We start from the raw sequence: 72,089 nt of genomic DNA, 5'->3' as shown, positions 1-72,089 counted from the left end.
AACACCTCTTTCCACCACTGATTAATTAATTATCTCCTGACTCATCATGCTCTGTCCTACTAACGGTGCTGATGAACTGCTTTTTGAATGACCTTTATCTTCTTTTCTGAGTGAATGTCCTTTGTGCCACTACTGTGGGTATTCAGATTGACAAGAAGGCACGTTGGTCTACTGGCTGGTACTGGCTTCATTATCTCCTGATCCATAATGCTCTGTCCTACTAACTGAGCGTGCAGATAACTATTAACTAACTACTGATGAGATTAGCTATCGAAGAACAGTGGACGAGTTTGCCGGTTGGTGCAGGAGCAACTTCCTCCAGCTGAATATCAAAAAAACTAAGGTCGTCATATTTGACCTTAGGACTGGTGCTCATGCACACCAGGAAATAGTCATTGTGGGTAGTGATTGTGGAGGAATACAGGTACTATAGTTGTACAACGATTGATTCCAAGCTGACATGGAATTCCAACACTCATTCCATCTATAAGAAAGGTCAGCAGAGGCTGCATTTTATGCGCAGACTGAGACAGTATAACGTCGAAAAAGGTATTATGGCACTTTTTCATCGATCCTTTGTGGAGAGTGCACTGACATTGTGTTTTGTTCCCTGGTATGGCTCATTATCATTGGTCAATAAGAACAAACTCCATAAAAACATCAGCGTGTCCAGCAAAATATAGCTGGGGTACGATTTGAGAGTATGACCTCAATGTATGAGACCCGGGTACTCAGGAAGGGGAAAGCTATTTACTAGGAACAACACACACCCGTTACACAGCCAATACCATCTGTTACCATCAGGGCGACGGTACATGGTACCTTCCCTGCAGGCTATAGGGCCTCAAGATCGTTTGTTCCCATAAGTATAGGACTTATGAACAAGCAGGCTTGTCTCAGTTCCGTGCATAAAGTGTGATGTGATGCCTCTTGGAACTATGCCTTCTGTTGGCACTGTTTCTTTATTGTCTATCTATCTATCTATCTATCTATCTATCTATCTATCTACTCTGCTCTGAAGACAGCCACTGTTGCCTTGTACAAGCAAGCTGATGAAGCTATGGTGGAAAAACCAAAACCATATGATGAAGGGCAGGGATATTTTTTGAATCCAGTGTGTCCTGTGGTGCAGTCCTATACCAACCTAACTGCTTGATCTCCTTGACCCTGGAAAGCATGGACAAGAAGCCGGCGAGATAGAGGAATTGATTTAATCGGCACCGATTTGCACACCAGCATGCCACGGGCACATATGGTCACTTTAAAAATAGTTTCACTGAGATCCTCCACCCTCAAAACATAGGTCTATACACCTTATTTGTTCATTTAAGTGCCGTATTGGCTGAGATATATAGTGAAAATCGATTATTTTGATAATGGAGGTACTCATTTGCATACAAATTGTAGATTGGACACTTTTCCAACTTTTTAACATTATTAGCTTATTCAAGTAAGAAATATTCCATAATGTGGAGTCAGTTCAAACTCAGTCATTCATTAATTTATTCCAAATGTATAGCTGATACTGACTGAATATACAATTTTCACCGATTTGAGGTATAGTTCAGAGTTTTGGCTACAGAAAGAGTAACTTTCAAGATAGAAAGGTTATCTTGGGCTCAAAATGAAGCTTAGGGATATGGGAGGTTTTCTATATACAAGTGAGGCAGTGATACTCATCTCAAAATAACCATCTTTGTTATTATTAGTCAAGCGGACAGCATCTTTTTTTGTTTTTCTGGGGATAATGTAGGTCATATTTAAAATATATAATGGTAGCAACCCCCCAAAATCCTATTCTTATACTTACCCCTATGTCACGATACTCCATGACAAATTTCAGACTTCCATGTCTTATTTATGTAATTTTAGTGAATTAATATTTGCCTTTACACAATTTCGCCAGAGCCATATACCAAAAAGGGGGGTTTGAGGTAGGTGGGACATTTTGACAACTTTTTTATCATAGCTCATCATTTTCAGCACATTTTTTACAATAAGAAAACACTGATTAGAAGTATATTTCCGTGTCTTCCCACTGTACTAAACAGCTTTCTGAATGACTTTATGGTTGTTTTTCAATCTTCTTTGCTGGGTGAAACTGTTTCATTGGCATGTCCTTTGGCCCGGTAGATATTCAGGTTTACGAGACACACGTTGGTCGCTCTGCCAGGTCAGCTGTCATATAGAAGTATCAAGGACTATGACTTTGTCACATTGATTGATTGATTGATTGATTCAGTGTTGACAGCGTATCCTGTATTACTTGAGTACTACTGCACTTTATGCACAAATTACTTTAGTTACAGATCTGTATTGGCATTAGTGTTGTCAAAAATAGATACCGTTAACCCGGTCGATGCCAAATTCTGCACACACACTGTGCCCCCCCCCCCCCCCCCCCGCCCCCTCGGACAGGAGGGGGAAATAATAATTAAGAAAATATTGTATTTATATGTTCAAAACAGATTTCTGTTACTATGCCTAATAAATATACTGCATGCATCCCAGTACTGGCGCCTAATCCTGGTTAATTGCCTGTCTGTTTGTTCCAGGGGTCATCAACATGTCCGTACATTGATGGACACACGTGTCCGCGGCAAGACTTGTCCATGTCTGACATTTTAGTGCAGGAACAAAAGCCCCAAAAGTTGACTATACCCCTCCCCGAGGTATAACAAAACGGGACATAGTTTTTTCATATCTTTAGGATGTCCCCTTCATGAAATGGATTGTCCCGAGTTTTACTTCTACTGCAAAAGGGTTGAAATTGATCCATGAAGTTACTCAGCACATAGGCAATAAAAAAACGTCTGTCTGAAAGAGATCGTTCCAAGAAAAGTATCTGTAATATTTTACCTGCTGTTTGTTTTTACATCATCCTTGCACAAATTGTCTACAGGTAGTGTGCCTACATCCCAGAACAATCAGAATGCCAATATTTGGTTCTATTGTGAAGCAGCAGCCTTTTATATAAGGCCTTAAATAGGCGGAAATAACTTTTCTGAGCAACATTCACTTGGTCCTACTATTTATCAACGAAATGTGACATTGTTTTTTCATATCTTTAAGATGTCCTCTTCATGAAATGGATGGTCAGACGTTTTACGTTTACTGCAAAAGTCATTAAATCCATCCATGAAGTGATCCCCACTGCAAAAAACACCTACCCTGAAAGTGGGTCAATTCCAATGACACAGGCCCAGTTATTGTGAAACATACTAGTTGGATATTTCTGAATTGAAATGGCACAAGGGACCCCCACAAAAAGACCACCCAAAAACGGTGCCCTTTTATGGGGTTTGGGCACCTTCCCCCTCAGTGCTCTCTGCCCCTAAAGCAACCAGGATGCCAATATTTGGTTCTATTGTGAATAAGCAACCTTTTATATACTGCCACCCTTAGATCTATATGGAGCTGACCTGTTCTGACATTCTATAATGTTGATCTGACCTCATCAGACCCAGTACACTCAAGACATGCTCCATATATGGTCAGTACATAATTCATTCCATAATTATGTTGATCTTACCCCCCATGCCAAAGTGCCAGCGCTCACCCAGCATTCACCCAGGTGGATGTGTGCACACCACCTCGCCCTTTATGACGCGGTCGCTTCTCACCCTCAGGCGTCTTACTGGTTATAGGTGGAAATGGCTATAGTCTCATGTAATACTGCTCCTACTCTTCTATCAGGGGTACCTCAAAAGCCATGAAATGTATCCATGAGATTTGCAAATACAAATGCAGAAAAGTCAAGTTAATCCTGCTCCATTGTCCACCTACTTTTTGGATTTACTTATTTGCACATATTGTCCACAGGTATACGGACCCCAAGATATGTAAAAATAGGCTCCAAGGCCCCTTTTACAGTTTTCTTTTCAAGACTTCTAAATGTTCTAATCCTGATCTATTACTGTAAAATGCCTATGCAAACTGCATATTTTGATGCCATGTTTTTAGTTTATGCATGTAGAATCTAAGGCTGTTTCTCAGGTAGACCTATGCCTCAAAACAGCTGTAATGACAAAAATATTGTTCTGTAACTCTTATATGGTAGTACTCATCAATCAGCAGCTTGTTCTCAATGTCATCTGGAGCATTGTATGGGGAACTGACTGATTGATGATTATTCATTAAGAATGGCACAAAGCTGTGAATTCCAAAGCATTAAACCATACTGCATTTAGGCTATATGGACCTATAGCTATAGAATACAATATCAATAATGTATCATTCTTGATGCTTTGAGGTGTAGAGATATTAGGCCTACCTGAGAATAATAGATTCTATCACTGAGGATACGTCCCAGGTGCATCCATGCCATGCATTTTAGTTATAGTTTTCTATTTATAGTGACTCATAGCCATAGGAAAAGACTATGTGACAACCAGGTATAGTCTGGTGACCACCGGAGAGGCGGGTGACAGCCGGAATGTAGACGGCACCCGGGTGAGCAGTGTGGGTTAGCACCCCCAGCCTGTGTCCTCCGTGAGGAGGTGAGCAGTGTGGGTTAGCGCCCCAGCCTGTGTCCTCCGTGAGGAGGAAGCCCAACAACCCTCGTGAGGCCTTTAGGAGGGCCATCAAAGCAGCAAGCAGAGCCGCAGCACCATGACCCTGCAGAACCATTGCCCACCACTCCTGAATGAACTGTCTGGTGCTGGGACTCTGGTGCAACGCACAGGTCCTGGGCCTGGTGAGAGCAGGAGTGGACCTGGTGAGACGTAGGAGGGGCCCGGACAGGAGACAACCCACAGAGCCTAGTCCTTCCATGCACCAGAAGTGTACTTCCCAGCCCTGGCAGAGTAGTTCTGGGGTAGTTCCAATGGATCGAGGGTAGCTACTGGGACGTAAGTCGGGACTTGATCACCCCGGCTGGGTCGCCGGAGTGAGGGGTATGATGTTGGAAGACCCGAAACCCTGTTGACCTCAGGACACATCACTGAGGATACGTCCCAGGTGCATTCCATCCTGACTGGCTAAGATTGACTTCCAGCCGACAATAACCTGCAATTGGTCTGGTGGAGACCTGTACTCTGAGTGTAACGCCTATGATTCTACCCCAGAGAGCCTATGAATCCCTGCTGATTCACAATACAAGCCTATATTGTAACTAGGGCCGAGACTTTATGCGATTAATTTAGATTAATTAACTACAGAAATAATAATCGCACCTTTTTTTTTTAAGGCGGAACGTTTCTCACTGGGCGCATTTCCAGTACTGAATAGGCTCATTAGGCTGCTGCACCGCCTTAAGTTGATATTTTTTCAGACCTCCAGTTCTAGGCAACACAGAATGGGGTGACTTTTTATTATTATTTCCACAACAGCTATATTAATGACAGTAAAATGTTGAAAATGAGTGGTATCCTGTAGTCACAATTCATTGATTCACTGGGATACCAAAAAACATTTGAAAAAATGCGATTAATCTAGATTAATTAACTACAAAGCCTCTGATTAATTAGATTAATTTTTTTAATCGAGTCCCAGCTCTAATTGTAACATCATTTTCTGGTTGCTTTAAAACAAACAGCAGGTAGAAAATGACAGAGGATTAACTTGTAACTCCCTCTTTTAGGATAGGTGTTTTTTGCCCATGTAGTGGTGAGTCACTTCATGGATCAATTTCATGACTTTTGCAGTAAAAGCAAATCTGGGGACAATCCATTTCATGAAGGGGACATCCTACAGATATGACAAAAACTATGTCCCGTTTTGTTATATACCTCGGGGAGGGGTACTGTACCTCGGAAACTAAGCGTCTTTTTGAGGGTTTATTCCTGCACTATTTGTTTATGTTGATAATGCCTACAATATATCAAGAATATTAAAATAATTAGTTTGAATTATCTTGGTGACTGGTGGTAAAGTGTCGGGATGACATATGCTCATTAATGTCAGGTGACGATGCAAGACGAGACAGACAGCTAGAAGAAGTAATGTTTGCTAATAGCTGCCTTTCATTGTTTCACTGGCATAACTTACATCACACCACCTATACGGTATGCATTGCATGTACTAAGACTTTCTCATCAACAATACTTGTTCACCTTAACGGAAGCCACTATACTCTTGAAACTAACAAATGAGTGGGATGGACATGGTTAAATGAGTTTATGACACCAAAAACATATAGTAGAATAAAGGGAACTTGGAAAGACCCTTTCTGGCAAAAACCACAAATCATTTGATTAACTTTCCATCAAACGGAGAACTGAGAACAAGAAATAAAGAAGTGAAATCTCAGCCATATGAATTTGTGTACCATACATGGAACTGGATATAAGCAAACGTTTCGGTCCCAAGACCTTTGTCAGTGCTATGGTAGCACTGATTGAAAAGCAAACATTTCGGTCCAAAGACCATTGTCAGTGCTATGATAGCACTGATTGAAAAGCAAACTTCAGGGCGGGGCTTAGAATAGTATATAAAAAAGGTCTGTCCAGTACTTTGTTGTATCAGTTCAAACCACCACCATGAAGGCCTGACGCTGAACCGGGGAGCTGACCACTGAATCCATCCACACCACCACCAGAGGCCTGACGCTGAATACTGAATCCATTCCAACCACCACCAGAGGCCTGACGCTGAATACTGAATCCATCCACACCACCACCAGAGGCCTGACGCTGAATACTGAATCCATCCACACCACCACCAGAGGCCTGACGCTGAATACTGAATCCATTCCAACCACCAACCGGGGAGGATCTGCTGAACACTGAATCCATTCGGGGAGGATCTACTGAACACTGAATCCATCCCCACTCATAGCTGAGTAGTTAAGGCAGTAGTGACAAGAGCAGAGGCAGTCCACATCGACACAGCATCATCAGGAGCATATTTAACAAGTAAGGAAAGTAAATTCATTACTAGAGCTGGGACTCGATTAAAACATTTAATCTAATTAATCAGAGGCTTTGTAATTAATTAATCTCGATTAATCGCATTTTAATCGCATATCAATATTCAACCCGAGAACAGTGAGAAACCTTTTTTTTAATGTTTTTTTTGGTATCCCAGTGAATAGTGACTACGGGATTCCACTCATTTTCAACATTTTACTGTCATATATACAGTAAAATATACTTTAGAGTTGTTGTGTAGATATAATAAGAAAGTCCCCCCCATTCTGTGTTGCCTAGAACTGGATGTCTGAAGTAACATTATGAAGTACATCTCAGTGACATAACAAAAATGTACTTCATAATGTTACTGTTTTTTTCCAGACCTCCAGTTCTATAGGCAACACAGAATGGGGGGGACTTTGTATTATTTCCAGTGCACACAACTCCATAGAAAAATGTAATGTTGAAAATGAGTGGTATTCCCCTTTAAGCAATGAAACTTGCCTATATAAAGTGTCTTCACTTCAGCGTGTATATGAATACTCAAATGTGCTTTACATGGCGGGGCATGAGAAAACAAATAAAAAAAATTATTAGGGGGAAACATTTCACATGAGGTTGGGGCAGACCATTGTAGTCAATGAGAAACTATTTTTGAATTATCAATTTGTAATCAACTGAGCAACGGAGCGATATGTCTCGCCAGTTCACTGTGCATAATGCTTTATGTACACTAATGTACTCTGGAGACTATTTTTTCCTCCTTAATGCCCTTCTACGAGCCAATGGCTTGCAGCCTCTTCTACTCTTGCTTTTAATTGAGTGTTTAAAATATCTGTGTTGATATTCAATCATACTTTTATTTTAATTGTAATGTTTTTGTTATTCTCTTTTCTATATTGCTCGGCAAAGTACTTTGCAATAATATAATAATTTTAATGTGCCTTTTGGCCTAATTCATTCATTGGCCAATATTGCATGCATGCATTCAAAGCCAGCTATACTGTATATTTGCAATGCAACCCGTTGTACTGTTAACTGTGTAATACTAATAACATGTATAACGATGAAGTCCTTGAATTAGTTTATACATGCAGAGCTTGCTTGGGAGTTTTGAATAGTCTTTTAATGTTTTTTTCCCATACAGGTAATCAGGTGCTGCATGGTGAAAACTTGATGATCCTGACTGTCACAGCAGATCCTGGTTTGATAAAGGTATAGAAGACAAGTATTTACTCTATTTACAATTGTTTTACAAGGTATTTAAGCAATAAGTATAAGTCTGTCATGACTCATGACTCATGTACACAACAAACTACACAAATTAAATGTAATGCCTTCCCGTACATGCTCCTATTGTCACAATTAAAAGCGGCATTTGGCAAACACTCCCTCGTTGGTATAGCAACTTCAGAACAAGCTTCAACTCATGGAGAACTTAAATTACACAGAATATTTAAGTAAGGCCCAGATTCAGAGTTCACAACATGTAGGCTATAGTGTGTATTATGTGAATGAACTAACACAGGTATTTATTTTCTCCAGGTCAGCGTGAGCAATGGACCCAGGGGGCAGTGGAGCAATGGACCCAGCAGGGGGCAGTGCAATCATACAGCTGGCAAAAGCTGAAACAAAAGTATCTCTGTCTGAATTTGTCAGACTTAATAGCGAACTCATCCATCCGGGGCCACCCAAAGTTTACAAGCTACCTCTGAAAATGAATGAAACGCACATTGATGGATGCAGGAGCTACAGTGTTGGCGAGGAAAGCACAAGGCGAAACCGCACGATCATGGTGCTTGGAGCAACTGGGGCAGGGAAGACCACCCTCATCAATGGGATGGTCAACTACATCCTCGGCGTAAACTGGAATGATGATTACCGATTTAAATTGATCGACGAGGGACCAGGCAACCAAGCTGAAAGCCAAACATCTCAGGTCACTGCATACAAACTTAACCACAAAGAGGGTTTCAGAGTCCCTTATACGCTCACCATCGTTGACACACCAGGCTTTGGTGATACTCAAGGAATAAAAAGAGACAGGGAAATCATAGAGAAGATCCGGAACCTTTTCGGTTCCGACGTTGGTGTCACTGAGATTGACATAGTGTGTTTCGTTACCCAGGCCGCACTTGTAAGACTGACACACACACAGAAGTACGTGTTTGACTCCGTGCTTTCTATTTTTGGTAAAGACATTGCAAAGCACATTCGGATGCTGGTGACGTTTGCAGACGGCCAGCAGCCCCCAGTTCTGGAGGCGATAAACGCGTCCCATGTCCCATGTCCCAAAACAGATGCAGGGTTGCCCATTCACTTCAAATTCAACAACTCTGCTCTGTTTGCAGACAATGGTTCCCCCGGGAAAAGGGACGAAGATGAAGACTCTGACGATGAAAACTTGAAACAAAAAATGTTTTGGAAAATGGGCATTAATTACTTGAAACGTTTCTTTGCCGCTTTAGACAAAATGGAAACCAACAGTTTGCAGCTAACAAAGGAGGTTCTTAAAGACCGCAAAAGGCTTGATGGCATACAGCCAAAGGTTAAAGATGTGATAGTGAAACTTGAAGTAATCAGGATGAAGAAGCAAACGCTTGAAGAAAATGAAGCCGCCATCTCCAGAAATGAAAATCATATGATTGAGGAAATAACCACAAATTACAAGAAAATCTCCAGTGCTTGGAGCACCAACTGCACACAATGCAATAGGACTTGTCACTCCCCCTGTATAATACCAAGAAACAAACCAGTGAGACTCTGTGAAGCCATGGATAACAGTGGAAGGTGTACTGTATGCAACTGTCTGTCGGATCAACATGAGAACGAGCATTTCATATGGGGGCACGTTCGGAAGTCAAAGATGGTCCCATTGGATGCAATGATGGAAAAGTTCCAGAAAGCCACGGAAGCAAAGCTGTCCGTACAAGATGTGATCAAAAATCTAGAGAAAATAATAGATGACCTCCAGGACCAGATTGTGTCCCTCGTGGAGGAGGCAGCTGCATGTTTGGCCAGACTGAGTGAGATCGCTTTGAGGCCCAATCCACTTTCTGCCCCTGGATACATAGACCTGCTCATCGAGGGGGAGAAGTCTGAAGCCAAGGAGGGCTACCTGACCCGAATTGAGGCTTTGCAGGAAATTAAAGAACAGGCGACGATCATAGCCAAGGTCGAGAACCAGGAAGAACTCACGTAGTCGGAAGTGTACACAGAAACACAGAAGACTAAAGAAGCGGGGTTTTAGAGATGCGGGGAAGGCGGTTTTAGCTGCGGTTGCCATGGGTGGATTTGGACACAGAAACACAGAAGAGACGTAAGTCGGGCATTAAATTCACTCCTCGACTACCAGTAATACGACGACATGAAACCCAAAGGTCTCCATTTTGGGCATGTCAAAATACGCAAAACGTTTGGAAGAAGCAACAGATCTACAAGCTTAGAACGTGGTGATGCATTGTGATTTAATTTGATGTAGACATATGTATAATACTATATTCATATTGTGATGATTTATTTTTCTCTCCTCAAACACAGTTTTCTTTGGTGGACTGTATGCATTAATCAAACAAATGATGTTTGCCTGAATTACTATTACTACTACTATTACTATTACTATTTACTATAGTCCTATTTGTTAAAAACGTGAGTGTACTATTAGGCCTACTGTCTCTCTAATGAAATACATTGTAAATTGTCATGACTTTCATAAAGATGTCCTGCTGTGGTACTAGTGGAAAGAATGGAAAACACTATACACATTATAATTGTAAATGTGATCCATCTCTTTGAAAACACTATAAACTAGATACTCCTCTGTGTTGTGCACATACGTGTGCACGTGCTCACTACTACCGAGCTGGCTGCATTGGGAGATAATTAACATTGCTGATCGTAATTTGCATTTGCTATATTGAGTTCAGAGTTCCCACTGAAGATGTAATGGATTACGTTTGTTTGACAATGTTTTGAAAATGGGGGCAGCCAGAATTTAAAAAGGCCTCTTTGGTTAGGCCACTTGTGCTGCCTCCCTCTCTCTCTCTCTCTCTCTCTCTCTCTCTCTCTCAGGCAGAATGCTGGCCGTGTCTGATCAAGCTGATTGGTCGAGGAGGGGGCTGGTTTCAATGTGTTCTCTCTCTCCCTCTCTCAGCCTGTTCTCTGTCCATTTTACAATTACAAAGTCGCTTAATTTCTGCCTTTACTTTAAGAGTTTGCCTACATTGAAAAATGGAATTTTCTATGTAATGTAATTGTTTTCCTAATAAATCATTTTGTCATTATTGTACATCATTTGTTGCAAACCCATTTTTACATTGCCAGATAAGATGAATGTATAGCCTAACCCATTAGTGACCATTAATCAAGCATTGTATTGCTTTGCTGTTTCTAGAAGAAAATAAAAATAAAATAAATAAATAACTATTTGGATTAGAAGTTAAACCTACTGTAGTTCAGTGGAAGCAAAGCCACCTGCCATGCACCTGTGTACCCACTAGTGGCCACTGATCCTCCAGATCTTCTTGACTTCTTTTTAATTCCTTCCATTGTGCCAGTGTGCGTGTGTTGTGTGTCTCCAGTTTTTCAACCAGGGAGAGAGAAACACTGCACCCTACTGGTGGGCCTGGGAATATCCGCACGTGTGGTTTTTCCCTCCTGGAATTAAAACACAGACAGACAGTTAAAACAGATGCTCTATGACGTGGTATTGAATACTGTGGGGGTATGCATTCCTGATTTGTATTGTTCCCAACTTGCATCGTTCCCAAGTAGGCCGGTGCCTGATGGGCACTTGTCTTAGTAAACCATAACTTATATACATATATATATATACACTACACAATATCCAATCTGAGAACCCATCGTTAAAAAAAGTCCTTTGTTTGACTAGTCAACAGTCTGTCCCTGACTAAAACATCAGTTGAATGTATACTTGGTATAGTATTGGCCTATAAATGCACATTTCAAATGTACAGCTATAATGCCAGTGCCCTGGAAGCCAACTTTGTACTGTTTAATAGTATACAAGATTGATGATGTTAATGAATTTACGGAGTGGACAAGCAGTAGCAAGGCAGTGCTACTTGCACTCCTGATGTCATAGCCTTCACATGTTACAGTAGGCAAGGGCATCCAATTACAAACACAACCGTAAGTTGATCGTAAGATGAATCTGTGAACACATCGGTATGGGCCGATTCTAGTTAATTTCTGATTAATCCGATTATTAATCAATCGAACCGATTAATACACATCCGTCCGATTGTCTTTACAGATAAACAATGTATCACAATATTAAAAATAAGGTGTTAAAGTTGAATCTGACTTGCCTAAGCCTGCAGTGCAGATACCTTGTTTACATACTGTACATGTATTTTTCAGAATGGACAAAATTATTATAATTGTTTAACACAGAATGATAGGGTTATCGACATCGGTAATATCGGTTATCGGCCATAACAGCAATTCATTTTGTCGGATATCAATATGATATCGGTCATAATGTAATATGATATCCGGAAACGGTACATTTCTTTGCATTGACCCCAGTAGAAGGGCTGCTGCTGTGAATTTTACACCTCTCCCGCTTAGCGGAGAGTGGGGTGTGGTAGAGGACATCTCCCCGAACGCATGGGTATGTCCAGATAGTTGCCTCGCGGAGCCGTCTTTTGTCCAGTGTCCATTCTGGGTCCGGAAACGGTACATTTCTTTGCATTGACCCCAGTAGAAGGGCTGCTGCTGTGAATTTTACACCTCTCCCGCTTAGCGGAGAGTGGGGTGTGGTAGAGGACATCTCCCCGAACGCGTGGGTATGTCCAGATAGTTGCCTCGCGGAGCCGTCTTTTGTCCAGTGTCCATTCTGGGTCCGGAAACGGTACATTTCTTTGCATTGACCCCAGTAGAAGGGCTGCTGCTGTGAATTTTACACCTCTCCCGCTTAGCGGAGAGTGGGGTGTGGTAGAGGACATCTCCCTGAACACGTGGGTATGTCCAGATAGTTGCCTCGCGGAGCCGTCTTTTGTCCAGTGTCCATTCTGGGTCCGGAAACGGTACATTTCTTTGCATTGACCCCAGTAGAAGGGCTGCTGCTGTGAATTTTACACCTCTCCCGCTTAGCGGAGAGTGGGGTGTGGTAGAGGACATCTCCCCGAAGGCGTGGGTATGTCCAGATAGTTGCCTTGCGGAGCCGTCTTTTGTCCAGTGTCCACTTTATAAAGTCCATGCACTCCAGTGAATAGCATTTATCCATTTAGATAACTTTTTTATGTTATTTAATTACTTATTTTTACACAGAAACATAATGTGTGTCTTTACAATAACTGTAATGTAATAATAATACTAATAATGTAATGTAAAAAATATTTAATTAACGAATTAAATAACCTTATTTTATTCTGAAAGCAACCGGATGTCTTAAATCTGCTAGCTCTCAGACAGGAAGTTCAAAATTTGCTCATTAGACGGAGCCGGCTGCGAGAGACCTTTTTTTTCCCTTCCTTTTCTGATGGTACGTTCAATGCGCCTCGGAAACACAGGATAGGGTGAAATTTACCATGAAAAAACAGTGCAACCACGGATTTTACCGATACAAGCACTCCGCGAACGATGCATCGAGATTTCACCCGATTTCACCGACACACAGACACACAGTGAATGAACCGATTCACTCGCATCGCGCACGTCATAATCGATACGTATCGATTATTTTCCACATGCCTAGTATACAAGGCTTTGAATGCCTATGGTATTTGGTTTGAGTATTACATCTCTCCATCTGGTCAAAGGGGGGGGTCCTTAACGCCCGACATGGTTTTCCACATCTGAATTATGGTATGGTTATAAATGCATTCTGGCTTATGTCCAGTGGTCCTTCCTGAGTTATTGAAATGACTGATATTGGAGAATCAATACAATCTTTATTATGTATCGTTCCTCTTCTAAGAGGGTTGGAGGCACTCGACTATGTCTCATGTCTCACCACGCCTCTTGATATGTTGCTTTAACCCATTCTGACCTGAGATCAGATTCATACGAGGTTTCCACTGGACACACACTGGTCTGATAAACCCATCATGACCTGAGATCAGATTGTAAAAATGTCAGTCGTTCTTCGATTTTTCAAAAAATAGCAGACCTACAAGCTCGTAGCGCGCCACTCGGTGGCGCGCTATGAGCTTGTAGATCTGCTATTTTTCAATAGCTAAAGCATAACATGATGCTAACACCAAAATGGGTTCCCGGTAAGAATGGGTAAAAACATACTCTCTATACATTTTATTCATAAAAAAGTATATATATCAAGCTTGACAAGCTAGGACTTGGCTGCATCTATTTCATTTGACCTTAAATGTTTTTAAACATTTCCAAAAATGGATTCTGCAACATAATAATCTTTGATGTCTCTTACAGTGAGTAAAGGTTGTATCCTGAAAAACTGCACCAGTCTGCAGAAACTAGATCATTATTATAGTATTTAGAAGCTTCACTGAGCAGCGTGTTTACATGGCCTTCTAAAATGTCAAGCTAGTATGTCATCCTTTTTTTAATTGCAATCGTACAAGACAAGACCAGGAATAATAACAACAAAACATTAGACAATAGATTAAAACAATTATAACCCATAAAAGAACAGAAACACTATAGGTCATAAATAATTACCATTGCAAGTTTTTTTTTAGCAGACATTCTAAATCCAGAGTGCCCAACAGTAAGCAAAGCAAACACAAGGAAATACATCAAATGCAGATGGTAATCTAGGATCATAGTTAAACCAAGAGCCTATCATCAGTCTCAACCAGTGGTTCGCCCCGGGGACCACCAGTGGTCTTTGAGGGGGTTCCAAGTGGTCCCCCGTTAAATGGTTTAGAGTTGGTAACCAAATGGACCCTTTAACTCTTGAGATTCTCAAGAGTTAAACTATTGTTAAAAATCTGCATTACTTAATTTACAAGAAGTCTACACAATTAGAGAATGTAGAAGAATTGGTCATTTTGATCAACGTTTGCCTGTTATCTCTCCTAATGGCACCACATCAATACAGACAAAAATGTTATCCAACAAACAACTAAATATTGAAAGACTCATGGGTCTGCACGGCTAAATCTCATCAGGTGGTCCGTGGCTCAAATGCTGAATAAATAAATAATAAAACCTCGACACGAAAAAGGTTGAAAACCACTCTAAATATTACCAAAACTAGTCTCTCCTACCTGTGGACAAAGTTGGTGGTGCCGTCGATAGGGTCTATAATCCAGGTAGGGTTGTCCGTTAGGAGGCTGGGGGATCCTGCTGCTACAGATTCCTCCCCGATGAAGCTTCACAAAGCAGTGCACAGAGCAGTGGAGGGAATTTAATGACACGATGATGGCTGTTGACATCAATGCTTGGATTTATTGTACACGACAAAATGTGGCCAGATTTGACTGAGGGACTGCCATTGGATTTTTTTTTGAATTTTCGTTTTCATGTCACATGAAAGCAGGGAACCATAGCTTCAGATTGACATATTGGTTGTTCAGTTTGACCCACCAGATTTGGAGATAATGGCTTATAGAGTAATGTTTTGCAGAAAACAGCGAGTTGAGAAAACACTTATTTCAGACATGCTCTAGTATGTGAAGAGTCTGCCTGTGTCATCAACTCATTTTGGATTTTTTTTTAAAAGTATTTGTTTTTGTTTTTATCCTCTGGTGAAAAGCTGGAGGTTGCACGATATCAGGCTCTCAGTCAAAACTGGTCACATATACATGTATAACTACAGTATATACAGTACAATAGACTGAACGCTAGACGTGGCACCATTTTTATTGTAGACAGACATCATTGCAATCACTAGGCCTGTCACAATTATTACATAATCGCCTATTATTTCAGATAATAGCGAGTTCATTTTTGCATAATCGTCACTCATTTCCATGTACATACATTTTCAAATATTTTTCCAAAAACTGCGGAAATAGCAGATCTACAAGATTACAACACAGTGAGGTGTTATGTTGTAAGCTAGTCGATCAACTATTTCCACTATTTTGTATATATATATATATATATATATATATATATATATATATATATATATATATTTTTTTTTTATATATAATAATTTCTTTGTATATTTAAGTTATTTGTCATATAATTTGCCCTGTGACATTTGTGATTACGAAGCCTAAAAGGCAAACAGAAATACTTAAAAATTGTAATCCTGACAAGCCTAGCAATTACCCTTCTCCGCCAGGAGAGGGAGACAGCAGGTGTAAAATATACAGATTGTAGCTTTTAAATCAGGTTCACAGAACATAATGTATAATCTAGAAACATTAAGTATAGGCAATGGCATAGAGTCTTTATCTATAATATAGATAAAGTCATATTATAACTAATCACCCCACGAAGGAACCATGCACACACACACACACACACACACACACAAACACACAAACACACAGGGGAGAGAAGATATCTCGCCCTTTATCCGCCTGGGTGACAGCCGACTGGCGTTTTGGCATGGGGGGGTCAGATCAAAGTAACAGAAACATTTACAGTTCTCACACTCAAACTCAATAATTAATTGCTGTGACTTGGGAGTCAGATATTTTGTCCTCTACTTTCATCCATCAGAACGTTGTGGCAGAAAATGTGTGTTTAATAAAATCATCATCAAAAGCTTCACACACAGACAACATTCTCTGCCCACTTATGGCCCGAAATGACTGCAGGACTGAATATATGAAAACTTACTTTGGGGAGCACACATGTACAATGTACACAATTGACTCGATTAATTGCCCCGCACCAAACGCACCCGCGAGGACAATATCTGACTCCAAGTCGCAGACCTTTATTATACTGAGTGAGTAACACACGCAGCGCCGCGACTTTAAACTAGTCTGCTACCCGGGGGCGGGCATAGAAGTGATCTATGGCTGTGTATCTGGAATAATATGAAATGTATGTATTAACAACATTCTAGGGCTACGAACGCTCTATGATCAAGCAATAAGCTCTTTGGCCTATTTGTTGGGGACCATATTTAAGCTATACTTAAGTACTAGCCCTGAAACATGGCCCGTGTTTTGCACACCTCGCTACATTTATATATTATTTTAAATCTGAACGCTTATGCAGACGTTAACGTCGCAAATACAGCACGGCGCACACAAAACAGGGTGAGGGTCCGCTGTGTGCGCTCGTGAGGAACGAGCGCCGTGTGAACCGTGGCTACAGTAGTACCTGTGTGTGGGGTACTTCTCCTTGATGGAGGAAATGATGAGCTGCTCCACCTTCTGGTCGGTCTCAGTCACCAAGTCGACAGGAGAGCTCTTCTGCATGACGGCAATGTCCTTCTGTAGAGCCTCACAGATCATCTGGCGGGAAGACAGTCGCGCAACACAACAACAAGCATGAGAGCACACACCTGGGGGACTTTACCGCATGACTGCACGCATCTGTTGATTCAATTATCCTAATGTGTTCTGCATTGTGGTTTTGTACAGCAGCACCGGCGGGGGCGGGGGTGGGGGCTGTGCCAGTGTGAAAACAGACAATCGTTTTGGCCGCAAGCACATGCATCTTTTGCTTGATATCTTAAGTGGCAGGCACACTTTTCCTGACAAAGACAGATTGTGGATGTGTGTGCGACTGTGCGTATGTATGCCACCTGCACCCTAATGGTGACATTATATAATATGAAAAGCTGACATTGTTTTAGTATGCACATCCATGTGTAGGTACGGTCATGTACAATGCACTGTCCCTGTCCCCCCCTTCCCCAAAAGGACAGGAATACATTTCCAACTAGAAAAGTGTCCTTATGGGCACAGGTCTCCACCGGGAGGATAGGAATGTAGGACATTGCAGCTTGCCTTCATCTGGTGGTTGGATAGCAAGGCAAATAAAAATAAAAAATTGCACACTGTGTTTGTGATTTGTGGCATTTCGTGTGAGCTTTGGAAGCCAATCTTAGCCAATCAGGATGGAAGATGGGAAATGGTGCCGCTCCATGTTGATCACATGACTATGGAGATAGTGTATACCGAATTGTGTGATGTATCGATAAAATGTGTACGAGTAATGTGTTTTGCCTAAATCGGCCTCATGGTGGCGCTATAACAGGCCGTTGTGTGTGTGTGCAAAGTTTGGCATGGATCGGGCCAACGGTGCCGGAGATTAGCTGATAACGGACGGACGGAAGGACGGACGGACGGAAGGACACACACACGGACGGGAGTGCAAAACATACTCTCCCCCCATGCCTTCGGCCTGGTGGAGACAATGATCTGCTGCTGCTGAATACAGGAAAGGTGGGCACTAGGGAACTCTGCACACTTTTTGGGGAAGACTGGGCAGCCTTTATCACATGCAAAACACTTTCTGTCGACATGAATCCCAAGACTTCAGTCGCCCACTCTTCCTGGTACCCACTCCTTTTCAGATGAGGGTCCAAAATAAATATGAATTTAGGGGTGAGAACTAAACTTATAGCCCCTGTCGGGATATCCCAAATACAGGAAAAGGTAAACAAGGGTGCCGAAAAGGGCTATTCTTTAAGATGCTCTCACCTTGCAAGCCTGTTTGGTCACCTCAACACAGTAGTCCATGCACTCCTGCCAAGGGTCAGCCATACTGACAGCAAAACCTTGAAGAAATGACCAAAGAAAGTGCACACATCAAGAGGCCACATAATTATATTATCATTATATTATCATACTCTTTATGAGTAAGACAACGCCAATACGAGGTGAATGAATAATGACAACAAGAAGCATAAATACAAACTTGCAGCTAGAGCTAGCCTAGTGTGCTAACAGAGTAGCTAACTACTGCATGCACACACATTGCAAGGGAGGTTAGCTTACATGATAGCTATAAAGGCTATATAGTAGTATGAAGCAAAAAAAAAGTTATCTTAGGTTTATTGGCATAAACACGGTACAATGACAGCAGCATGGCTCTTCACTTACTGACGGACTGCTCTGTCTGATCTGACAGCTGACTGAACTGAGCTGAGCTCCTCTTACGCCAGGGCTCCACTGGGCGCGTCTGCGTCGCGTTGCGTCTCCGACGCGTGCGTCAAAAAACGAACCGGTTCAATTTTAATGGTGACGGAGACGCGACGCAACGCGGGGCGTCGCGGGCAGTGGAGCCACCCTTCATTGAATAAAAAGGGAACATTCTGTGACGGTGACGCTGACGCGACGCAGACGCGCCCAGTGCAAGGACAGTCCTTGGCCCAGTGGAGCCCTGGCGTTAGGCGTAGCATTGCCAGATGCTGTGAGAGAAACAAGCGCAGCCGGGTCAGTCTTAGCCCCATATGTGCCCTCTCCCTACGCTCAGCGTAGGGAGAGGGCACATATGGGGCTAACCCTAACCTAACCTCCCACTGGACAGCACACCTAAACCTACCTAACCCTTAAATTAACGTTAAGTTACGCACCCCTCAGCCCTCACCAACCTTAATCCGGTCGTTTTAACGCACCCCTCACCAACCTTATGTCTAACCAAACTACCAAAGGATGCCTCCCGAGCCACTTCCAATGTGATTGAACTAGCCATGTTGTTTCTTAACTTAAGTGTCTTATATCTTTATGGGTCCGAGCCATGTCGGTCTGTCTCTGCCCCAAAAAGCAAGAATTTCAAACCCACACAACGTATATTTGTCTCTTTCCTTTCGTTATTTTAATCCATTGGATAATATGTCCCAATCTCTTAACTTCATGTTTTCGTCAACGGACATGGAGAAAACGAACTAGAAAGTAAATAATAAACTTCATTAATTCATTTAACTCCTCCCAATACACTGACATTATAAGAACCTTCCGCCTCTGCCTTCAAGTACATTTTGAACACCGATGGGTTTGTACTTTCAACTCGAAGTAAATCCCGGACATTGACTTGTGAGTTGTGACAGAGTGCGTCACTGCGTCTGTGTTGCAGAGCGTGGTGGTTTTTCACCACCAGTGCTGCAACCTAATTAACACACATACACACACGCACATGTTAACTGTATATGATGATTTTGGGTACAGTACAGTGACAGCACAGTACAGTAGAGTAGAGGGTACAGTAGAGGGACCCCCACACGGTGACTCTGTCATTTCTCTACCGATTCGGACGTGGGGCGGCTCGCCGGAATCGGCCCGGCCCCCTGCTGCGTTCCTGTGGGTCTGGAACTTCCGGGGACCCCCACACAGAGTTGCACCACTCACTTCACACAGGTGTGATTTTCTTTTGGAAAAAAAAAAACCTCCTCCAGGAGGAGGCCGGAGGAGACTTAAACATAAAAAGTAATTATTAAAAATAAATAAACAGTAAATGAAAAACCACGGCCCCCTCACGTATTAGAAGGACAATTTAGGTTAACAGAAAAAGAGGACGGGTGTTTTTGAGGAATCTATCACGGTTAAAAGGGAGTTTCTTCTAAATCCTCCTCTGAAAAACCCTGTGTTTCCATATCAGTGGTGCTCAACCTTTTTCATGTCAAGGACGCCCCGGAATTGTCTGTATTTGGCCGCGGACCCCCATCTGAAATTATGTTGTTCCACCAGGGACCCCCTCGGAAGCAATTGTTTGAGTTAAAAAACGTTTGCTGTGTGAAAGAATAACTATATTCAAAATATTTTGCACACGTTTCCACGATTTTCTATTTTTCTGTGTGTGTGTGGTGTGTGTGTGTGTGTGTGTGTGTGTGTGTGTGTGTGTGTGTGTGTGTGTGTGTGTGTGCATGTGTGTGTGTGTTTTATTCAGACTAATGCCTCGACTATCAATTGTGTGCGTTGATATATAATTGTTTACACGTCATGTCAAGGTCATATACACGTAGGTCATTCATATTGTCACCTTACTCTTCAGTCTTCATATCATCCTTTTACTCTTAGCCTACTGCCTGTTTACTCCGGGTTCTTCTCCTTATCATCATTAATGTCATGTGATGTCACCATCCACGTGCCTAATCATCTCAGCCCTGTATTATCCTTTATATTATTTTATCATATTTATATCATGGATTTCCTGACGCTATAGGTTCAGATTTAATATCTTATATCTTATTCAGTCTCCATGTTGTTGTCTGCCTCCAGCCACAAACTGGCCATAATGAAAGGTCTGTTTTGGTTTGAGACGACATGTATTTGGCCTTGGCCTGTAGTGGAAGTGCAGGGAAAGAATTTTGTTATCAGCAGGTCGCCTGCAGGCAACGCCAGCTTGTGCGCGCTCTCCAGGCTTCAATGGGCATCCATGTGCTGAACAGAGGAGACGAGTCCTACGTCTCATCATCCATGTGCTGCTCCAATGAGCAACCGGCGCCACCGTGGGATATTACGGATCTCAAGCCAATTAACGTCATATCAGATGCAGAATAAATGCCTGGAACATACTGTGAAGAGACTAAATTATATTGATGCATTGCACTATTATTCTCAAGCTCGTAGCGCGCCTTGTAGATCTGCTATTTTTCAATAGCTAAAGCATAACATGATGCACCAAAATGGGTTCCCGTTCAGAATGGGTTAACCTGACTGGTACTGTTGCTGTATTATCTCCAGTGGTGGAGAGTAACTTTTACTTAAGTACTGTACTTAAGTACAATTTTGATTAATATAAATAGGATATCATTAATGCGGCTGGACAGAGGGCGGATAATGAATTTGCGGTTGCGGGTGACAAAAACCTCCATCCGCAGGTCTCCACCATCTAAACGCATTGCGAGCTTGTCGATCGGCTATTTTCAATAGGTTTTCTACACATTTTGAACTTGGGACGTGAAATGGGACATTCTGCAATATGAGTATACTTTTACTTTTAGTAGGCCTACTTTAAATACATTTCGATGCCGATAGTTTTGTACTTTTACTAAAGTGCATTTTCAATTCCTTACTAAATTGCAGTATTGGTACTTTTACTTAAGTAAAACACCTCTTTCCACCACTGATTAATTAATTATCTCCTGACTCATCATGCTCTGTCCTACTAACGGTGCTGATGAACTGCTTTTTGAATGACCTTTATCTTCTTTTCTGAGTGAATGTCCTTTGTGCCACTACTGTGGGTATTCAGATTGACAAGAAGGCACGTTGGTCTACTGGCTGGTACTGGCTTCATTATCTCCTGATCCATAATGCTCTGTCCTACTAACTGAGCGTGCAGATAACTATTAACTAACTACTGATGAGATTAGCTATCGAAGAACAGTGGACGAGTTTGCCGGTTGGTGCAGGAGCAACTTCCTCCAGCTGAATATCAAAAAAACTAAGGTCGTCATATTTGACCTTAGGACTGGTGCTCATGCACACCAGGAAATAGTCATTGTGGGTAGTGATTGTGGAGGAATACAGGTACTATAGTTGTACAACGATTGATTCCAAGCTGACATGGAATTCCAACACTCATTCCATCTATAAGAAAGGTCAGCAGAGGCTGCATTTTATGCGCAGACTGAGACAGTATAACGTCGAAAAAGGTATTATGGCACTTTTTCATCGATCCTTTGTGGAGAGTGCACTGACATTGTGTTTTGTTCCCTGGTATGGCTCATTATCATTGGTCAATAAGAACAAACTCCATAAAAACATCAGCGTGTCCAGCAAAATATAGCTGGGGTACGATTTGAGAGTATGACCTCAATGTATGAGACCCGGGTACTCAGGAAGGGGAAAGCTATTTACTAGGAACAACACACACCCGTTACACAGCCAATACCATCTGTTACCATCAGGGCGACGGTACATGGTACCTTCCCTGCAGGCTATAGGGCCTCAAGATCGTTTGTTCCCATAAGTATAGGACTTATGAACAAGCAGGCTTGTCTCAGTTCCGTGCATAAAGTGTGATGTGATGCCTCTTGGAACTATGCCTTCTGTTGGCACTGTTTCTTTATTGTCTATCTATCTATCTATCTATCTATCTATCTATCTATCTATCTATCTATCTATCTACTCTGCTCTGAAGACAGCCACTGTTGCCTTGTACAAGCAAGCTGATGAAGCTATGGTGGAAAAACCAAAACCATATGATGAAGGGCAGGGATAGTTTTTGAATCCAGTGTGTCCTGTGGTGCAGTCCTATACCAACCTCACTGCTTGATCTCCTTGACCCTGGAAAGCATGGACAAGAAGCCGGCGAGATAGAGGAATTGATTTAATCGGCACCGATTTGCACACCAGCATGCCACGGGCACATATGGTCACTTTAAAAATAGTTTCACTGAGATCCTCCACCCTCAAAACATAGGTCTATACACCTTATTTGTTCATTTAAGTGCCGTATTGGCTGAGATATATAGTGAAAATCGATTATTTTGATAATGGAGGTACTCATTTGCATACAAATTGTAGATTGGACACTTTTCCAACTTTTTAACATTATTAGCTTATTCAAGTAAGAAATATTCCATAATGTGGAGTCAGTTCAAACTCAGTCATTCATTAATTTATTCCAAATGTATAGCTGATACTGACTGAATATACAATTTTCACCGATTTGAGGTATAGTTCAGAGTTTTGGCTACAGAAAGAGTAACTTTCAAGATAGAAAGGTTATCTTGGGCTCAAAATGAAGCTTAGGGATATGGGAGGTTTTCTATATACAAGTGAGGCAGTGATACTCATCTCAAAATAACCATCTTTGTTATTATTAGTCAAGCGGACAGCATCTTTTTTTGTTTTTCTGGGGATAATGTAGGTCATATTTAAAATATATAATGGTAGCAACCCCCCAAAATCCTATTCTTATACTTACCCCTATGTCACGATACTCCATGACAAATTTCAGACTTCCATGTCTTATTTATGTAATTTTAGTGAATTCATATTTGCCTTTACACAATTTCGCCAGAGCCATATACCAAAAAGGGGGTTTTGAGGTAGGTGGGACATTTTGACAACTTTTTTATCATAGCTCATCATTTTCAGCACATTTTTTACAATAAGAAAACACTGATTAGAAGTATATTTCCGGGGGGTGCAGGAGACCCCCCCTCTTCCCACTGTACTAAACCGCTTTCTGAATGACTTTATGGTTGTTTTTCAATCTTCTTTGCTGGGTGAAACTGTTTCATTGGCATGTCCTTTGGCCCGGTAGATATTCAGGTTTACGAGACACACGTTGGTCGCTCTGCCAGGTCAGCTGTCATATAGAAGTATCAAGGACTATGACTTTGTCACATTGATTGATTGATTGATTCAGTGTTGACAGCGTATCCTGTATTACTTGAGTACTACTGCACTTTATGCACAAATTACTTTAGTTACAGATCTGTATTGGCATTAGTGTTGTCAAAAATAGATACCGTTAACCCGGTCGATGCCAAATTCTGCACACACACTGTGCCCGCCCCCTCGGACAGGAGGGGGAAATAATAATTAAAAAAGTATTGTATTTATATGTTCAAAACAGATTTCTGTTACTATGCCTAATAAATATACTGCATGCATCCCAGTACTGGCGCCTAATCCTGGTTAATTGCCTGTCTGTTTGTTCCAGGGGTCATCAACATGTCCGTACATTGATGGACACACGTGTCCGCGGCAAGACTTGTCCATGTCTGACATTTTAGTGCAGGAACAAAAGCCCCAAAAGTTGACTATACCCCTCCCCGAGGTATAACAAAACGGGACATAGTTTTTTCATATCTTTAGGATGTCCCCTTCATGAAATGGATTGTCCCGAGTTTTACTTTTACTGCAAAAGGGTTGAAATTGATCCATGAAGTTACTCAGCACATATAGGCAATAAAAAAACGTCTGTCTGAAAGAGATCGTTCCAAGAAAAGTATCTGTAATATTTTACCTGCTGTTTGTTTTTACATCATCCTTGCACAAATTGTCTACAGGTAGTGTGCCTACATCCCAGAACAATCACAATGCCAATATTTGGTTCTATTGTGAAGCAGCAGCCTTTTATATAAGGCCTTAAATAGGCGGAAATAACTTTTCTGAGCAACATTCACTTGGTCCTACTATTTATCAACGAAATGTGACATTGTTTTTTCATATCTTTAAGATGTCCTCTTCATGAAATGGATGGTCAGACGTTTTACGTTTACTGCAAAAGTCATTAAATCCATCCATGAAGTGATCCCCACTGCAAAAAACACCTACCCTGAAAGTGGGTCAATTCCAATGACACAGGCCCAGTTATTGTGAAACATACTAGTTGGATATTTCTGAATTGAAATGGCACAAGGGACCCCCACAAAAAGACCACCCAAAAACGGTGCCCTTTTATGGGGTTTGGGCACCTTCCCCCTCAGTGCTCTCTGCCCCTAAAGCAACCAGGATGCCAATATTTGGTTCTATTGTGAATAAGCAACCTTTTATATACTGCCACCCTTAGATCTATATGGAGCTGACCTGTTCTGACATTCTATAATGTTGATCTGACCTCATCAGACCCAGTACACTCAAGACATGCTCCATATATGGTCAGTACATAATTCATTCCATAATTATGTTGATCTTACCCCCCATGCCAAAGTGCCAGCGCTCACCCAGCATTCACCCAGGTGGATGTGTGCACACCACCTCGCCCTTTATGACGCGGTCGCTTCTCACCCTCAGGCGTCTTACTGGTTATAGGTGGAAATGGCTATAGTCTCATGTAATACTGCTCCTACTCTTCTATCAGGGGTACCTCAAAAGCCATGAAATGTATCCATGAGATTTGCAAATACAAATGCAGAAAAGTCAAGTTAATCCTGCTCCATTGTCCACCTACTTTTTGGATTTACTTATTTGCACATATTGTCCACAGGTATACGGACCCCAAGATATGTAAAAATAGGCTCCAAGGCCCCTTTTACAGTTTTCTTTTCAAGACTTCTAAATGTTCTAATCCTGATCTATTACTGTAAAATGCCTATGCAAACTGCATATTTTGATGCCATGTTTTTAGTTTATGCATGTAGAATCTAAGGCTGTTTCTCAGGTAGACCTATGCCTCAAAACAGATGGAATGACAAAAATATTGTTCTGTAACTCTTATATGGTAGTACTCATCAATCAGCAGCTTGTTCTCAATGTCATCTGGAGCATTGTATGGGGAACTGACTGATTGATGATTATTCATTAAGAATGGCACAAAGCTGTGAATTCCAAAGCATTAAACCATACTGCATTTAGGCTATATGGACCTATAGCTATAGAATACAATATCAATAATGTATCATTCTTGATGCTTTGAGATATTAGGCCTACCTGAGAATAATAGATTCTATCACTGAGGATACGTCCCAGGTGCATCCATGCCATGCATTTTAGTTATAGTTTTCTATTTATAGTGACTCATAGCCATAGGAAAAGACTATGTGACAACCAGGTATAGTCTGGTGACCACCGGAGAGGCGGGTGACAGCCGGAATGTAGACGGCACCCGGGTGAGCAGTGTGGGTTAGCACCCCCAGCCTGTGTCCTCCGTGAGGAGGTGAGCAGTGTGGGTTAGCGCCCCAGCCTGTGTCCTCCGTGAGGAGGAAGCCCAACAACCCTCGGTGAGGCCTTTAGGAGGGCCATCAAAGCAGCAAGCAGCAAGCAGAGCCGCAGCACCATGACCCTGCAGAACCATTGCCCACCACTCCTGAATGAACTGTCTGGTGCTGGGACTCTGGTGCAACGCACAGGTCCTGGGCCTGGTGAGAGCAGGAGTGGACCTGGTGAGACGTAGGAGGGGCCCGGACAGGAGACAACCCACAGAGCCTAGTCCTTCCATGCACCAGAAGTGTACTTCCCAGCCCTGGCAGAGTAGTTCTGGGGTAGTTCCAATGGATCGAGGGTAGCTACTGGGACGTAAGTCGGGACTTGATCACCCCGGCTGGGTCGCCGGAGTGAGGGGTATGATGTTGGAAGACCCGAAACCCTGTTGACCTCAGGACACATCACTGAGGATACGTCCCAGGTGCATTCCATCCTCACTGGCTAAGATTGACTTCCAGCCGACAATAACCTGCAATTGGTCTGGTGGAGACCTGTACTCTGAGTGATTCTACCCCAGAGAGCCTATGAATCCCTGCTGATTCACAATACAAGCCTATATTGTAACTAGGGCCGAGACTTTATGCGATTAATTTAGATTAATTAACTACAGAAATAATAATCGCACCTTTTTTTTTTAAGGCGGAACGTTTCTCACTGGGCGCATTTCCAGTACTGAATAGGCTCATTAGGCTGCTGCACCGCCTTAAGTTGATATTTTTTCAGACCTCCAGTTCTAGGCAACACAGAATGGGGTGACTTTTTATTATTATTTCCACAACAGCTATATTAATGACAGTAAAATGTTGAAAATGAGTGGTATCCTGTAGTCACAATTCATTGATTCACTGGGATACCAAAAAACATTTGAAAAAATGCGATTAATCTAGATTAATTAACTACAACGCCTCTGATTAATTAGATTAATTTTTTTAATCGAGTCCCAGCTCTAATTGTAACATCATTTTCTGGTTGCTTTAAAACAAACAGCAGGTAGAAAATGACAGAGGATTAACTTGTAACTCCCTCTTTTAGGATAGGTGTTTTTTGCCCATGTAGTGGTGAGTCACTTCATGGATCAATTTCATGACTTTTGCAGTAAAAGCAAATCTGGGGACAATCCATTTCATGAAGGGGACATCCTACAGATATGACAAAAACTATGTCCCGTTTTGTTATATACCTCGGGGAGGGGTACTGTACCTCGGAAACTAAGCGTCTTTTTGATTTGTTTATGTTGATAATGCCTACAATATATCAAGAATATTAAAATAATTAGTTTGAATTATCTTGGTGACTGGTGGTAAAGTGACGGGATGACATATGCTCATTAATGTCAGGTGACGATGCAAGACGAGACAGACAGCTAGAAGAAGTAATGTTTGCTAATAGCTGCCTTTCATTGTTTCACTGGCATAACTTACATCACACCACCTATACGGTATGCATTGCATGTACTAAGACTTTCTCATCAACAATACTTGTTCACCTTAACGGAAGCCACTATACTCTTGAAACTAACAAATGAGTGGGATGGACATGGTTAAATGAGTTTATGACACCAAAAACATATAGTAGAATAAAGGGAACTTGGAAAGACCCTTTCTGGCAAAAACCACAAATCATTTGATTAACTTTCCATCAAACGGAGAACTGAGAACAAGAAATAAAGAAGTGAAATCTCAGCCATATGAATTTGTGTACCATACATGGAACTGGATATAAGCTCTCTCACCATTACTCTTATTGTAAGTATTTGTCTCATCAGAAAGAACTGAACAGTGATGGTGAAGAAAGAGAACTTGGAAAGACGTTTGCGGACATTCCCAGCAGACTTAGAAAAGGAAATAAACTAAGGAATTGACATTTCAACCATGTTGCCTTATCAAGTCAGGTGCAATCATCAGTAATAGACAGTATGTTAATCATAAATAATGTTTTTTTTATTATCGTTTGATGTGCATTACCAGTGGCGTGCACAGACATTTAGAGGGGGCAGGTGCTCACGTGAAAAAAGGGCACCTTGTGGAACCGGCCGGTTGCCTTAATAGTGTGAGATTTATAGATTTTGGGGCATAAATAATAAATTAAAAGCTTTTTTTTTTCATCAAGAATTGATCAATGTCACCAACTCCACAAACTGTACACTGTACAAAAAGAAATGTAAGGGAAACCTTGACAGAATAAGACTCGCTCACCGTATAGAAAATAGAAGTAAAACTCCTTGGACTGAGACGTAAGAAAATATTTTGTATTTTATTTTATCATGCTCATAAAGTGCTCTGTGCTCAAAGTGCAATTAAAAAGCAAACGTTTCGGTCCCAAGACCTTTGTCAGTGCTATGGTAGCACTGATTGAAAAGCAAACATTTCGGTCCAAAGACCATTGTCAGTGCTATGATAGCACTGATTAAATAGCAAACTTCAGGGCGGGGCTTAGAATAGTATATAAAAAAGGTCTGTCCAGTACTTTGTTGTATCAGTTCAAACCACCACCATGAAGGCCTGACACTGAACCGGGGAGCTGACCACTGAATCCATCCACACCACCACCAGAGGCCTGACGCTGAATACTGAATCCATCCACACCACCACCAGAGGCCTGACGCTGAATACTGAATCCATCCACACCACCACCAGAGGCCTGACGCTGAATACTGAATCCATCCACACCACCACCAGAGGCCTGACGCTGAATACTGAATCCATTCCAACCACCAACCGGGGAGGATCTGCTGAACACTGAATCCATTCGGGGAGGATCTACTGAACACTGAATCCATCCCCACTCATAGCTGAGTAGTTAAGGCAGTAGTGACAAGAGCAGAGGCAGTCCACATCGACACAGCATCATCAGGAGCATATTTAACAAGTAAGGAAAGTAAATTCATTACTAGAGCTGGGACTCGATTAAAACATTTAATCTAATTAATCAGAGGCTTTGTAATTAATTCATCTCGATTAATCGCATATTCAACCCGAGAACAGTGAGAAACCTTTTTTTTTATGTTTTTTTTGGTATCCCAGTGAATAGTGACTACGGGATTCCACTAATTTTCAACATTTTACTGTCATTAATATACTTTAGAGTTGTTGTGTGGATATAATAAGAAAGTCCCCCCCATTCTGTGTTGCCTAGAACTGGATGTCTGAAGTAACATTATGAAGTACATCTCAGTGACATAACAAAAATGTACTTCATAATGTTACTGTTTTTTCCAGATCTCCAGTTCTATAGGCAACACAGAATGGGGGGGACTTTGTATTATTTCCAGTGCACACAACTCCATAGAAAAATGTAATGTTGAAAATGAGTGGTATTCCCCTTTAAGCAATGAAACTTGCCTATATAAAGTGTCTTCACTTCAGCGTGTATATGAATACTCAAATGTGCTTTACATGGCGGGGCATGAGAAAACAAATAAAAAAAACTTTATTAGGGGGAAACATTTCACATGAGGTTGGGGCAGACCATTGTAGTCAATGAGAAACTATTTTTGAATTATCAATTTGTAATCAACTGAGCAACGGAGCGATATGTCTCGCCAGTTCACTGTGCATAATGCTTTATGTACACTAATGTACTCTGGAGACTATTTTTTCCTCCTTAATGCCCTTCTACGAGCCAATGGCTTGCAGCCTCTTCTACTCTTGCTTTTAATTGAGTGTTTAAAATATCTGTGTTGATATTCAATCATACTTTTATTTTAATTGTAATGTTTTTGTTATTCTCTTTTCTATATTGCTCGGCAAAGTACTTTGCAATAATATAATAATTATAATGTGCCTTTTGGCCTAATTCATTCATTGGCCAATATTGCATGCATGCATTCAAAGCCAGCTATACTGTATATTTGCAATGCAACCCGTTGTACTGTTAACTGTGTAATACTAATAACATGTATAACGATGAAGTCCTTGAATTAGTTTATACATGCAGAGCTTGCTTGGGAGTTTTGAATAGTCTTTTAATGTTTTTTTCCCATACAGGTAATCAGGTGCTGCATGGTGAAAACTTGATGATCCTGACTGTCACAGCAGATCCTGGTTTGATAAAGGTATAGAAGACAAGTATTTACTCTATTTACAATTGTTTTACAAGGTATTTAAGCAATAAGTATAAGTCTGTCATGACTCATGACTCATGTACACAACAAACTACACAAATTAAATGTAATGCCTTCCCGTACATGCTCCTATTGTCACAATTAAAAGCGGCATTTGGCAAACACTCCCTCGTTGGTATAGCAACTTCAGAACAAGCTTCAACTCATGGAGAACTTAAATTACACAGAATATTTAAGTAAGGCCCAGATTCAGAGTTCACAACATGTAGGCTATAGTGTGTATTATGTGAATGAACTAACACAGGTATTTATTTTCTCCAGGTCAGCGTGAGCAATGGACCCAGGGGGCAGTGGAGCAATGGACCCAGCAGGGGGCAGTGCAATCATACAGCTGGCAAAAGCTGAAACAAAAGTATCTCTGTCTGAATTTGTCAGACTTAATAGCGAACTCATCCATCCGGGGCCACCCAAAGTTTACAAGCTACCTCTGAAAATGAATGAAACGCACATTGATGGATGCAGGAGCTACAGTGTTGGCGAGGAAAGCACAAGGCGAAACCGCACGATCATGGTGCTTGGAGCAACTGGGGCAGGGAAGACCACCCTCATCAATGGGATGGTCAACTACATCCTCGGCGTAAACTGGAATGATGATTACCGATTTAAATTGATCGACGAGGGACCAGGCAACCAAGCTGAAAGCCAAACATCTCAGGTCACTGCATACAAACTTAACCACAAAGAGGGTTTCAGAGTCCCTTATACGCTCACCATCGTTGACACACCAGGCTTTGGTGATACTCAAGGAATAAAAAGAGACAGGGAAATCATAGAGAAGATCCGGAACCTTTTCGGTTCCGACGTTGGTGTCACTGAGATTGACATAGTGTGTTTCGTTACCCAGGCCGCACTTGTAAGACTGACACACACACAGAAGTACGTGTTTGACTCCGTGCTTTCTATTTTTGGTAAAGACATTGCAAAGCACATTCGGATGCTGGTGACGTTTGCAGACGGCCAGCAGCCCCCAGTTCTGGAGGCGATAAACGCGTCCCATGTCCCATGTCCCAAAACAGATGCAGGGTTGCCCATTCACTTCAAATTCAACAACTCTGCTCTGTTTGCAGACAATGGTTCCCCCGGGAAAAGGGACGAAGATGAAGACTCTGACGATGAAAACTTTGAAGAAATGTTTTGGAAAATGGGCATTAAGAGCTTGAAACGTTTCTTTGCCGCTTTAGACAAAATGGAAACCAACAGTTTGCAGCTAACAAAGGAGGTTCTTAAAGACCGCAAAAGGCTTGAGATAGCCATCAATGGCATACAGCCAAAGGTTAAAGATGGGATAGTGAAACTTGAAGTAATCAGGATGAAGAAGCAAACGCTTGAAGAAAATGAAGCCGCCATCTCCAGAAATGAAAATCATATGATTGAGGAAATAACCTCAAATTACGAGAAAATAGCAGTTGGTGCTTGGAGCACCAACTGCACACGATGCAATAGGACTTGTCACTCCCCCTGTGTAATACCAAGAAACAAACCAGTGAGGCTCTGTGCCGCCATGGATAACAGTGGAAGGTGTACTGTATGCAACTGTCTGTCGGATAAACATGAGAACGAGCATTTCATATGGGGGCACGTTCGGAAGTCAAAGATGGTCCCATTGGATGCAATGATGGAAAAGTTCCAGAAAGCCACGGAAGCAAAGCTGTCCGTACAAGATGTGATCAAAAATCTAGAGAAAATAATAGATGACCTCCAGGACCAGATGGTGTCCCTCGTGCAGGAGGCAGCTGCATGTTTGGCCAGACTGAGTGAGATCGCTTTGAGGCCCAATCCACTTTCTGCCCCTGGATACATAGACCTGCTCATCGAGGGGGAGAAGTCTGAAGCCAAGGAGGGCTACCTGACCCGAATTGAGGCTTTGCAGGAAATTAAAGAACAGGCGACGATCATAGCCAAGGTCGAGAACCAGGAAGAACTCACGTAGTCGGAAGTGTACACAGAAACACAGAAGACTAAAGAAGCGGGGTTTTAGAGATGCGGGGAAGGCGGTTTTAGCTGCGGTTGCCATGGGTGGATTTGGACACAGAAACACAGAAGAGACGAAATAAGTCGGGCATTAAATTCACTCCTCGACTACCAGTAATACGACGACATGAAACCCAAAGGTCTCCATTTTGGGCATGTCAAAATACGCAAAACGTTTGGAAGAAGCAACAGATCTACAAGCTTAGAACGTGGTGATGCATTGTGATTTAATTTGATGTAGACATATGTATAATACTATATTCATATTGTGATGCTTTTTTTTCCTCTCCTCAAACACAGTTTTCTTTGGTGGACTGTATGCATTAATCAAACAAATGATGTTTGCCTGAATTACTATTACTACTACTATTACTATTACTATTTACTATAGTCCTATTTGTTAAAAACGTGAGTGTACTATTAGGCCTACTGTCTCTCTAATGAAATACATTGTAAATTGTCATGACTTTCATCAAGATGTCCTGCTGTGGTACTAGTGGAAAGAATGGAAAACACTATACACATTATAATTGTAAATGTGATCCATTCTTTAAGATAGATACTTGCAAAGTGGGCAAATTAACATCTTATGTATAGTGTTCAACTTCAGTGAGACATATATATGTACAGGTATATGGAATGATATTTGTTGTTAAACGAGATTTGGGTTTGATTCTTTTATTTTATTTTATTTTTGTGTTTCTTTGGTGCCGTTGACGAGGGGGAGTTTGCTCTCCATCCGTCCGTTCTGGCAGTGATGCTATGGGCAGTATACGGTCTTCAGCTGGAGGTGGTGGTGAGTACGGCGTGTGCGTGCACGAGACAGAGAAGGTTATAGTTAGGGGCCAGGGTGGTTTAGAGCAGTGGTTCCCAAACAAGGACCCCCACAATTGACATTAATTAGCCCGCGGAGGCGCGGACCCCCATTTGAAAATATACGCCAAGGACCCCCATAAGATAACTTACAGCTCTAGCAGTGATTCTCAACCCGTTTAATTTCAAGGACCCCCCCAGTTTGACATGCATTTGTCTACGGACCCCCCATTTAATGGCATTTCTATCTCTTGGACCCTCAAATTAAATTTAACTCTTGAGTGTAGAAATGGAACCAAATGGTTCCATTTGTACACTTATGAGTTACAGACCCATAAGGGTCCGTGTGGTTCCTAACTATCATTTCCCTGGGGACCCCCTGAAACTCCCTCAAGGACCCCCTATAGGGGTCCCCCGGGGGACCCCACTCTGGGAACCACTGGTTTAGAGACCATCATCAGAGCTATACGTGAACCCCCCGTGCTAGGACGAAGAAGAAGCGCTTAACGCCGTTTGTTGTTTTGATGTATTTTTTTATTTTTATTGAATATCTTTTTCTGTAAGTTTGTTGTTTTTGGTTTGTTGTTTTGTGGTGCGTCGGACGCCGGGACGCCACTGGGCATCACTTTGCCCGGTTGGCGGAGCTGCATGTGGGCGCACTGAAGACTAGCGTTGAGTGGTTAGTCAGTCACAGACTCTCAGAGACTCACTGAAGACTAGCGTTGAGTGGTTAGTCAGTCACAGACTCTCAGAGACTCACTGAAGACTAGCGTTGAGTGGTTAGTCAGTCACAGACTCTCAGAGACTCACTGAAGACTAGCGTTGAGTGGTTAGTCAGTCACAGACTCTCAGAGTGCAACTTGAGATAGTTAGAAACGGGGCGGCTCTCTTTGAAAACACTATAGACTACTAGATACTTCTCTGTGTTGTGCATGTACGTGTGCACGTGCTCACTACTACCGAGCTGGCTGCATGGGGAGATAATTAACATTGCTGATCGTAATTTGCATTTGCTATATTGATAGTTCCCACTGAAGATGTAATGGATTACGTTTGTTTGACAATGTTTTGAAAATGGGGGCAGCCAGTATTTTAAAAGGCCTCTTTGGTTAGGCCACTTGTGCTGCCTCCCTGCCTCCCTCTCTCTCTCTCTCTCTCTCTCCCTCCCTCTCTCTCTCTCTTTCTCTCTCTCTCTCTCTCTCTCTCTCTCTCAGGCAGAATGCTGGCGGTGTCTGATCAAGCTGATTGGTCGAGGAGGGGGCTGGTTTCAATGTGTTCTCTCTCTCTCTCTCTCTCTCTCAGCCTGTTCTCTGTCCATTTTACAATTACAAAGTCGCTTAATTTCTGCCTTTACTTTAAGAGTTTGCCTACATTGAAAAATTGAATTTTCTATGTAATGTAATTGTTTTCCTAATAAATCATTTTGTCATTATTGTACATCATTTGTTGCAAACCCATTTTTACATTGCCAGATAAGATGAATGTATAGCCTAACCCATTAGTGACCATTAATCAAGCATTGTATTGCTTTTCTGTTTCTAGAAAAAAATAAAAATAAAATAAATAAATAACTATTTGGATTAGAAGTTAAACCTACTGTAGTTCAGTGGAAGCAAAGCCACCTGCCATGCACCTGTGTACCCACTAGTGGCCACTGATCCTCCAGATCTTCTTGACTTCTTTTTAATTCCTTCCGTTGTGCCAGTGTGTGTGTGTTGTGTGTCTCCAGTTTTTCAACCAGGGAGAGAGAAACACTGCACCCTACTGGTGGGCCTGGGAATATCCGCACGTGTGGTTTTTCCCTCCTGGAATTAAAACACAGACAGACAGTTAAAACAGATGCTCTATGACGTGGTATTGAATACTGTGGGGGTATGCATTCCTGATTTGTATTGTTCCCAACTTGCATCGTTCCCTAGTAGGCCGGTGCCTGATGGGCACTTGTCTTAGTAAACCATAACTTACATACATATATATATATACTACACAATATCCAATCTGAGAACCCATCGTTAAAAAAGTCCTTTGTTTGACTAGTCAACAGTCTGTCCCTGACTAAAACATCAGTTGAATGTATACTTGGTAATATAATATTGGCCTATAAATGCACATTTCAAATGTACAGCTGTAATGCCAGTGCCCTGGAAGCCAACTTTGTACTGTTTAATAGTATAAAATATTGATGATGGAAGTGTTAATGAATTTACGGAGTGGTCATCAAGCAGTAACAAGGTAATGCTACTCCTGATGTCATGTCCTGATCAATCTGCGAACACATCTGTATATGGGCAGATTCTAGTTATTTTCTGAATAATCCGATTAATACACATCCGTCCGATTGTCTTTACAGATAAACAATGTATCACAATATTAAAAATAAGGTGTTAAAGTTTAATCTGACTTGCCTATAAGCCTGCAGTGCAGATAACTTGTTACATACTGTACATGTATTTTTCAGAATGGACAAAATTATTATAATTGTTTAACACAGAATGATAGGGTTATGGACATCGGTAATATCGGTTATCGGCCATAACAGCAATTAATTTTGTCGGATATCAATATCGGTCAAAATGTCTCATCGGCACATCCCTAAAACAAACGTCGAAATGTAATCTGAGAAGCAGAACTAGCAGCAGATAAACTAAGCGAAAACAAAGCAGCCAGTATAAGTATCCCAGGGTGAGATTCCCACTGTCAGATACCTGCCTCGTTTTCCTTTATTTAACAGAGACGATACAAAAAACAATGCATCTATCTAGTTATAAAACAATGCATCTATCTAGTTATAAAGTTGCATTGTACGATATATATGGGGTTCATAGCCGAGGCTAATGGTTAGGCCTTTCTATACAAATATATAACTATACTAAAAACAATTGTTTACAAAAAATAAACTAATCTAACATGCAAAAGCAATAACATTCCCAAAATACAGTCGACAATCGAAAAATTTTAATGTTACCTCTGGCCCAACACATTTAAAAATCTATTTGCTAAAGGAGAATTTAATAAAACTGTCAAAACTAAGCATATTGTATTTTATTTTCTAAGGATTATGCAATGGCGCCATTTCATAGGTTGATATTTTGTCCATTATTTATCTAAAGAGATTGTTTATAAATTAGTTAATGTATTGGTTTGGTGATTGACTGACTAAGTAATATAGGCATACCATATTCTGAATGACCAAAAAGAGGACACATGTGTCGTGCGTGCGCGGTTCTGTTTGAATTAAATTAATTTGTCAAAAAAGTTTGGCTCCTAAATTTGATATGCTCTATATTAGTTATGTATTTATTTAAAGCAGTGGCTCTCAAAGGTGTGGTCCAGGGACCCTCATGGTTCCTTGAGGGGGTTCCAAATGGACCCATTATAGGTCTGTAACTCTGAGAGTGTAACACATGGACCCAAATGGACCCTTACAGGTCTGTAACTCTGAGAGTGTAGCCTACAAATGGAACCAAATCATGGACCCTTACAGGTCTGTAACTCTGAGAGTGTACTAGTACAAATGGAACCAAATGGACCCTTTTATAACTTTTAACTCTGATACTGTACAAATGGAATCAAATGGGACTCTTATGGGTCCATTTGGTTTTACTCTCAGCTAGGGTCCTTGAAATTAAAAAGAACCTGTATGCAATGGCTTATCTCTTGTAAAAAGAGAGACCAGCCTATTCTCCAAACCATTATCTTATGCTTTGCTACTGTAGGTTGTACAAAATAATATTGGGTCAATTTAATTTGCAGGACTCACCTCGCGCACAGCTGCCTTGTCTGTGTTGTTGACATGACATGCGCTTGCAGGACAGAACTTTTACTTGTGACAGACAAATACAATCTGCTTCTCATTGGTCAGTCACAAAGCTAAGAAAACAGTAGCCTACTTTTTCTGCATGTCAATGATGATGAGATAGTTCTTTGGCATTTCAAGCTTTCCTCGCGGAGAGCACAACAGTCTATCTGCAGAGCAGCCAGGGCACTGTCTAGTGAGCTCATTTTAGGCAGCGTCTAGTGAGCAGATCTAATGAACAGATTTAAGACTTCCGGTGGTCGATCTCTTCAAAATAAGAGTACCCTCTAGAGTATGGGAAAAAAGTTTCATTTGCACATTAAAACTACAAATTAAGCATTTAAATGATGCTATATGATGCTATAAGACACACATTATGTTTCTGTGTAAAAATAAGTAATTTAATCATTATAATAATAATAATAATAATAATAATAAAGTTATCTAAATGGATAAATGCTATTCACTGGAGTGCATGGACTTTATAAAGTGGACCCTGGACAAAAGAGGCCTCCGCGAGGCAACTATCTGGACATACCCACGCGTTCAGGGAGATGTCCTCTACCACACCCAACTCTCCGCTAAGCGGGAGAGGTGTACAATTCACAGCAGTAGACCTTCTACTGGGGTCAACGGTCAAAAAAGTACCGTTTCCAGACCCAGAGTGGACACTGGACAAAAGAGGCCTACGCGAGGCAACTATCTGGACATACCCACGCCCCCTGCGCCAAGCCCCCTTCGTGTGTGTGTGTGTGTGTGTGTGTGTGTGCAATGTTCATAAAATAAGTAGGCCTATGTACATACAACATGCAATGTACAGGTAAAACATGTTAGTGTAAACATTATCCAAACACAACATCAGCAAATGTACAACATGCAATGTGCAAAAAGTTCAAAATCCAAAACAAAATCACGGTATAAAAATTAAAAACACACACACACACACACACACACACACACACACACACACACACACACACACACACACACACACACACACACACACACACACACACACACACACACACACACACACACACACACACACACACACACACACACACACACACACACACACACACACACACACTTTTGCCAGGAATACACACACACACACCGGGTGTGTGGTTGAGTTTTTTAATCCAGTGTGTCCTGCGCGGTGCAGTCCTACCAACCTCACTGGTTGATCTCCTTGACACTGTCTGGAGAGCATGGACAAGAAGCCGACGAGATAGATATTTAATCGGCACTGATTTGTACACCAGCATGCCACCGGCACATATGGTCACTTTAAAAATAGTTTCACTGAGATCCTTGACCCTCAAAACATAGGTTACCTTATTTGTTAATTTAAGTGCAATATTGGCTGAGATATAGTGAAAATCATTTATTTTAATAATGGAGGCACTCATTTGCATAAAAATGGTAGATGGGACACTTTGCAAACTTTTTAATATAGCTTATTCAAGTAAGAAATATTCCATGATGTGGAGTCAGTTCAAACTCAGTCATTCATTCATTTATTCCAAATGTATAGCTGATACTGACTAAATATACAATTTTCACCGATTTGAGGTATAGTTTAGAATTTTGGCTACAGAAAGACTAATTTACAAGATAGAAAGGTTATCTTGGGCTCAAATTGAAGCTTAGGGATATGGGAAGTTTTCTACATACAAGTGAGGCAGTGATACTCACCATAATGTGTTGGAAAATAACCATCTTTGTTGTTATTAGTCAAGCGGACACCATATTCCTTTGTGTTTTTGAGGATGATATGGGTCATATTTAAGAATATAATGGTAGCAACCCCCCAAATCCTGTTCTGCTACTTACCCCTATGTGTCAAGATACTTCATGACCAATTTCAGACTTCCATGTCTATTTATGTAATTTTAGTGAATTAATATTTGCCTTTACACAATTTCGCCAGAGCCATATAACAAAAAGGGGGTTTTGAGGTAGGTGGGACATTTTGACAACTTTTTTATCATAGCTCATCACTTTCAGCAAATTTTTTACAATAAGAAAACACTGATTAGAAGTATATTTCCGGGGGGTGCAGGAGACCCCCCTCCAGTGACTAGACTACTACTAAAAAACCTTAAAAACCTTAATCTTTCCTCTCAGAACTTTATTTCGTCTGTCTCCAAATCATTTTTAAGTTCTTTCTATTTTTTTTTTATGGTATACAGTGACTGTCATTCAAGATTTAAAGGGCTACTCACTCATTTTTAAGGTAAAGACAGCACAGTATTTGGTCTCCCTTATTGAAGGTATATTTATTTACAGTCCTTTCTAATTAGCATTACAAAATAGAGACACCATTTATTTTTTATCTATTAGCCTGTATGCTCACCAATGTTTTAAAATGACTCGGGGGGGGGGGGGGGGGGGTCAATTTTAATGCCGTTTGCAGGTCATTCCTTAGGGCCACAGAAGCTAAAAGCAGATCTACCAAGTTCAGAGTTAACTTTTGGTACCTTGAATTTGGGAAAGTGACTTGACCGGGTGTGGTATAGGGGTTCAGAGACCCATTTCAGAAATGATGACAATCTCCAAGCATGGCTTTATACAAGAACAGGTGCCAATGCAGTTCTCGTCTCTCTGTCAGGGAGGACCGTCCAACCTTGTTATATAGGATACAATATGGTGAGTACCATAGCTATCACCCGTGATACATCTAATCGATGAGTGATCTAGGGATTTAATAGCTGATTAAGTTTGCCTGGTCTACTATACTTCTCTTCAACTTATTTTTCCCTTTGCTCTTGTTCCGTAAAGCTTTTGTGGTATAGTGCATAAACCCTATTCATATTCAATAATGTTCAACCATACAATGTCTAATTCAACTGACTGCTAGTAGTAGTGGTAAGATTGGATAATCCGTTTGCATATGTATTGTAATAAGAAGACCACCGATGCTTTGATCTGCAAGTAACTCCACCCAATGTATTCACCTCTGCTCTGTAACAACTACTGTCAGTGGCGTGCACAGACATTTAGAGGGGCAGGTGCTCAAGTGAAATAAGGGCACCTTGTGCAGCGTGTGGAACCGGCCGGTTGCCTTAACACATTTTGATTCTAAAAATGTCTTCTACATCCTGACAGTTTTCTGAAAAAGCTATGTTTCTATGTCAGTTTTTCAAAAATATAAAAAAAAAATAGCAGACCTACAAGCTCATAGCGTGCCACTCGGTGGCGCGCTATGAGCTATTTTTCAACATCTAAAGTATAATATAATGCTTAGTTAAAATACCAAAAGGTGTTCCCGCCCAGAATTGGTTAATAGTGTGAGATTTATAGATTTTGAGGCATAACTAATACATTAGAAGCTTTTCTTTTTTTTTAATCAAGAATTGATCAATGTCACCATGGTCCACATACTGTACTCTGTACCAAAAAAAAGGGTTGTTTTGTTTTGATTTCCAAAAGGGCACATTGCTGTCCAGAGGGAAAAGGGCAGGTGGTGCTCTATAGCACCCCTACAGTGTCTATCTGTGCACACGCCACACTGGACTATTGTCATTGTATCTGTGAAGACAGTTCAGTCAAAGGCTCAAAGCTGGCACGGTGCTGCGGTCAGTGACTGGTCAGGACAGGGCAGTGCTGCGGTCAGTGACTGGTCAGTACAGGGCAGTGCTGCGGTCAGTACTGTGGTCATTTATTTTCAAACCTTCAGGTAAAACAGTCAAATAAGATAATAATAAAAAAAATATATATATATATATATATATATATATATATATATATATATATATATATATCCACAATGCATGTATATTTCTTTTTGAATGAAATAATAAAATTATGACAACAATGTGATCATTGGTCTTGCACCTGAAGTTCAAAAAGGAGTAGGAATAAGTAAAAACTGATTTACTCCTACCCCCCATCTTAAATATTCACCAATAAGTAATTGCAATAAACATATAATCCAAGTGTTACTGCATCCATACATACATACACACACGTACACTACATGCATATGTAAGAACAATAATTAAGTAATCAACTATAGCCCGAGACAATCAATGTGCCTCATCCTCCACTCTGTAATAGTTAAGTATGTCATTTTTATACATCCTCTTTAATTGTACAATGTTGGTGCTTTGTTTGAGTTCCCATATTCACCTGGGAAACTTGGTAGTTGACACTAGATCTTTCAGTGCTGAGTGTTGCCAAGTCTGGCTGATGTATGTGCTCACCGCAAATATGTCCGGGCAGAAACGAACGACTCGGAACACAATAGTTCCGCTTTACAGAATTGATTGATTGAAATATTTATTAACAGTTTGCAGAATTACAGTACATTTCAAGCACAAACTCAATACAAAGACTGTTAACTGTGAGTGGACTACCCAATTAAGCATTACACTTGTTTACAGGGTCCGCCTTGTTCAATTCATCAAAACATTTAGAGACGTACAAATAGACACTTCTATATATAGTTAATGAACAGAACAGGAATTCATCATAAAGGAAGCAAAAAGGGAAAAGAAACATATACAGTGAGGGGAGAAGGGGGGAGGGGGGGGCGGTGGGGGGGGATTCTGATTTTACAGGGGCCAGTTTCGAATTGCAGCCGTCCGTAGGTGCCCTTTGAGAGCGGTTTTGAAGGAGTCAAGGGATTCACATGTCTTAATGACTGTTGGCAGCCGGCGTTCCACATTTTGGTGGCATAGGAGCGAAAATAATTTAGTCCCTTGTTTGTGCCGAATCTGGGTTGTACATGGTTTGTTGCACTCCCTCTGGTGTTGTGGGTGTGGACTTCGTTTACATTAAGGAAGTATCTAGACAAGACATAATCTTGGTTCCTACCTAACCTAAACCACTGCACTGAAACTGACACAGAGGCAGTTACAGTATAGCGGACCCCCGCAGCTGGTAATTAATTGATTTAATCAATTTGGGCTTGTTTTTTTTTTACTTATTAGGTAGAACTCTTGTTGTGTTTTAAATGCACAACAATCTCTTCACTTCTCACATCCCCCCGCTGTCGACGCGGTGTCACCAGCGGTTCAAAGGCCCCTGTTGATCCCAAAGCAATCGATCCGCTGCTCTAAACTCTCTCTCCTCTTCTATTATATCCATGCATTTTCCACAAATATAGTCAAAGGATGGTAGCATTCTGTAGAATACACCATTTCTAAACTTGACCACCTCGTGGCCATGACATGTCGTCCACTCGAGGTGGCTCCACTCGTGGGTTCGAGGAAGAGATCTAGAACAGCGTTTGCATCTCAGGTCATCTCTGTCTTCTGCTGGTCTCTCTTCAGGATGAGAACCTGAACTCCCCATGTTTGCAGAATTCTTCAGCAGAGTGATTTTCAAGTGTGACCTAAAAAGATGGATTCAACCAACATGTCAGGAACTCTTGCTGCCGTTTAATTGTTGGTTCAAATAAATAAACAAACAAACAAATAATTTCAATCAACAAGATTACATGGTAATATATTATATTTTTCTAACATCGTGAGTTAAATAATTGCATTAATTGTGAGATTATCAGTGACACCCTTTCAACCTTTGTCAACATGTGTGTCTTCTATGAACAGCGTTTTGAAAACAAAAATGGTGGCGAGTTTATAGTGTATAGTGTATATAGAGCGTCGCGTGCACCAAAGCATTTTGGTAATTGTAGCCCCCCAAAAAAACTACAAATAAAGTATAAATAAACCAACATGTATCTGTAAATTTCCAACTCACAAAATATAATCCAATAGAGCGCCGAAGTCCTGGCGTCACTCGCTCAGCCCCTGGTTCTGCCTGGTTCGCGGAAGTGCTTTCTCTATGGAGAACAATTTTGGGTTCATCTTAAAATCATTTCGCATAAGCATTGTGGTCCAAAAATAAACAAGCTGTCTCTGCGTCAGGGAGGTGTTTCTGTATCGTTTACTTTGTAACAGTCAGTCACTCATATTTGACACAGTCTGTTTCTAGTGAAAATGTAGATCTGATCCATATCCTTCTACTGCTTCTACGATTCTGCCCCGCGCAGTACAAGGATATGGGACTTACCATGTTAAATCTCAAATCGAAATCAGACCAGCCTCTCCTCTTTAGTGTAAATAAAAAGAACGTTTTTGCTACTCACCAAAACAAAGGCGGGTTGTGTCAATAGAAAGACTACTTTCCTTAGTGGAAGCACTCTGAGCCCCCCACCACACGTATAAACGGTACTTTTTGGCCAAAAAGGGATATTTTTTCACCGGAGGAAAAATATCCTCTATGAGGCAGTTCTCTGGGCAATATCAGTAGAGGGCGCAGCGGAGTAACTAAAAATGTTTTTTTTCCGGTGGGAACAAAATCCCTTTTTGGCCAAAAAGTACAGTTTATACGTGTGGTGGGGGGCTCAGAGTGCTTCCACTAAGGAAAGTAGTCTTTCTATTGACACAACCCGCCTTTGTTTTGGTGAGTAGCAAAAACGTTCTTTTTATTTACACTAAAGAGTAGAGGCTGGTCTGCATTAATGCGAGCGGCGGACGTTGATAGTAACATAGCTCTAATGCACGCATTAGAGCTATGGACCAGAGCTAGTGAAAATGCAACTAATTCAGTAGCAGTAACAATAACAATTGTTACATAACTGTCAGACAATGATATTAATATTTGTCAATGATCATACATTTATGGTGAAATGATTAAGACATTATCATACCGTATATAGTCAGTATTTGCTTCAGTTTACTGAAAAAAAAAGAAAAGACAATATTTTAGCAAAGTGAATGAAAAACTACGCTATGTTCAATCTGTCATAAAAGTTTTATGTCTGAAAATATTTATTTTCTGAAAAATAAATCTTTAGAAAATCTTCTGAAATAATAAAATAATTATAGTGAACATTAAATATTTTGTATTTGTATTCACAATCCATTAAAATTTTAAATCTATAGGCAATCTATGGATTCTATAAGTATTCCTTGACTTACCGTGTCGCGTCGGCGTGGTGTCACAAGAAGAGACGTGAGGATACTAAGGATAGGAGGCTCGCTCATTCTTATATACCCTGCAAACCACTCCTACCTCTGACCAAACAAGAGTCCACCCCATGTGAAACAGCTGTGTGTGCGTGTGTGTGTGTGTGTGTGTGTGTGTGTGTGCGTGTGTGTGTGTGTGTGTGTGTGTGTGTGTGTGTGTGTGCGTGTGCGTGTGCGTGTGTGTGCGTGTGTGTGTGCGTGCGTGCGCGTGTGTGCGTACGCGCGCCTTCAGTTCTAGTTGATAGTTGTCAAATTCCAAACTGGGAGATACTGCCTTCAGGGATACATGCTCCACGTGACGTCTATGGAATATCTGTCAAAACAAGTTGAAGCTGGATGTCCTTATTGTTTCATAATATGATATTTTTAAAAGGTTTTTAACTGACCAGCTCACACTAGAAGAAGGCCTATGCACCTGCTTTTTGTAACAATGTGTTTTTGAGATTCTGATTCTGTTTTCTGGTGTGTGTTTTTGTATCATATTATCCTTTTGTGTGTTAGTGTTTGCCATGTATGTAAAATCATTGCTGTAATTGTTCTTTGTATATACAGGGTTAGGGGTTAACCCCTAACCCTTGGTCTCAATTGGATTCCCCTGAAATAAAGCTGGTTTCAATCAAATGCCCTTTGAATAGCCATGCCACAATTACATGAATAAACACACTGTTGCGATGTATTCCTGTCTCATCGGCAACTAAAAAAAGCTTAAATATTATATTAAGCATATGCTGAATAATGTCTACCTACAGTATACAGCCATGATAGAGTGGTATACGACACGTGGTTAGTACTGTTATGTTACTGATTACAGTCACAGTCTGCTTAACCTGACTGGTACTGTTGCTGTATTATCTCCAGTGGTGGAGAGTAACTTTTACTTAAGTACTGTACTTAAGTACAATTTTGATTAATATAAATAGGATATCATTAATGCGGCTGGACAGAGGGCGGATAATGAATTTGCGGTTGCGGGTGACAAAAACCTCCATCCGCAGGTCTCCACCATCTAAACGCATTGCGAGCTTGTCGATCGGCTATTTTCAATAGGTTTTCTACACATTTTGAACTTGGGACGTGAAATGGGACATTCTGCAATATGAGTATACTTTTACTTTTAGTAGGCCTACTTTAAATACATTTCGATGCCGATAGTTTTGTACTTTTACTAAAGTGCATTTTCAATTCCTTACTAAATTGCAGTATTGGTACTTTTACTTAAGTAAAACACCTCTTTCCACCACTGATTAATTAATTATCTCCTGACTCATCATGCTCTGTCCTACTAACGGTGCTGATGAACTGCTTTTTGAATGACCTTTATCTTCTTTTCTGAGTGAATGTCCTTTGTGCCACTACTGTGGGTATTCAGATTGACAAGAAGGCACGTTGGTCTACTGGCTGGTACTGGCTTCATTATCTCCTGATCCATAATGCTCTGTCCTACTAACTGAGCGTGCAGATAACTATTAACTAACTACTGATGAGATTAGCTATCGAAGAACAGTGGACGAGTTTGCCGGTTGGTGCAGGAGCAACTTCCTCCAGCTGAATATCAAAAAAACTAAGGTCGTCATATTTGACCTTAGGACTGGTGCTCATGCACACCAGGAAATAGTCATTGTGGGTAGTGATTGTGGAGGAATACAGGTACTATAGTTGTACAACGATTGATTCCAAGCTGACATGGAATTCCAACACTCATTCCATCTATAAGAAAGGTCAGCAGAGGCTGCATTTTATGCGCAGACTGAGACAGTATAACGTCGAAAAAGGTATTATGGCACTTTTTCATCGATCCTTTGTGGAGAGTGCACTGACATTGTGTTTTGTTCCCTGGTATGGCTCATTATCATTGGTCAATAAGAACAAACTCCATAAAAACATCAGCGTGTCCAGCAAAATATAGCTGGGGTACGATTTGAGAGTATGACCTCAATGTATGAGACCCGGGTACTCAGGAAGGGGAAAGCTATTTACTAGGAACAACACACACCCGTTACACAGCCAATACCATCTGTTACCATCAGGGCGACGGTACATGGTACCTTCCCTGCAGGCTATAGGGCCTCAAGATCGTTTGTTCCCATAAGTATAGGACTTATGAACAAGCAGGCTTGTCTCAGTTCCGTGCATAAAGTGTGATGTGATGCCTCTTGGAACTATGCCTTCTGTTGGCACTGTTTCTTTATTGTCTATCTATCTATCTATCTATCTATCTATCTATCTATCTACTCTGCTCTGAAGACAGCCACTGTTGCCTTGTACAAGCAAGCTGATGAAGCTATGGTGGAAAAACCAAAACCATATGATGAAGGGCAGGGATATTTTTTGAATCCAGTGTGTCCTGTGGTGCAGTCCTATACCAACCTAACTGCTTGATCTCCTTGACCCTGGAAAGCATGGACAAGAAGCCGGCGAGATAGAGGAATTGATTTAATCGGCACCGATTTGCACACCAGCATGCCACGGGCACATATGGTCACTTTAAAAATAGTTTCACTGAGATCCTCCACCCTCAAAACATAGGTCTATACACCTTATTTGTTCATTTAAGTGCCGTATTGGCTGAGATATATAGTGAAAATCGATTATTTTGATAATGGAGGTACTCATTTGCATACAAATTGTAGATTGGACACTTTTCCAACTTTTTAACATTATTAGCTTATTCAAGTAAGAAATATTCCATAATGTGGAGTCAGTTCAAACTCAGTCATTCATTAATTTATTCCAAATGTATAGCTGATACTGACTGAATATACAATTTTCACCGATTTGAGGTATAGTTCAGAGTTTTGGCTACAGAAAGAGTAACTTTCAAGATAGAAAGGTTATCTTGGGCTCAAAATGAAGCTTAGGGATATGGGAGGTTTTCTATATACAAGTGAGGCAGTGATACTCATCTCAAAATAACCATCTTTGTTATTATTAGTCAAGCGGACAGCATCTTTTTTTGTTTTTCTGGGGATAATGTAGGTCATATTTAAAATATATAATGGTAGCAACCCCCCAAAATCCTATTCTTATACTTACCCCTATGTCACGATACTCCATGACAAATTTCAGACTTCCATGTCTTATTTATGTAATTTTAGTGAATTAATATTTGCCTTTACACAATTTCGCCAGAGCCATATACCAAAAAGGGGGGTTTGAGGTAGGTGGGACATTTTGACAACTTTTTTATCATAGCTCATCATTTTCAGCACATTTTTTACAATAAGAAAACACTGATTAGAAGTATATTTCCGTGTCTTCCCACTGTACTAAACAGCTTTCTGAATGACTTTATGGTTGTTTTTCAATCTTCTTTGCTGGGTGAAACTGTTTCATTGGCATGTCCTTTGGCCCGGTAGATATTCAGGTTTACGAGACACACGTTGGTCGCTCTGCCAGGTCAGCTGTCATATAGAAGTATCAAGGACTATGACTTTGTCACATTGATTGATTGATTGATTGATTCAGTGTTGACAGCGTATCCTGTATTACTTGAGTACTACTGCACTTTATGCACAAATTACTTTAGTTACAGATCTGTATTGGCATTAGTGTTGTCAAAAATAGATACCGTTAACCCGGTCGATGCCAAATTCTGCACACACACTGTGCCCCCCCCCCCCCCCCCCCGCCCCCTCGGACAGGAGGGGGAAATAATAATTAAGAAAATATTGTATTTATATGTTCAAAACAGATTTCTGTTACTATGCCTAATAAATATACTGCATGCATCCCAGTACTGGCGCCTAATCCTGGTTAATTGCCTGTCTGTTTGTTCCAGGGGTCATCAACATGTCCGTACATTGATGGACACACGTGTCCGCGGCAAGACTTGTCCATGTCTGACATTTTAGTGCAGGAACAAAAGCCCCAAAAGTTGACTATACCCCTCCCCGAGGTATAACAAAACGGGACATAGTTTTTTCATATCTTTAGGATGTCCCCTTCATGAAATGGATTGTCCCGAGTTTTACTTCTACTGCAAAAGGGTTGAAATTGATCCATGAAGTTACTCAGCACATAGGCAATAAAAAAACGTCTGTCTGAAAGAGATCGTTCCAAGAAAAGTATCTGTAATATTTTACCTGCTGTTTGTTTTTACATCATCCTTGCACAAATTGTCTACAGGTAGTGTGCCTACATCCCAGAACAATCAGAATGCCAATATTTGGTTCTATTGTGAAGCAGCAGCCTTTTATATAAGGCCTTAAATAGGCGGAAATAACTTTTCTGAGCAACATTCACTTGGTCCTACTATTTATCAACGAAATGTGACATTGTTTTTTCATATCTTTAAGATGTCCTCTTCATGAAATGGATGGTCAGACGTTTTACGTTTACTGCAAAAGTCATTAAATCCATCCATGAAGTGATCCCCACTGCAAAAAACACCTACCCTGAAAGTGGGTCAATTCCAATGACACAGGCCCAGTTATTGTGAAACATACTAGTTGGATATTTCTGAATTGAAATGGCACAAGGGACCCCCACAAAAAGACCACCCAAAAACGGTGCCCTTTTATGGGGTTTGGGCACCTTCCCCCTCAGTGCTCTCTGCCCCTAAAGCAACCAGGATGCCAATATTTGGTTCTATTGTGAATAAGCAACCTTTTATATACTGCCACCCTTAGATCTATATGGAGCTGACCTGTTCTGACATTCTATAATGTTGATCTGACCTCATCAGACCCAGTACACTCAAGACATGCTCCATATATGGTCAGTACATAATTCATTCCATAATTATGTTGATCTTACCCCCCATGCCAAAGTGCCAGCGCTCACCCAGCATTCACCCAGGTGGATGTGTGCACACCACCTCGCCCTTTATGACGCGGTCGCTTCTCACCCTCAGGCGTCTTACTGGTTATAGGTGGAAATGGCTATAGTCTCATGTAATACTGCTCCTACTCTTCTATCAGGGGTACCTCAAAAGCCATGAAATGTATCCATGAGATTTGCAAATACAAATGCAGAAAAGTCAAGTTAATCCTGCTCCATTGTCCACCTACTTTTTGGATTTACTTATTTGCACATATTGTCCACAGGTATACGGACCCCAAGATATGTAAAAATAGGCTCCAAGGCCCCTTTTACAGTTTTCTTTTCAAGACTTCTAAATGTTCTAATCCTGATCTATTACTGTAAAATGCCTATGCAAACTGCATATTTTGATGCCATGTTTTTAGTTTATGCATGTAGAATCTAAGGCTGTTTCTCAGGTAGACCTATGCCTCAAAACAGCTGTAATGACAAAAATATTGTTCTGTAACTCTTATATGGTAGTACTCATCAATCAGCAGCTTGTTCTCAATGTCATCTGGAGCATTGTATGGGGAACTGACTGATTGATGATTATTCATTAAGAATGGCACAAAGCTGTGAATTCCAAAGCATTAAACCATACTGCATTTAGGCTATATGGACCTATAGCTATAGAATACAATATCAATAATGTATCATTCTTGATGCTTTGAGGTGTAGAGATATTAGGCCTACCTGAGAATAATAGATTCTATCACTGAGGATACGTCCCAGGTGCATCCATGCCATGCATTTTAGTTATAGTTTTCTATTTATAGTGACTCATAGCCATAGGAAAAGACTATGTGACAACCAGGTATAGTCTGGTGACCACCGGAGAGGCGGGTGACAGCCGGAATGTAGACGGCACCCGGGTGAGCAGTGTGGGTTAGCACCCCCAGCCTGTGTCCTCCGTGAGGAGGTGAGCAGTGTGGGTTAGCGCCCCAGCCTGTGTCCTCCGTGAGGAGGAAGCCCAACAACCCTCGTGAGGCCTTTAGGAGGGCCATCAAAGCAGCAAGCAGAGCCGCAGCACCATGACCCTGCAGAACCATTGCCCACCACTCCTGAATGAACTGTCTGGTGCTGGGACTCTGGTGCAACGCACAGGTCCTGGGCCTGGTGAGAGCAGGAGTGGACCTGGTGAGACGTAGGAGGGGCCCGGACAGGAGACAACCCACAGAGCCTAGTCCTTCCATGCACCAGAAGTGTACTTCCCAGCCCTGGCAGAGTAGTTCTGGGGTAGTTCCAATGGATCGAGGGTAGCTACTGGGACGTAAGTCGGGACTTGATCACCCCGGCTGGGTCGCCGGAGTGAGGGGTATGATGTTGGAAGACCCGAAACCCTGTTGACCTCAGGACACATCACTGAGGATACGTCCCAGGTGCATTCCATCCTGACTGGCTAAGATTGACTTCCAGCCGACAATAACCTGCAATTGGTCTGGTGGAGACCTGTACTCTGAGTGTAACGCCTATGATTCTACCCCAGAGAGCCTATGAATCCCTGCTGATTCACAATACAAGCCTATATTGTAACTAGGGCCGAGACTTTATGCGATTAATTTAGATTAATTAACTACAGAAATAATAATCGCACCTTTTTTTTTTAAGGCGGAACGTTTCTCACTGGGCGCATTTCCAGTACTGAATAGGCTCATTAGGCTGCTGCACCGCCTTAAGTTGATATTTTTTCAGACCTCCAGTTCTAGGCAACACAGAATGGGGTGACTTTTTATTATTATTTCCACAACAGCTATATTAATGACAGTAAAATGTTGAAAATGAGTGGTATCCTGTAGTCACAATTCATTGATTCACTGGGATACCAAAAAACATTTGAAAAAATGCGATTAATCTAGATTAATTAACTACAAAGCCTCTGATTAATTAGATTAATTTTTTTAATCGAGTCCCAGCTCTAATTGTAACATCATTTTCTGGTTGCTTTAAAACAAACAGCAGGTAGAAAATGACAGAGGATTAACTTGTAACTCCCTCTTTTAGGATAGGTGTTTTTTGCCCATGTAGTGGTGAGTCACTTCATGGATCAATTTCATGACTTTTGCAGTAAAAGCAAATCTGGGGACAATCCATTTCATGAAGGGGACATCCTACAGATATGACAAAAACTATGTCCCGTTTTGTTATATACCTCGGGGAGGGGTACTGTACCTCGGAAACTAAGCGTCTTTTTGAGGGTTTATTCCTGCACTATTTGTTTATGTTGATAATGCCTACAATATATCAAGAATATTAAAATAATTAGTTTGAATTATCTTGGTGACTGGTGGTAAAGTGTCGGGATGACATATGCTCATTAATGTCAGGTGACGATGCAAGACGAGACAGACAGCTAGAAGAAGTAATGTTTGCTAATAGCTGCCTTTCATTGTTTCACTGGCATAACTTACATCACACCACCTATACGGTATGCATTGCATGTACTAAGACTTTCTCATCAACAATACTTGTTCACCTTAACGGAAGCCACTATACTCTTGAAACTAACAAATGAGTGGGATGGACATGGTTAAATGAGTTTATGACACCAAAAACATATAGTAGAATAAAGGGAACTTGGAAAGACCCTTTCTGGCAAAAACCACAAATCATTTGATTAACTTTCCATCAAACGGAGAACTGAGAACAAGAAATAAAGAAGTGAAATCTCAGCCATATGAATTTGTGTACCATACATGGAACTGGATATAAGCAAACGTTTCGGTCCCAAGACCTTTGTCAGTGCTATGGTAGCACTGATTGAAAAGCAAACATTTCGGTCCAAAGACCATTGTCAGTGCTATGATAGCACTGATTGAAAAGCAAACTTCAGGGCGGGGCTTAGAATAGTATATAAAAAAGGTCTGTCCAGTACTTTGTTGTATCAGTTCAAACCACCACCATGAAGGCCTGACGCTGAACCGGGGAGCTGACCACTGAATCCATCCACACCACCACCAGAGGCCTGACGCTGAATACTGAATCCATTCCAACCACCACCAGAGGCCTGACGCTGAATACTGAATCCATCCACACCACCACCAGAGGCCTGACGCTGAATACTGAATCCATCCACACCACCACCAGAGGCCTGACGCTGAATACTGAATCCATTCCAACCACCAACCGGGGAGGATCTGCTGAACACTGAATCCATTCGGGGAGGATCTACTGAACACTGAATCCATCCCCACTCATAGCTGAGTAGTTAAGGCAGTAGTGACAAGAGCAGAGGCAGTCCACATCGACACAGCATCATCAGGAGCATATTTAACAAGTAAGGAAAGTAAATTCATTACTAGAGCTGGGACTCGATTAAAACATTTAATCTAATTAATCAGAGGCTTTGTAATTAATTAATCTCGATTAATCGCATTTTAATCGCATATCAATATTCAACCCGAGAACAGTGAGAAACCTTTTTTTTAATGTTTTTTTTGGTATCCCAGTGAATAGTGACTACGGGATTCCACTCATTTTCAACATTTTACTGTCATATATACAGTAAAATATACTTTAGAGTTGTTGTGTAGATATAATAAGAAAGTCCCCCCCATTCTGTGTTGCCTAGAACTGGATGTCTGAAGTAACATTATGAAGTACATCTCAGTGACATAACAAAAATGTACTTCATAATGTTACTGTTTTTTTCCAGACCTCCAGTTCTATAGGCAACACAGAATGGGGGGGACTTTGTATTATTTCCAGTGCACACAACTCCATAGAAAAATGTAATGTTGAAAATGAGTGGTATTCCCCTTTAAGCAATGAAACTTGCCTATATAAAGTGTCTTCACTTCAGCGTGTATATGAATACTCAAATGTGCTTTACATGGCGGGGCATGAGAAAACAAATAAAAAAAATTATTAGGGGGAAACATTTCACATGAGGTTGGGGCAGACCATTGTAGTCAATGAGAAACTATTTTTGAATTATCAATTTGTAATCAACTGAGCAACGGAGCGATATGTCTCGCCAGTTCACTGTGCATAATGCTTTATGTACACTAATGTACTCTGGAGACTATTTTTTCCTCCTTAATGCCCTTCTACGAGCCAATGGCTTGCAGCCTCTTCTACTCTTGCTTTTAATTGAGTGTTTAAAATATCTGTGTTGATATTCAATCATACTTTTATTTTAATTGTAATGTTTTTGTTATTCTCTTTTCTATATTGCTCGGCAAAGTACTTTGCAATAATATAATAATTTTAATGTGCCTTTTGGCCTAATTCATTCATTGGCCAATATTGCATGCATGCATTCAAAGCCAGCTATACTGTATATTTGCAATGCAACCCGTTGTACTGTTAACTGTGTAATACTAATAACATGTATAACGATGAAGTCCTTGAATTAGTTTATACATGCAGAGCTTGCTTGGGAGTTTTGAATAGTCTTTTAATGTTTTTTTCCCATACAGGTAATCAGGTGCTGCATGGTGAAAACTTGATGATCCTGACTGTCACAGCAGATCCTGGTTTGATAAAGGTATAGAAGACAAGTATTTACTCTATTTACAATTGTTTTACAAGGTATTTAAGCAATAAGTATAAGTCTGTCATGACTCATGACTCATGTACACAACAAACTACACAAATTAAATGTAATGCCTTCCCGTACATGCTCCTATTGTCACAATTAAAAGCGGCATTTGGCAAACACTCCCTCGTTGGTATAGCAACTTCAGAACAAGCTTCAACTCATGGAGAACTTAAATTACACAGAATATTTAAGTAAGGCCCAGATTCAGAGTTCACAACATGTAGGCTATAGTGTGTATTATGTGAATGAACTAACACAGGTATTTATTTTCTCCAGGTCAGCGTGAGCAATGGACCCAGGGGGCAGTGGAGCAATGGACCCAGCAGGGGGCAGTGCAATCATACAGCTGGCAAAAGCTGAAACAAAAGTATCTCTGTCTGAATTTGTCAGACTTAATAGCGAACTCATCCATCCGGGGCCACCCAAAGTTTACAAGCTACCTCTGAAAATGAATGAAACGCACATTGATGGATGCAGGAGCTACAGTGTTGGCGAGGAAAGCACAAGGCGAAACCGCACGATCATGGTGCTTGGAGCAACTGGGGCAGGGAAGACCACCCTCATCAATGGGATGGTCAACTACATCCTCGGCGTAAACTGGAATGATGATTACCGATTTAAATTGATCGACGAGGGACCAGGCAACCAAGCTGAAAGCCAAACATCTCAGGTCACTGCATACAAACTTAACCACAAAGAGGGTTTCAGAGTCCCTTATACGCTCACCATCGTTGACACACCAGGCTTTGGTGATACTCAAGGAATAAAAAGAGACAGGGAAATCATAGAGAAGATCCGGAACCTTTTCGGTTCCGACGTTGGTGTCACTGAGATTGACATAGTGTGTTTCGTTACCCAGGCCGCACTTGTAAGACTGACACACACACAGAAGTACGTGTTTGACTCCGTGCTTTCTATTTTTGGTAAAGACATTGCAAAGCACATTCGGATGCTGGTGACGTTTGCAGACGGCCAGCAGCCCCCAGTTCTGGAGGCGATAAACGCGTCCCATGTCCCATGTCCCAAAACAGATGCAGGGTTGCCCATTCACTTCAAATTCAACAACTCTGCTCTGTTTGCAGACAATGGTTCCCCCGGGAAAAGGGACGAAGATGAAGACTCTGACGATGAAAACTTGAAACAAAAAATGTTTTGGAAAATGGGCATTAATTACTTGAAACGTTTCTTTGCCGCTTTAGACAAAATGGAAACCAACAGTTTGCAGCTAACAAAGGAGGTTCTTAAAGACCGCAAAAGGCTTGATGGCATACAGCCAAAGGTTAAAGATGTGATAGTGAAACTTGAAGTAATCAGGATGAAGAAGCAAACGCTTGAAGAAAATGAAGCCGCCATCTCCAGAAATGAAAATCATATGATTGAGGAAATAACCACAAATTACAAGAAAATCTCCAGTGCTTGGAGCACCAACTGCACACAATGCAATAGGACTTGTCACTCCCCCTGTATAATACCAAGAAACAAACCAGTGAGACTCTGTGAAGCCATGGATAACAGTGGAAGGTGTACTGTATGCAACTGTCTGTCGGATCAACATGAGAACGAGCATTTCATATGGGGGCACGTTCGGAAGTCAAAGATGGTCCCATTGGATGCAATGATGGAAAAGTTCCAGAAAGCCACGGAAGCAAAGCTGTCCGTACAAGATGTGATCAAAAATCTAGAGAAAATAATAGATGACCTCCAGGACCAGATTGTGTCCCTCGTGGAGGAGGCAGCTGCATGTTTGGCCAGACTGAGTGAGATCGCTTTGAGGCCCAATCCACTTTCTGCCCCTGGATACATAGACCTGCTCATCGAGGGGGAGAAGTCTGAAGCCAAGGAGGGCTACCTGACCCGAATTGAGGCTTTGCAGGAAATTAAAGAACAGGCGACGATCATAGCCAAGGTCGAGAACCAGGAAGAACTCACGTAGTCGGAAGTGTACACAGAAACACAGAAGACTAAAGAAGCGGGGTTTTAGAGATGCGGGGAAGGCGGTTTTAGCTGCGGTTGCCATGGGTGGATTTGGACACAGAAACACAGAAGAGACGTAAGTCGGGCATTAAATTCACTCCTCGACTACCAGTAATACGACGACATGAAACCCAAAGGTCTCCATTTTGGGCATGTCAAAATACGCAAAACGTTTGGAAGAAGCAACAGATCTACAAGCTTAGAACGTGGTGATGCATTGTGATTTAATTTGATGTAGACATATGTATAATACTATATTCATATTGTGATGATTTATTTTTCTCTCCTCAAACACAGTTTTCTTTGGTGGACTGTATGCATTAATCAAACAAATGATGTTTGCCTGAATTACTATTACTACTACTATTACTATTACTATTTACTATAGTCCTATTTGTTAAAAACGTGAGTGTACTATTAGGCCTACTGTCTCTCTAATGAAATACATTGTAAATTGTCATGACTTTCATAAAGATGTCCTGCTGTGGTACTAGTGGAAAGAATGGAAAACACTATACACATTATAATTGTAAATGTGATCCATCTCTTTGAAAACACTATAAACTAGATACTCCTCTGTGTTGTGCACATACGTGTGCACGTGCTCACTACTACCGAGCTGGCTGCATTGGGAGATAATTAACATTGCTGATCGTAATTTGCATTTGCTATATTGAGTTCAGAGTTCCCACTGAAGATGTAATGGATTACGTTTGTTTGACAATGTTTTGAAAATGGGGGCAGCCAGAATTTAAAAAGGCCTCTTTGGTTAGGCCACTTGTGCTGCCTCCCTCTCTCTCTCTCTCTCTCTCTCTCTCTCTCTCTCAGGCAGAATGCTGGCCGTGTCTGATCAAGCTGATTGGTCGAGGAGGGGGCTGGTTTCAATGTGTTCTCTCTCTCCCTCTCTCAGCCTGTTCTCTGTCCATTTTACAATTACAAAGTCGCTTAATTTCTGCCTTTACTTTAAGAGTTTGCCTACATTGAAAAATGGAATTTTCTATGTAATGTAATTGTTTTCCTAATAAATCATTTTGTCATTATTGTACATCATTTGTTGCAAACCCATTTTTACATTGCCAGATAAGATGAATGTATAGCCTAACCCATTAGTGACCATTAATCAAGCATTGTATTGCTTTGCTGTTTCTAGAAGAAAATAAAAATAAAATAAATAAATAACTATTTGGATTAGAAGTTAAACCTACTGTAGTTCAGTGGAAGCAAAGCCACCTGCCATGCACCTGTGTACCCACTAGTGGCCACTGATCCTCCAGATCTTCTTGACTTCTTTTTAATTCCTTCCATTGTGCCAGTGTGCGTGTGTTGTGTGTCTCCAGTTTTTCAACCAGGGAGAGAGAAACACTGCACCCTACTGGTGGGCCTGGGAATATCCGCACGTGTGGTTTTTCCCTCCTGGAATTAAAACACAGACAGACAGTTAAAACAGATGCTCTATGACGTGGTATTGAATACTGTGGGGGTATGCATTCCTGATTTGTATTGTTCCCAACTTGCATCGTTCCCAAGTAGGCCGGTGCCTGATGGGCACTTGTCTTAGTAAACCATAACTTATATACATATATATATATACACTACACAATATCCAATCTGAGAACCCATCGTTAAAAAAAGTCCTTTGTTTGACTAGTCAACAGTCTGTCCCTGACTAAAACATCAGTTGAATGTATACTTGGTATAGTATTGGCCTATAAATGCACATTTCAAATGTACAGCTATAATGCCAGTGCCCTGGAAGCCAACTTTGTACTGTTTAATAGTATACAAGATTGATGATGTTAATGAATTTACGGAGTGGACAAGCAGTAGCAAGGCAGTGCTACTTGCACTCCTGATGTCATAGCCTTCACATGTTACAGTAGGCAAGGGCATCCAATTACAAACACAACCGTAAGTTGATCGTAAGATGAATCTGTGAACACATCGGTATGGGCCGATTCTAGTTAATTTCTGATTAATCCGATTATTAATCAATCGAACCGATTAATACACATCCGTCCGATTGTCTTTACAGATAAACAATGTATCACAATATTAAAAATAAGGTGTTAAAGTTGAATCTGACTTGCCTAAGCCTGCAGTGCAGATACCTTGTTTACATACTGTACATGTATTTTTCAGAATGGACAAAATTATTATAATTGTTTAACACAGAATGATAGGGTTATCGACATCGGTAATATCGGTTATCGGCCATAACAGCAATTCATTTTGTCGGATATCAATATGATATCGGTCATAATGTAATATGATATCCGGAAACGGTACATTTCTTTGCATTGACCCCAGTAGAAGGGCTGCTGCTGTGAATTTTACACCTCTCCCGCTTAGCGGAGAGTGGGGTGTGGTAGAGGACATCTCCCCGAACGCATGGGTATGTCCAGATAGTTGCCTCGCGGAGCCGTCTTTTGTCCAGTGTCCATTCTGGGTCCGGAAACGGTACATTTCTTTGCATTGACCCCAGTAGAAGGGCTGCTGCTGTGAATTTTACACCTCTCCCGCTTAGCGGAGAGTGGGGTGTGGTAGAGGACATCTCCCCGAACGCGTGGGTATGTCCAGATAGTTGCCTCGCGGAGCCGTCTTTTGTCCAGTGTCCATTCTGGGTCCGGAAACGGTACATTTCTTTGCATTGACCCCAGTAGAAGGGCTGCTGCTGTGAATTTTACACCTCTCCCGCTTAGCGGAGAGTGGGGTGTGGTAGAGGACATCTCCCTGAACACGTGGGTATGTCCAGATAGTTGCCTCGCGGAGCCGTCTTTTGTCCAGTGTCCATTCTGGGTCCGGAAACGGTACATTTCTTTGCATTGACCCCAGTAGAAGGGCTGCTGCTGTGAATTTTACACCTCTCCCGCTTAGCGGAGAGTGGGGTGTGGTAGAGGACATCTCCCCGAAGGCGTGGGTATGTCCAGATAGTTGCCTTGCGGAGCCGTCTTTTGTCCAGTGTCCACTTTATAAAGTCCATGCACTCCAGTGAATAGCATTTATCCATTTAGATAACTTTTTTATGTTATTTAATTACTTATTTTTACACAGAAACATAATGTGTGTCTTTACAATAACTGTAATGTAATAATAATACTAATAATGTAATGTAAAAAATATTTAATTAACGAATTAAATAACCTTATTTTATTCTGAAAGCAACCGGATGTCTTAAATCTGCTAGCTCTCAGACAGGAAGTTCAAAATTTGCTCATTAGACGGAGCCGGCTGCGAGAGACCTTTTTTTTCCCTTCCTTTTCTGATGGTACGTTCAATGCGCCTCGGAAACACAGGATAGGGTGAAATTTACCATGAAAAAACAGTGCAACCACGGATTTTACCGATACAAGCACTCCGCGAACGATGCATCGAGATTTCACCCGATTTCACCGACACACAGACACACAGTGAATGAACCGATTCACTCGCATCGCGCACGTCATAATCGATACGTATCGATTATTTTCCACATGCCTAGTATACAAGGCTTTGAATGCCTATGGTATTTGGTTTGAGTATTACATCTCTCCATCTGGTCAAAGGGGGGGGTCCTTAACGCCCGACATGGTTTTCCACATCTGAATTATGGTATGGTTATAAATGCATTCTGGCTTATGTCCAGTGGTCCTTCCTGAGTTATTGAAATGACTGATATTGGAGAATCAATACAATCTTTATTATGTATCGTTCCTCTTCTAAGAGGGTTGGAGGCACTCGACTATGTCTCATGTCTCACCACGCCTCTTGATATGTTGCTTTAACCCATTCTGACCTGAGATCAGATTCATACGAGGTTTCCACTGGACACACACTGGTCTGATAAACCCATCATGACCTGAGATCAGATTGTAAAAATGTCAGTCGTTCTTCGATTTTTCAAAAAATAGCAGACCTACAAGCTCGTAGCGCGCCACTCGGTGGCGCGCTATGAGCTTGTAGATCTGCTATTTTTCAATAGCTAAAGCATAACATGATGCTAACACCAAAATGGGTTCCCGGTAAGAATGGGTAAAAACATACTCTCTATACATTTTATTCATAAAAAAGTATATATATCAAGCTTGACAAGCTAGGACTTGGCTGCATCTATTTCATTTGACCTTAAATGTTTTTAAACATTTCCAAAAATGGATTCTGCAACATAATAATCTTTGATGTCTCTTACAGTGAGTAAAGGTTGTATCCTGAAAAACTGCACCAGTCTGCAGAAACTAGATCATTATTATAGTATTTAGAAGCTTCACTGAGCAGCGTGTTTACATGGCCTTCTAAAATGTCAAGCTAGTATGTCATCCTTTTTTTAATTGCAATCGTACAAGACAAGACCAGGAATAATAACAACAAAACATTAGACAATAGATTAAAACAATTATAACCCATAAAAGAACAGAAACACTATAGGTCATAAATAATTACCATTGCAAGTTTTTTTTTAGCAGACATTCTAAATCCAGAGTGCCCAACAGTAAGCAAAGCAAACACAAGGAAATACATCAAATGCAGATGGTAATCTAGGATCATAGTTAAACCAAGAGCCTATCATCAGTCTCAACCAGTGGTTCGCCCCGGGGACCACCAGTGGTCTTTGAGGGGGTTCCAAGTGGTCCCCCGTTAAATGGTTTAGAGTTGGTAACCAAATGGACCCTTTAACTCTTGAGATTCTCAAGAGTTAAACTATTGTTAAAAATCTGCATTACTTAATTTACAAGAAGTCTACACAATTAGAGAATGTAGAAGAATTGGTCATTTTGATCAACGTTTGCCTGTTATCTCTCCTAATGGCACCACATCAATACAGACAAAAATGTTATCCAACAAACAACTAAATATTGAAAGACTCATGGGTCTGCACGGCTAAATCTCATCAGGTGGTCCGTGGCTCAAATGCTGAATAAATAAATAATAAAACCTCGACACGAAAAAGGTTGAAAACCACTCTAAATATTACCAAAACTAGTCTCTCCTACCTGTGGACAAAGTTGGTGGTGCCGTCGATAGGGTCTATAATCCAGGTAGGGTTGTCCGTTAGGAGGCTGGGGGATCCTGCTGCTACAGATTCCTCCCCGATGAAGCTTCACAAAGCAGTGCACAGAGCAGTGGAGGGAATTTAATGACACGATGATGGCTGTTGACATCAATGCTTGGATTTATTGTACACGACAAAATGTGGCCAGATTTGACTGAGGGACTGCCATTGGATTTTTTTTTGAATTTTCGTTTTCATGTCACATGAAAGCAGGGAACCATAGCTTCAGATTGACATATTGGTTGTTCAGTTTGACCCACCAGATTTGGAGATAATGGCTTATAGAGTAATGTTTTGCAGAAAACAGCGAGTTGAGAAAACACTTATTTCAGACATGCTCTAGTATGTGAAGAGTCTGCCTGTGTCATCAACTCATTTTGGATTTTTTTTTAAAAGTATTTGTTTTTGTTTTTATCCTCTGGTGAAAAGCTGGAGGTTGCACGATATCAGGCTCTCAGTCAAAACTGGTCACATATACATGTATAACTACAGTATATACAGTACAATAGACTGAACGCTAGACGTGGCACCATTTTTATTGTAGACAGACATCATTGCAATCACTAGGCCTGTCACAATTATTACATAATCGCCTATTATTTCAGATAATAGCGAGTTCATTTTTGCATAATCGTCACTCATTTCCATGTACATACATTTTCAAATATTTTTCCAAAAACTGCGGAAATAGCAGATCTACAAGATTACAACACAGTGAGGTGTTATGTTGTAAGCTAGTCGATCAACTATTTCCACTATTTTGTATATATATATATATATATATATATATATATATATATATATATATATATATTTTTTTTTTATATATAATAATTTCTTTGTATATTTAAGTTATTTGTCATATAATTTGCCCTGTGACATTTGTGATTACGAAGCCTAAAAGGCAAACAGAAATACTTAAAAATTGTAATCCTGACAAGCCTAGCAATTACCCTTCTCCGCCAGGAGAGGGAGACAGCAGGTGTAAAATATACAGATTGTAGCTTTTAAATCAGGTTCACAGAACATAATGTATAATCTAGAAACATTAAGTATAGGCAATGGCATAGAGTCTTTATCTATAATATAGATAAAGTCATATTATAACTAATCACCCCACGAAGGAACCATGCACACACACACACACACACACACACACAAACACACAAACACACAGGGGAGAGAAGATATCTCGCCCTTTATCCGCCTGGGTGACAGCCGACTGGCGTTTTGGCATGGGGGGGTCAGATCAAAGTAACAGAAACATTTACAGTTCTCACACTCAAACTCAATAATTAATTGCTGTGACTTGGGAGTCAGATATTTTGTCCTCTACTTTCATCCATCAGAACGTTGTGGCAGAAAATGTGTGTTTAATAAAATCATCATCAAAAGCTTCACACACAGACAACATTCTCTGCCCACTTATGGCCCGAAATGACTGCAGGACTGAATATATGAAAACTTACTTTGGGGAGCACACATGTACAATGTACACAATTGACTCGATTAATTGCCCCGCACCAAACGCACCCGCGAGGACAATATCTGACTCCAAGTCGCAGACCTTTATTATACTGAGTGAGTAACACACGCAGCGCCGCGACTTTAAACTAGTCTGCTACCCGGGGGCGGGCATAGAAGTGATCTATGGCTGTGTATCTGGAATAATATGAAATGTATGTATTAACAACATTCTAGGGCTACGAACGCTCTATGATCAAGCAATAAGCTCTTTGGCCTATTTGTTGGGGACCATATTTAAGCTATACTTAAGTACTAGCCCTGAAACATGGCCCGTGTTTTGCACACCTCGCTACATTTATATATTATTTTAAATCTGAACGCTTATGCAGACGTTAACGTCGCAAATACAGCACGGCGCACACAAAACAGGGTGAGGGTCCGCTGTGTGCGCTCGTGAGGAACGAGCGCCGTGTGAACCGTGGCTACAGTAGTACCTGTGTGTGGGGTACTTCTCCTTGATGGAGGAAATGATGAGCTGCTCCACCTTCTGGTCGGTCTCAGTCACCAAGTCGACAGGAGAGCTCTTCTGCATGACGGCAATGTCCTTCTGTAGAGCCTCACAGATCATCTGGCGGGAAGACAGTCGCGCAACACAACAACAAGCATGAGAGCACACACCTGGGGGACTTTACCGCATGACTGCACGCATCTGTTGATTCAATTATCCTAATGTGTTCTGCATTGTGGTTTTGTACAGCAGCACCGGCGGGGGCGGGGGTGGGGGCTGTGCCAGTGTGAAAACAGACAATCGTTTTGGCCGCAAGCACATGCATCTTTTGCTTGATATCTTAAGTGGCAGGCACACTTTTCCTGACAAAGACAGATTGTGGATGTGTGTGCGACTGTGCGTATGTATGCCACCTGCACCCTAATGGTGACATTATATAATATGAAAAGCTGACATTGTTTTAGTATGCACATCCATGTGTAGGTACGGTCATGTACAATGCACTGTCCCTGTCCCCCCCTTCCCCAAAAGGACAGGAATACATTTCCAACTAGAAAAGTGTCCTTATGGGCACAGGTCTCCACCGGGAGGATAGGAATGTAGGACATTGCAGCTTGCCTTCATCTGGTGGTTGGATAGCAAGGCAAATAAAAATAAAAAATTGCACACTGTGTTTGTGATTTGTGGCATTTCGTGTGAGCTTTGGAAGCCAATCTTAGCCAATCAGGATGGAAGATGGGAAATGGTGCCGCTCCATGTTGATCACATGACTATGGAGATAGTGTATACCGAATTGTGTGATGTATCGATAAAATGTGTACGAGTAATGTGTTTTGCCTAAATCGGCCTCATGGTGGCGCTATAACAGGCCGTTGTGTGTGTGTGCAAAGTTTGGCATGGATCGGGCCAACGGTGCCGGAGATTAGCTGATAACGGACGGACGGAAGGACGGACGGACGGAAGGACACACACACGGACGGGAGTGCAAAACATACTCTCCCCCCATGCCTTCGGCCTGGTGGAGACAATGATCTGCTGCTGCTGAATACAGGAAAGGTGGGCACTAGGGAACTCTGCACACTTTTTGGGGAAGACTGGGCAGCCTTTATCACATGCAAAACACTTTCTGTCGACATGAATCCCAAGACTTCAGTCGCCCACTCTTCCTGGTACCCACTCCTTTTCAGATGAGGGTCCAAAATAAATATGAATTTAGGGGTGAGAACTAAACTTATAGCCCCTGTCGGGATATCCCAAATACAGGAAAAGGTAAACAAGGGTGCCGAAAAGGGCTATTCTTTAAGATGCTCTCACCTTGCAAGCCTGTTTGGTCACCTCAACACAGTAGTCCATGCACTCCTGCCAAGGGTCAGCCATACTGACAGCAAAACCTTGAAGAAATGACCAAAGAAAGTGCACACATCAAGAGGCCACATAATTATATTATCATTATATTATCATACTCTTTATGAGTAAGACAACGCCAATACGAGGTGAATGAATAATGACAACAAGAAGCATAAATACAAACTTGCAGCTAGAGCTAGCCTAGTGTGCTAACAGAGTAGCTAACTACTGCATGCACACACATTGCAAGGGAGGTTAGCTTACATGATAGCTATAAAGGCTATATAGTAGTATGAAGCAAAAAAAAAGTTATCTTAGGTTTATTGGCATAAACACGGTACAATGACAGCAGCATGGCTCTTCACTTACTGACGGACTGCTCTGTCTGATCTGACAGCTGACTGAACTGAGCTGAGCTCCTCTTACGCCAGGGCTCCACTGGGCGCGTCTGCGTCGCGTTGCGTCTCCGACGCGTGCGTCAAAAAACGAACCGGTTCAATTTTAATGGTGACGGAGACGCGACGCAACGCGGGGCGTCGCGGGCAGTGGAGCCACCCTTCATTGAATAAAAAGGGAACATTCTGTGACGGTGACGCTGACGCGACGCAGACGCGCCCAGTGCAAGGACAGTCCTTGGCCCAGTGGAGCCCTGGCGTTAGGCGTAGCATTGCCAGATGCTGTGAGAGAAACAAGCGCAGCCGGGTCAGTCTTAGCCCCATATGTGCCCTCTCCCTACGCTCAGCGTAGGGAGAGGGCACATATGGGGCTAACCCTAACCTAACCTCCCACTGGACAGCACACCTAAACCTACCTAACCCTTAAATTAACGTTAAGTTACGCACCCCTCAGCCCTCACCAACCTTAATCCGGTCGTTTTAACGCACCCCTCACCAACCTTATGTCTAACCAAACTACCAAAGGATGCCTCCCGAGCCACTTCCAATGTGATTGAACTAGCCATGTTGTTTCTTAACTTAAGTGTCTTATATCTTTATGGGTCCGAGCCATGTCGGTCTGTCTCTGCCCCAAAAAGCAAGAATTTCAAACCCACACAACGTATATTTGTCTCTTTCCTTTCGTTATTTTAATCCATTGGATAATATGTCCCAATCTCTTAACTTCATGTTTTCGTCAACGGACATGGAGAAAACGAACTAGAAAGTAAATAATAAACTTCATTAATTCATTTAACTCCTCCCAATACACTGACATTATAAGAACCTTCCGCCTCTGCCTTCAAGTACATTTTGAACACCGATGGGTTTGTACTTTCAACTCGAAGTAAATCCCGGACATTGACTTGTGAGTTGTGACAGAGTGCGTCACTGCGTCTGTGTTGCAGAGCGTGGTGGTTTTTCACCACCAGTGCTGCAACCTAATTAACACACATACACACACGCACATGTTAACTGTATATGATGATTTTGGGTACAGTACAGTGACAGCACAGTACAGTAGAGTAGAGGGTACAGTAGAGGGACCCCCACACGGTGACTCTGTCATTTCTCTACCGATTCGGACGTGGGGCGGCTCGCCGGAATCGGCCCGGCCCCCTGCTGCGTTCCTGTGGGTCTGGAACTTCCGGGGACCCCCACACAGAGTTGCACCACTCACTTCACACAGGTGTGATTTTCTTTTGGAAAAAAAAAAACCTCCTCCAGGAGGAGGCCGGAGGAGACTTAAACATAAAAAGTAATTATTAAAAATAAATAAACAGTAAATGAAAAACCACGGCCCCCTCACGTATTAGAAGGACAATTTAGGTTAACAGAAAAAGAGGACGGGTGTTTTTGAGGAATCTATCACGGTTAAAAGGGAGTTTCTTCTAAATCCTCCTCTGAAAAACCCTGTGTTTCCATATCAGTGGTGCTCAACCTTTTTCATGTCAAGGACGCCCCGGAATTGTCTGTATTTGGCCGCGGACCCCCATCTGAAATTATGTTGTTCCACCAGGGACCCCCTCGGAAGCAATTGTTTGAGTTAAAAAACGTTTGCTGTGTGAAAGAATAACTATATTCAAAATATTTTGCACACGTTTCCACGATTTTCTATTTTTCTGTGTGTGTGTGTGTGTGTGTGTGTGTGTGTGTGTGTGTGTGTGTGTGTGTGTGTGTGTGTGTGTGTGTGCATGTGTGTGTGTGTTTTATTCAGACTAATGCCTCGACTATCAATTGTGTGCGTTGATATATAATTGTTTACACGTCATGTCAAGGTCATATACACGTAGGTCATTCATATTGTCACCTTACTCTTCAGTCTTCATATCATCCTTTTACTCTTAGCCTACTGCCTGTTTACTCCGGGTTCTTCTCCTTATCATCATTAATGTCATGTGATGTCACCATCCACGTGCCTAATCATCTCAGCCCTGTATTATCCTTTATATTATTTTATCATATTTATATCATGGATTTCCTGACGCTATAGGTTCAGATTTAATATCTTATATCTTATTCAGTCTCCATGTTGTTGTCTGCCTCCAGCCACAAACTGGCCATAATGAAAGGTCTGTTTTGGTTTGAGACGACATGTATTTGGCCTTGGCCTGTAGTGGAAGTGCAGGGAAAGAATTTTGTTATCAGCAGGTCGCCTGCAGGCAACGCCAGCTTGTGCGCGCTCTCCAGGCTTCAATGGGCATCCATGTGCTGAACAGAGGAGACGAGTCCTACGTCTCATCATCCATGTGCTGCTCCAATGAGCAACCGGCGCCACCGTGGGATATTACGGATCTCAAGCCAATTAACGTCATATCAGATGCAGAATAAATGCCTGGAACATACTGTGAAGAGACTAAATTATATTGATGCATTGCACTATTATTCTCAAGCTCGTAGCGCGCCTTGTAGATCTGCTATTTTTCAATAGCTAAAGCATAACATGATGCACCAAAATGGGTTCCCGTTCAGAATGGGTTAACCTGACTGGTACTGTTGCTGTATTATCTCCAGTGGTGGAGAGTAACTTTTACTTAAGTACTGTACTTAAGTACAATTTTGATTAATATAAATAGGATATCATTAATGCGGCTGGACAGAGGGCGGATAATGAATTTGCGGTTGCGGGTGACAAAAACCTCCATCCGCAGGTCTCCACCATCTAAACGCATTGCGAGCTTGTCGATCGGCTATTTTCAATAGGTTTTCTACACATTTTGAACTTGGGACGTGAAATGGGACATTCTGCAATATGAGTATACTTTTACTTTTAGTAGGCCTACTTTAAATACATTTCGATGCCGATAGTTTTGTACTTTTACTAAAGTGCATTTTCAATTCCTTACTAAATTGCAGTATTGGTACTTTTACTTAAGTAAAACACCTCTTTCCACCACTGATTAATTAATTATCTCCTGACTCATCATGCTCTGTCCTACTAACGGTGCTGATGAACTGCTTTTTGAATGACCTTTATCTTCTTTTCTGAGTGAATGTCCTTTGTGCCACTACTGTGGGTATTCAGATTGACAAGAAGGCACGTTGGTCTACTGGCTGGTACTGGCTTCATTATCTCCTGATCCATAATGCTCTGTCCTACTAACTGAGCGTGCAGATAACTATTAACTAACTACTGATGAGATTAGCTATCGAAGAACAGTGGACGAGTTTGCCGGTTGGTGCAGGAGCAACTTCCTCCAGCTGAATATCAAAAAAACTAAGGTCGTCATATTTGACCTTAGGACTGGTGCTCATGCACACCAGGAAATAGTCATTGTGGGTAGTGATTGTGGAGGAATACAGGTACTATAGTTGTACAACGATTGATTCCAAGCTGACATGGAATTCCAACACTCATTCCATCTATAAGAAAGGTCAGCAGAGGCTGCATTTTATGCGCAGACTGAGACAGTATAACGTCGAAAAAGGTATTATGGCACTTTTTCATCGATCCTTTGTGGAGAGTGCACTGACATTGTGTTTTGTTCCCTGGTATGGCTCATTATCATTGGTCAATAAGAACAAACTCCATAAAAACATCAGCGTGTCCAGCAAAATATAGCTGGGGTACGATTTGAGAGTATGACCTCAATGTATGAGACCCGGGTACTCAGGAAGGGGAAAGCTATTTACTAGGAACAACACACACCCGTTACACAGCCAATACCATCTGTTACCATCAGGGCGACGGTACATGGTACCTTCCCTGCAGGCTATAGGGCCTCAAGATCGTTTGTTCCCATAAGTATAGGACTTATGAACAAGCAGGCTTGTCTCAGTTCCGTGCATAAAGTGTGATGTGATGCCTCTTGGAACTATGCCTTCTGTTGGCACTGTTTCTTTATTGTCTATCTATCTATCTATCTATCTATCTATCTATCTATCTATCTATCTATCTATCTACTCTGCTCTGAAGACAGCCACTGTTGCCTTGTACAAGCAAGCTGATGAAGCTATGGTGGAAAAACCAAAACCATATGATGAAGGGCAGGGATAGTTTTTGAATCCAGTGTGTCCTGTGGTGCAGTCCTATACCAACCTCACTGCTTGATCTCCTTGACCCTGGAAAGCATGGACAAGAAGCCGGCGAGATAGAGGAATTGATTTAATCGGCACCGATTTGCACACCAGCATGCCACGGGCACATATGGTCACTTTAAAAATAGTTTCACTGAGATCCTCCACCCTCAAAACATAGGTCTATACACCTTATTTGTTCATTTAAGTGCCGTATTGGCTGAGATATATAGTGAAAATCGATTATTTTGATAATGGAGGTACTCATTTGCATACAAATTGTAGATTGGACACTTTTCCAACTTTTTAACATTATTAGCTTATTCAAGTAAGAAATATTCCATAATGTGGAGTCAGTTCAAACTCAGTCATTCATTAATTTATTCCAAATGTATAGCTGATACTGACTGAATATACAATTTTCACCGATTTGAGGTATAGTTCAGAGTTTTGGCTACAGAAAGAGTAACTTTCAAGATAGAAAGGTTATCTTGGGCTCAAAATGAAGCTTAGGGATATGGGAGGTTTTCTATATACAAGTGAGGCAGTGATACTCATCTCAAAATAACCATCTTTGTTATTATTAGTCAAGCGGACAGCATCTTTTTTTGTTTTTCTGGGGATAATGTAGGTCATATTTAAAATATATAATGGTAGCAACCCCCCAAAATCCTATTCTTATACTTACCCCTATGTCACGATACTCCATGACAAATTTCAGACTTCCATGTCTTATTTATGTAATTTTAGTGAATTCATATTTGCCTTTACACAATTTCGCCAGAGCCATATACCAAAAAGGGGGTTTTGAGGTAGGTGGGACATTTTGACAACTTTTTTATCATAGCTCATCATTTTCAGCACATTTTTTACAATAAGAAAACACTGATTAGAAGTATATTTCCGGGGGGTGCAGGAGACCCCCCCTCTTCCCACTGTACTAAACCGCTTTCTGAATGACTTTATGGTTGTTTTTCAATCTTCTTTGCTGGGTGAAACTGTTTCATTGGCATGTCCTTTGGCCCGGTAGATATTCAGGTTTACGAGACACACGTTGGTCGCTCTGCCAGGTCAGCTGTCATATAGAAGTATCAAGGACTATGACTTTGTCACATTGATTGATTGATTGATTCAGTGTTGACAGCGTATCCTGTATTACTTGAGTACTACTGCACTTTATGCACAAATTACTTTAGTTACAGATCTGTATTGGCATTAGTGTTGTCAAAAATAGATACCGTTAACCCGGTCGATGCCAAATTCTGCACACACACTGTGCCCGCCCCCTCGGACAGGAGGGGGAAATAATAATTAAAAAAGTATTGTATTTATATGTTCAAAACAGATTTCTGTTACTATGCCTAATAAATATACTGCATGCATCCCAGTACTGGCGCCTAATCCTGGTTAATTGCCTGTCTGTTTGTTCCAGGGGTCATCAACATGTCCGTACATTGATGGACACACGTGTCCGCGGCAAGACTTGTCCATGTCTGACATTTTAGTGCAGGAACAAAAGCCCCAAAAGTTGACTATACCCCTCCCCGAGGTATAACAAAACGGGACATAGTTTTTTCATATCTTTAGGATGTCCCCTTCATGAAATGGATTGTCCCGAGTTTTACTTTTACTGCAAAAGGGTTGAAATTGATCCATGAAGTTACTCAGCACATATAGGCAATAAAAAAACGTCTGTCTGAAAGAGATCGTTCCAAGAAAAGTATCTGTAATATTTTACCTGCTGTTTGTTTTTACATCATCCTTGCACAAATTGTCTACAGGTAGTGTGCCTACATCCCAGAACAATCACAATGCCAATATTTGGTTCTATTGTGAAGCAGCAGCCTTTTATATAAGGCCTTAAATAGGCGGAAATAACTTTTCTGAGCAACATTCACTTGGTCCTACTATTTATCAACGAAATGTGACATTGTTTTTTCATATCTTTAAGATGTCCTCTTCATGAAATGGATGGTCAGACGTTTTACGTTTACTGCAAAAGTCATTAAATCCATCCATGAAGTGATCCCCACTGCAAAAAACACCTACCCTGAAAGTGGGTCAATTCCAATGACACAGGCCCAGTTATTGTGAAACATACTAGTTGGATATTTCTGAATTGAAATGGCACAAGGGACCCCCACAAAAAGACCACCCAAAAACGGTGCCCTTTTATGGGGTTTGGGCACCTTCCCCCTCAGTGCTCTCTGCCCCTAAAGCAACCAGGATGCCAATATTTGGTTCTATTGTGAATAAGCAACCTTTTATATACTGCCACCCTTAGATCTATATGGAGCTGACCTGTTCTGACATTCTATAATGTTGATCTGACCTCATCAGACCCAGTACACTCAAGACATGCTCCATATATGGTCAGTACATAATTCATTCCATAATTATGTTGATCTTACCCCCCATGCCAAAGTGCCAGCGCTCACCCAGCATTCACCCAGGTGGATGTGTGCACACCACCTCGCCCTTTATGACGCGGTCGCTTCTCACCCTCAGGCGTCTTACTGGTTATAGGTGGAAATGGCTATAGTCTCATGTAATACTGCTCCTACTCTTCTATCAGGGGTACCTCAAAAGCCATGAAATGTATCCATGAGATTTGCAAATACAAATGCAGAAAAGTCAAGTTAATCCTGCTCCATTGTCCACCTACTTTTTGGATTTACTTATTTGCACATATTGTCCACAGGTATACGGACCCCAAGATATGTAAAAATAGGCTCCAAGGCCCCTTTTACAGTTTTCTTTTCAAGACTTCTAAATGTTCTAATCCTGATCTATTACTGTAAAATGCCTATGCAAACTGCATATTTTGATGCCATGTTTTTAGTTTATGCATGTAGAATCTAAGGCTGTTTCTCAGGTAGACCTATGCCTCAAAACAGATGGAATGACAAAAATATTGTTCTGTAACTCTTATATGGTAGTACTCATCAATCAGCAGCTTGTTCTCAATGTCATCTGGAGCATTGTATGGGGAACTGACTGATTGATGATTATTCATTAAGAATGGCACAAAGCTGTGAATTCCAAAGCATTAAACCATACTGCATTTAGGCTATATGGACCTATAGCTATAGAATACAATATCAATAATGTATCATTCTTGATGCTTTGAGATATTAGGCCTACCTGAGAATAATAGATTCTATCACTGAGGATACGTCCCAGGTGCATCCATGCCATGCATTTTAGTTATAGTTTTCTATTTATAGTGACTCATAGCCATAGGAAAAGACTATGTGACAACCAGGTATAGTCTGGTGACCACCGGAGAGGCGGGTGACAGCCGGAATGTAGACGGCACCCGGGTGAGCAGTGTGGGTTAGCACCCCCAGCCTGTGTCCTCCGTGAGGAGGTGAGCAGTGTGGGTTAGCGCCCCAGCCTGTGTCCTCCGTGAGGAGGAAGCCCAACAACCCTCGGTGAGGCCTTTAGGAGGGCCATCAAAGCAGCAAGCAGCAAGCAGAGCCGCAGCACCATGACCCTGCAGAACCATTGCCCACCACTCCTGAATGAACTGTCTGGTGCTGGGACTCTGGTGCAACGCACAGGTCCTGGGCCTGGTGAGAGCAGGAGTGGACCTGGTGAGACGTAGGAGGGGCCCGGACAGGAGACAACCCACAGAGCCTAGTCCTTCCATGCACCAGAAGTGTACTTCCCAGCCCTGGCAGAGTAGTTCTGGGGTAGTTCCAATGGATCGAGGGTAGCTACTGGGACGTAAGTCGGGACTTGATCACCCCGGCTGGGTCGCCGGAGTGAGGGGTATGATGTTGGAAGACCCGAAACCCTGTTGACCTCAGGACACATCACTGAGGATACGTCCCAGGTGCATTCCATCCTCACTGGCTAAGATTGACTTCCAGCCGACAATAACCTGCAATTGGTCTGGTGGAGACCTGTACTCTGAGTGATTCTACCCCAGAGAGCCTATGAATCCCTGCTGATTCACAATACAAGCCTATATTGT

At 41.4% G+C, this 72,089-nt stretch overlaps 2 protein-coding genes and 1 long non-coding RNA gene across 3 annotated transcripts; 1 reads left to right on the top strand and 2 right to left on the bottom strand.

Moving 5' to 3' along the window:
• Window positions 1–7,967: 7,967 nt before the first annotated feature.
• On the bottom strand, window positions 7,968–18,900 carry LOC308336377 (inositol monophosphatase 1-like). Its single transcript, XM_080793741.1, has 6 exons — window positions 18,812–18,900; window positions 18,410–18,486; window positions 17,082–17,215; window positions 15,062–15,166; window positions 11,300–11,507; window positions 7,968–8,052 (listed from the first exon to the last, which is right to left on the bottom strand). The coding sequence occupies exons 2-5, from the start codon at window positions 18,470–18,472 to the stop codon at window positions 11,306–11,308; spliced, it is 504 nt and encodes a 167-aa protein (XP_080649867.1). The 5' UTR covers window positions 18,473–18,486; window positions 18,812–18,900; the 3' UTR covers window positions 7,968–8,052; window positions 11,300–11,305.
• A 10,234-nt stretch (window positions 18,901–29,134) lies between these two features.
• On the top strand, window positions 29,135–30,771 carry LOC308336378. The gene is made up of 3 exons (XR_013966152.1): window positions 29,135–29,179; window positions 30,298–30,365; window positions 30,701–30,771. It is a non-coding gene; the product is annotated as an uncharacterized lncRNA (long non-coding RNA).
• Window positions 30,772–53,184: 22,413 nt separating this feature from the next.
• LOC308336212 (inositol monophosphatase 1-like) lies at window positions 53,185–64,117 on the bottom strand. The gene is made up of 6 exons (XM_080793511.1): window positions 64,029–64,117; window positions 63,627–63,703; window positions 62,299–62,432; window positions 60,279–60,383; window positions 56,517–56,724; window positions 53,185–53,269 (listed from the first exon to the last, which is right to left on the bottom strand). The coding sequence occupies exons 2-5, from the start codon at window positions 63,687–63,689 to the stop codon at window positions 56,523–56,525; spliced, it is 504 nt and encodes a 167-aa protein (XP_080649637.1). The 5' UTR covers window positions 63,690–63,703; window positions 64,029–64,117; the 3' UTR covers window positions 53,185–53,269; window positions 56,517–56,522.
• Between the last annotated feature and the right edge of the window lie 7,972 nt (window positions 64,118–72,089).

This window comes from Protomyctophum bolini, assembly GCF_963924005.1.
Source record: "Protomyctophum bolini genome assembly, chromosome: 21".
In the NCBI taxonomy this organism is placed as follows: domain Eukaryota; kingdom Metazoa; phylum Chordata; class Actinopteri; order Myctophiformes; family Myctophidae; genus Protomyctophum; species Protomyctophum bolini.
Note: the sequence above shows the minus strand (reverse complement) of the source record. Positions and strands in the feature narration are given on the sequence as shown.

Bases quoted from the DNA above. Each gene is read 5' to 3' on its own strand.
- LOC308336212 (XM_080793511.1), bottom strand. From the start codon at position 63,689: ATGGCTGACCCTTGGCAGGAGTGCATGGACTACTGTGTTGAGGTGACC. The intron at 62,433-63,626 runs GTGAGAGCATCT...TCTTCCCGCCAG, and splicing joins TGACCAAACAGGCTTGCAAG to ATGATCTGTGAGGCTCTACA. The intron at 56,725-60,278 runs GTAGGAGAGACT...TTTTAATTCCAG, and splicing joins ACCACCAACTTTGTCCACAG to GAGGGAAAAACCACACGTGC.
- LOC308336377 (XM_080793741.1), bottom strand. From the start codon at position 18,472: ATGGCTGACCCTTGGCAGGAGTGCATGGACTACTGTGTTGAGGTGACC. The intron at 17,216-18,409 runs GTGAGAGCATCT...TCTTCCCGCCAG, and splicing joins TGACCAAACAGGCTTGCAAG to ATGATCTGTGAGGCTCTACA. The intron at 15,167-17,081 runs GTACTACTGTAG...TGCTTTGTGAAG, and splicing joins GAGAAGTACCCCACACACAG to CTTCATCGGGGAGGAATCTG.